The 72,089-nt window shown below is 37.1% G+C and overlaps 2 protein-coding genes and 1 long non-coding RNA gene across 7 annotated transcripts in view; 1 reads left to right on the top strand and 2 right to left on the bottom strand.

Annotated features, from left to right (window-relative positions):
* Positions 1 to 27,266: 27,266 nt before the first annotated feature.
* LOC145158764 (uncharacterized) lies at positions 27,267 to 32,643 on the bottom strand. Its single transcript, XM_079077612.1, has 8 exons — positions 32,578 to 32,643; positions 32,180 to 32,355; positions 30,154 to 30,235; positions 29,948 to 29,986; positions 28,781 to 29,097; positions 28,161 to 28,633; positions 27,769 to 27,850; positions 27,267 to 27,699 (listed from the first exon to the last, which is right to left on the bottom strand). Exons 1-8 carry the CDS (start codon positions 32,641 to 32,643, stop codon positions 27,267 to 27,269), a joined length of 1,668 nt encoding a protein of 555 aa, XP_078933738.1.
* Positions 32,644 to 35,064: 2,421 nt separating this feature from the next.
* Positions 35,065 to 37,945, bottom strand: LOC145161611 (uncharacterized). 2 transcript variants are annotated; one of them, XM_079081168.1, is made up of 4 exons: positions 37,817 to 37,945; positions 36,899 to 36,950; positions 36,221 to 36,263; positions 35,065 to 35,643 (listed from the first exon to the last, which is right to left on the bottom strand). In XM_079081168.1, exons 2-4 carry the CDS (start codon positions 36,924 to 36,926, stop codon positions 35,154 to 35,156), a joined length of 561 nt encoding a protein of 186 aa, XP_078937294.1. In that variant the 5' UTR covers positions 36,927 to 36,950; positions 37,817 to 37,945; the 3' UTR covers positions 35,065 to 35,153. The 2 variants fall into 2 exon arrangements, with proteins under 2 accessions (XP_078937294.1, XP_078937293.1); XM_079081167.1 differs by having other exon boundaries at positions 36,899 to 36,953; positions 37,817 to 37,944.
* Positions 37,946 to 69,765: 31,820 nt separating this feature from the next.
* LOC145161612 (uncharacterized) overlaps positions 69,766 to 72,089 on the top strand; it is a 6,047-nt gene continuing 3,723 nt past the window's right edge. For 3 of the 4 annotated variants that reach the window (XR_013738571.1, XR_013738573.1, XR_013738572.1), the window contains exons 1-2: positions 69,766 to 70,199; positions 70,406 to 70,551. This is a non-coding gene — a long non-coding RNA (uncharacterized LOC145161612). The other variant, XR_013738574.1, reaches the window with a different exon arrangement.

Genomic DNA, 72,089 nt, shown 5'->3' on the forward strand with positions numbered 1-72,089 from the left:
AAAAGAGACTTCTGTTCAGATTCGATTCACTTATTCCTATGGTTGATTTCGTGGCATGTGCAATGGATCAATATGTCAATGGTTACCAATTCCTAATGTGATTAGGTTCATGCTCACTATTACCAATTCTTTAGTAGACAAGTTAATTCAAACAGTGATCAAGTGATGAAATTAACAAGTTTCCTATTGTTCAGTTCGTATCAAGTAAGACTTGTAATACTAGCTAATTAAATTTGTTCAATTTAATCAACTCATATGTGGTTGTTCATCACACATGTTCACACATTGATTTACACATTTTCTAGTTAACCCTAGTTTCATATTCACTATTCCTAGGCATACAATCTTGTGTTCACAAAACTATATGATTCAAGTAATCAAGAAGATGTTCATGCAACTCAATAACTTTACTCATTAACAGAAAATATTTATCATCAATACATGAGGATCTTTAACAAGATTAACAAGATGAATAACCAAATCAATATTAATCCAACCACTCAATCAAACCATGTTCATAAGATTATCTCATCCAAACATAAGTTTAAAGCTTTTAGCTCATATTCACAGCAAGTAATAACCTAAACTCAAAACCTAATGATTCAAACATGGTTCAAAGCAAAGATTAAGAAAAGAAGAATAGTTATTTGCCTTTGATCTCTTCTAAATTGCTTCTTAGGTTGAAATCTCGAAAACTAAAGCTCCAAGAACCTTTCTGATCTTCAATAATTGCAGCTAGTCTCCAGGAAGTGTGAGGGTTCGAATGAGAAGCGTTTCTATATATATTCTAAAAACAAGGCCAACTCGATGAGTTTTGTGACCCAACTCGTCGAGTTGTTCCGATAATCCGCGTGTACGGCAAGGCATCTTCGAATCTGGAGTCGAGTTGAGGCCCAACTCGTCGAGTCCACTTGGAATCAACATTTTCTCAAAACACGAAAGTCATCTGAAATTGTGTCTAGTTTTTCAGAACATTTTGAATCTTGTCAATCGGAGTTACGGTTCATGCGATATGGCCAAAACACTGACGAGGGTTCAAGTTGTCCAGCAACATCCTTCTTTCTTCAAAATCCAAGATCCATGCTTCCAATCGCCAATTCCGCTTCCCCTTTCCACCCGAGCATATCTTTTGTTGTTGAAATTGAAATATTAAAATTAATTAAGCATCTTTTGTTCATTAAATGAGATAAATCAACATAAAGTATGAAGATAATGCATGAATTTTATAACTAAATATGCCCATATCAAAATATCCCACACTTGACTTTTGCTTGCCCCCAAGCAAAGCTGAATTTTAACATACTAATACCACATAAGACAATCCCAATCGAAGCCAGCCATTATGCCAAGACCACAACGCATGCATTTGTGTCTAAAATTTTTCCTAAAGACCCCCCTCAATTCTAAATACTTACAATCATCATAAACACTATCCCACTTCTTTTGAACAACGCTCATTTTATGCATCCCTCCGAATCCATCCGCAGAAAACTTTCATAACCTCAAGTCATTTTTGGTTAAACCCCCAAGCACACGTACGATAAAATAACCTAGAAAAGAAAATTACAATAGAATTACTTGATACTTTGTATCTTCAATAATTTGTAGCTTTTCTTCTTGATATTTCTTCTTTGTCTTCAAAGCTTTGTAGATTCTTCCTTTCAAACATTTCATAACTCTATTTTTTTTCTTTTTTCTTTCTTTTCTCTTTTTTTTTCTTTTTTTCTCATTTTTTTCCACTCAAACTAAAAACCTAGAGAAAAAAAAACATATGTGTACGCAAGGGGATTTAACTTCATCCTTTATTGGTTAAAGGCATTAGTCTAGTGTCCAATGACTACTTGAGCTTTCATGGATATATTTCTGGTACACGATGCTAAACATGTTGCGATCATCAAACTAAGCGAGGTTGTGTTTTTGTCCCATGATTTCACTAGAATAAAGGGGGTCACAAATGCACTATAACGTATATTGGCTCAACTAAACATTTGGGTCCTCATAGAATCATCAAATACAATACTAGCATGGAACCCTAATTGTTTCACCAAAATTTTCCAAATGAACTCTAGCAATTTTTATGCAAATTTTTTACTAAAATTTCAACTAATGTAACCAACCCCTTACCCCACACTTAATTTATGCATTGTCTCCATTGCATGTTAAAACAATTAAAGAACATAAAAGTAAAGAGAGAATTGAAACAGACTCCCTTGGGATAAAAGTTGAGAGGTTGATATTCTTATTATTAAGCTCCATCTTCAGCTGACTTTAGACATGGAAACAGCTCATCCATGCCTTGGGTGTCAAAATCTCGTGTGTTTGACAGCTCTAAATATTCAGGAAAAAGCTTTTTGGAAAACTTCAAAAATGGACTTCAAAAAAAGATGGACAAAATGCCCTCCTTGAATGGAATCAAATCGAAAACTCAAAAATAAAAAACTGAGCAACTCGTCGAGTTGAATCGTGTCTCGGGCAGAAAACGCAAATTTCCTCTGGAACTCGTCGAGTTAGTGTTATGCACTCGACGAGTTTTTGGCTCTGATCAGGTATTTTCTTCTTTCTGCCTCAGCTTTAATTTTGTGTTCAAGGAGAGTATCAAGGTAATACAACTCCTTATATTCTTCAGTGACGAGACTCCTTTTTAACCATTTTAAACATCGGACTCAAAGTATCACTCAAATCTTCTAATCTTCTCGTTAACGACTCGACCCCTCACTTTAATTCCCTCACGCTTTAATAAATTGCTCTAATCTCACCCTAACTTCTGCAAAAGATCAAAAACAAAAACCAAATAATAAAAAAGAAAACAATCATTAAATTAAAATCCTACATTACCCTAATAAACTAGAAGTTCAAAAAGAAAAAGAAAAGCAAACTCTAATGATAGGTTGCCTCCCGCAAGCGCTTCTTTTTGTGCGAGTCTTGAGCTGGACTCTCAACTTAATAAACTTCTAATAAAGTCAATGTCAATCCATCCATTGCATTAAATATTTTCTTTGGACCAATTTGTAAAATTTGGCTCTTTGCTTCAAAAATTGGCCAAACGAGCTTTAATTCATGTAACCCAAGAATCTTGACAAGGGTTGGAACTGGTTGGATACTAATTAGAAATGGATCGCGCTTCAGAACTTTCTACAAAGTTGGAACCGTCACCCCATGCTTCGAAACACAAACCGGAAATATAGGGGGCCACGTTGTGGTAACGATCAAACCACAGCTTGGTTCCTGCAATTCAGCTTGTTCTTGTTCTTCGTCCGACCTCTCAGCTATTAACCTTTCCAGCTCCTCCAGATCTTTTTCTGGATTAAATTCTTCATCTTGTAACTTTAGCTCTTGTGACTCAAATTGCTCTTGTTCATTAGGCAAGATGGTATCTAACCATCTTCTTAATCTCTTCAAATCATCATCTGAGTCATACTCCTCATCTTCTTGCTCAATTTCCTGTACTACTTCCTCAAGAAAAGCATCAAGAGAATCGAGATTTGGAAAATACATAATAAATAAAAATAAAAATAAAAATTAAGCTAAATATAAAAAATAATCAATAAATTAAAAACGATAACAATTAGCAAATAAAATTAATTATTTGAACCGTTCCCCGGCAACGGTGCCAAAAACTTGATGTGTGTAAAAAACAAACTAGTTTTAATCCTACTAACTTAAACACAAAGACAAACACACGAAAGGCAGTGTACCTATCGATTAACAGTATAGTTCAAGCAAGTATGGTATCGAACACAGGGAACGGTAAACAATTAAAATAAATGCTAATATTAAAAGAGGGGGGTTTCTCTAGTTTTGCAAGACTAGAAACTTAAATAATCAATTTAACACTCAAACAAAGACAATTAACAACTAAGAAGAACAAGAAAGGACAACTAGATTCAATGATAAAAGAGACTTCTGTTCAGATTCGATTCACTTATTCCTATGGTTGATTTCGTGGCATGTGCAATGGATCAATATGTCAATCGTTACCGATTCCTAATGTGATTGGGTTCATGTTCACTATTACCAATCATTTAGTAGACAACTTAATTCAAACAGTGATCAAGTGATGAAACTAACAAGTTTCCTAGTGTTCAGTTCGTATCAAGTAAGACTTGTAATACTAGCTAATCAAATTTGTTCAATTCAATCAACTCATATGTGGTTGTTCATCACACATGTTCACACATTGATTTACACATTTTCTAGTTAACCCTAGTTTCATATTCACTATTACTAGGTATACAATCTTGTGTTCACAAAACTATATGATTTAAGTAATCAAGAAGATGTCCATGCAACTCAATAACTTTACTCATTAACAGAAAATATTTATCATCAATACATGAGGATCTTTAACAAGATTAACAAGATGAATAACCAAATCAATATTAATCCAACCACTCAATCAAACCATGTTCATAAGATTATCTCATCTAAACAGAAGTTTAAAGCTTTTAGCTCATATTCACAGCAAGTAATAACCTAAACTCAAAACCTAATGATTCAAACATGGTTCAAAGCAAAGATTAAGAAAAGAAGAATAGTTATTTTCCTTTAATCTCTTCTAAATTGCTTCTTAGGTTGAAATCTCGAAAACTAAAGCTCCAAGAACCTTTCTGATCTTCAATAATCATACCTAGCCTGCAAGAAGTGTTAGGGTTCAAATAAGAAGCGTTTCTATATATATATATATATATATATATATATATATATATTCTGAAAACAGGGCCAACTCGACGAGTTTTGTGATCCAACTCGTCGAGTTTTTTTGATAATCCGCATATATAGCGTGTACGGCAAGGCGTCTTCGAATCTGGAACATTCTGACCAACTCGTCGAGTTGAGGCCCAACTCGTCGAGTCCACTTGGAATCAACATTTTCTCAAAACACGAAAGTCATCTGAAATTGTGTCTAGTTTTTCAGAACATTTTGAATCTTGTCAATCGGAGTTACGGTTCATGCGATATGGCCAAAACACTGACGAGGGTTCAAGCTGTCCAGCAACATCCTTCTTTCTTCAAAATCCAAGATCCAAGCTTCCAATCGCCAATTCCGCTTCCTTTTCCACCTGAGCATATTTTTTGTAGCTGAAATTGAAATATTAAAACTAATTAAGCATCTTTTGTTCATTAAATGAGATAAAATCAACATAAAGTATTAAGATAATGCATGAATTTTATAACTAAATATGCCCATATCACTGATCCCCCTTCCATGCTTGTGACCATCTCATAAATAGTCTACTTCGAACCGAAGTATACTACGATCCTATTGTAGCCTACCACTACTTCCCTCCAATCATGATTACCACCCATGGCCTTTCCACACTCCACTTTCATATCGTCGCACCTCTCGAGCCGAATCTTATATCCCCGCAGGAGTTCGGCTCGCAACTATGGATTCCTATTGCTCACTATGCATAATCAATGTGATGCCAACTGGAGATTGGGAGTTTCCTGAGCTCCCACCAACCTATCCTAGGCCTAAACAGCCACTTGTTTCTCCCCCACTTGGACTCAACGATGCTCTTTCCCCTCCTACACCTTATGGATCTCTGATCTATTTCCATCAATATACACGGCCCGCCAAAATCCTGCGCTGAACAACACAAGCACCCCATAGTTATCCAAATACAATGATCACTTGGCTCTAGAAATCTTGAAGGACATTCTTGTATTCTGAACCAATTGGATGATCCATTCACTTCCCAAGGCGCCATTTTACCAAATAATTCTGAGGCGAATACAATTTACCATCATCTAACCACTGCATGTGGACCGGTAAATGCTACGGGCTACCCCGCAGTCTTACAACACTCTCGCCTCATTACAATGGTCCAAAACCTCACCACCGATCCATCGGATCAGACATACCCAAAGTCGAGAACCCACTCGCAATGTCTCCTGCTGACTCAATCAATCCTGCTACGTTGGTAGCAACCCGTACTCCGGGAGCGATAACTCCATCATACGGTTTCTTGCTCGTGCTGCACTATATCCATCCCTGCTGGCCTCTCGAAAACTGATCCGAAATCTTGGGTCTCTTCTCGGAACCCTCCCATATATGCACCTGATCTGAACCTCTCTTCTCAAGGTACTCCAAATCGATATTCTGCTCTTGGGCTCTAGAAATCATAACATTCAGGGTCTTGCACCCTGACACACTCACCAACTCAATCGACAACGGTTGAACTGCAATAGCTGAAGCTACCTCTGCTCTAAACCGGCTACAAACTACTCCCAATACATAGTCAGATCCAAGGCAAACTCAAAATCCTGGCAATCCTTCCGCTAACTAGCTCACCACCGGAGCCGGGACCAAACCCTGGTCCTTCCTCATGTATGCTCATCCTTATTCTGCACAGCAGCTATTCCCACGATCCAAGCATAGCCAAGAATTCTCCTTCCCATAAACTTTTTAGATTCTCCAAGACTCTCACTGATTTGAGTAGGGATCCTGTGCTTTCAGTAGTATGGGCCCAATACTACCTTCCACACCTATCCATACTTTCTTCAGCAATCCTCCTAAATCCTCTAAGTCACCTACTCCACTGATGCACCAAATATCCGCTAAAATGCAGCACAATACCCACTGAAGCAACTCCTAGGCTCCCCCTAGCTCCCCAACCCACCCAGTCCTCAGCTGCTGAAAGATTCCCAGTAATGTCAATTAGCTACCTCATGAATATAGCCATATGCAACAGAGATCGGATAATCCTTAGAGTAAAAGTATCAACCCTAGAACGGTAGGACTCATACGAGAGATGCGTAATAGGTTCAAGCCCATCACTCTGAGATTATCCAGCCTATGCTGCATGTGACATAGCATATTCACTTAGTAGCTAACTCACATTGATAAGAGTCCTACAAAGCACAAAGCAAGCAGCATTCGAACAATGGAAAACTAACCAACATACACCAATCAAGCAATTATATCCACACATACAGTTCGCAATCAGGTATCTCCTGCCACTAATCTCATCCTAGGCTTACCCTAGGGTAATATCCAACCCACAATCTACCAAAGAACATTCGGCTCACATACTACAACTCATGATGTCCACATCCACCCTCATTTTCGGTTGCCTTGTGCATGCAAATTATACACATAACAGGATCTAATAGACTGTCGAATAATAGACTCAACCCTAGGACCACAACCATACGAGGAACAGGAAATAAGGCCAAATCAGTTATTCTAGGGCTATAAGATCCTAACCATATACAATTTTCAAAGCATAAACTTAGCAGTTACCAATATCAATAATCATTCTCATTCTAGCATGGCATCCAGTATCTCCAAGGCTACAAGCATCACATATCAGGCCAGTCTATTGCTGACTACTTAGTACTAGCATGCAAGTCTACCAGCTCATACAATATATAAAGGCATCTCTCCTAGCCCTAACTAGCATGCGATTTATAGATTCATAAATCAAGTCATAATAACATATGTGGGTATTCTGGGAAAACTTACCTGAGCTAAGCTGATTGCATGCACCACACCCCTTTCTTGTCCTTGAAAACTCTTTCCTTGAAGACATTTTTCTTTTGAAAACTTTACAGATCCTCAGTTTGAGTTCAGACACACCCAAAACTATGTCTGAATCTATCAAACCAAGGCTCTGATACCAAATTGTAACGACCCAAAAATCAAGGGTAAAAATTTTATTTTTATTATAGTCAACCCAGTTATCTTCTAATCCAAACATTCAAAAACATGATTAGGTAAAACATTTATCAGAGTTCGTCCCAAACCACATAATGCGGAAACACGGGTGTGTACGCTGCGATCAAGCTGAGCCCTTCTTTTCCAAACAATGATACCTGAAACCATAAACAAAACTGTAAGCACGAAGCTTAGTGAGTTCCCCAGAGCATACCCCACACAATCCACATAACCACATAATCCATATTAGCTATAACAGCTAGATAAACCATATCAATCACGTAAGCCATGCATACAAACATATAAGGATGCCCTGGAAACCCTCCAGGGTCTTACTCCGGGTGCCATGGGAACCCCCACATGGTCTTAGCCCAATTCCATGGAAACCCTCACATGGTCTTAACTAGGGATGCCCTGGAAACCCTCCAGGGTCTTATACCTTAGCGCCTCGAGAACCCCCCAAAGTCTTTACCTAGGATGTCATGGAAACCCTCCAAGGTCTTACACCTAAGTGCCCCGGGAACCCCCCGAGGTCTTCCATGTAAGTATCACAAAGACAACTAGCATATTACATACCACATAATCAATTAGCATACCATATAGCACGAAATCAACTAGCATATCACATAATGCATAATGGGCCGGCCTTGGTGCCTTAGACCCATTGGTATGGTGAGGAGACTCACCTCGAATGTAGAAGCTCCCTGAAAGAAATCCTTAGTTGATGCCCTATCCATATCTTGAGCTATCAATACCGATCAATATACCCAATTAGCAATTGGGTCCCATACTATAGACTTTAATCCATACATGGGGGTAAATAACCATTCTACCCTGGGCCCAGTATGATCCCAAAACTAAGGCCCAAACCCAAAACAAAAGCCCAAAACTATAATGTCCATAATCCACTCAATGGCCCAATTTTCTAAATTGGGCCCAAACATCTACATGAGTCTTGTCATGAGGCCCAATCATTCTTTTCAGTCCGATACACTTCCCATTCTGATGGCCAAGTAATAATCCAAACACTTAAGCCCAAAATGATAAAAACCACTCGTGGCCCAATCCATGGCCCAATTTTCCAAATTGGGCCCAAGACCATAGTGGGCCTCCACAAATAAAATATCAACCCAAACCTGATGGCCCATCAGCGCCCAAAACAACCAAGCCCAGAAGATGGCCCAAACCGAAGCCAAAAAACCAAAATCCCATTTTGCTGAGTACGTGGGGCGTACTCAGCTTGTACGCTAAGAGTACTAACTTGAGGTACAGGCTTGTACGCCCAGCGTACTCCTCCTATTGACCAACTCTCAATCCTAGCTCTTAATCCATTAAGCCAAGACGTCTAAAACCTCAAAAATGGCTAAATATAAGTGACTTGATCCATAAAGTCGAATGTTTTAAGCCTTTGCATGGCTTAATGAACCCCAAACACCAAAGATGAATTCCGAAAGGTCAAAATCACTCCCAAAATTTCTTAAAACTTCTTAATACCTTAAGACCTCAGCCTAAATTTCAATATCTGATTTCAAGGGACTTCTTAAGTCATAAAGTTTCCAACTTTATGACTTAGCATAGTCAATGGTGCCTAAATCTAAACTCTAAGTCCCAAACTTCACCAAATGACTACCAAATCATGCATGGAAGGTTTATACCCCTCAAGGTTCAAACTTTATGACTACATAACCTTAATAAGGACCAAATAAGAGGCTCAAAGGTTCTAGAGTAACTTCTACTCACAAGAACCGCCTCAAAGGGACCAAAACCATAACAATGTACCACGTAACTAGATCTACATGAAAAAGTTGTCAAGGTTGAGAATTTATACCTCCGGATGGTAGATCTAGGTGCACAAAGCTTGGATCCAAAAGCACCAAGTCAAACAATGACTCTTCAAGAAGTTCCTTCTTCCTCTTCTAGCACCAAAACACACCAAAAATCACTTTGAAGCTCTACATTCACTCAAATGGGGGCTAAGGATCGATTTCTAGGGTTTAGAGGGGTGGAGGTTGAAGATATAAGGGTTAGGTTATGAGATAAGGAGCTTAAATAGGGTCCAAGACCCAAAAATATGGTTCTGATCTGACTGGCGTACGCCCAGCGTACTCCGAAGAACCTTCGCGACTATCCTGGTCAGTAGGCCCAAATTACTCCAAGGTATGCCCCGCGTACTAGTACGCCCCATGTACACTTTGTGTATGCCCCGTGTACTCGGCTAAGCCTGAAAACCATGAAACTTCCGAATGCCATAACTTCTTCGTTATAAACCCGATTCCGACGATCCTTATATCCATGGAAAGGTAACGAGAAGCCCTACACTTCTATCAAGTCATACCTTTCTCAAAACCTTCCGAACAAAAATCCATTTTCCAAAAAAGCCCAAACTGACACTTTACCGAAATACCCCTACGCTCCAAAACACGAACCAAACACCCAAATCACTTCTAATACATAACCGACACACAAATGGGCCTAGATCTCTACCTTTTCAAAATCCCTAATCCTTATGATTTCCGATCTTCGGGGCACAACCTCAGACTAGGGAATCGATTTGAAACAGGATGTTACATTCCGTTTGGGGGTGTGACACGATATTTCTATTTCTAATATCGAGCAACCATGATGCAAACTGTGATATTCGATTAACATCCGTGGTAGAATTGACTGGTTGGGATAAACACATATTTTGATGTAATTTGAATATCGTAAAGTGTGACCATAGATATGAATTAGGTAGTGTTAGGCCAATTATTTGTGATTTTCTACTTTCGGCTTGAGCAGGAAGCGTTTGTCGAAAGTCACCTCTTAGGAGTATTGACATCCCACCAAAAAGATGGTTATCATTTTCAAGGATATCTCTTAGTGATTTATCAAGAAACTCAAAGCAACGACAATCACTCATTGGAGCTTCATCCCATATGATCATAGAAGTCCTCTTTAGGAGCTATGCAAGTTATGCTTTTTTTTAATATTACAAGAGAACTTGTCTATAAAGTCAATTGGAATAACAAATCTAGAATGAGCAGTACGACCTGAAGGCAACAAAAAGGATGCAATGCCTGAGGCTGCAACAGCTAGTATAATTTCCCCTAGATCTAAAATATGAAAGTATAGTCATCCATAAAAATGTTTTTCCTATACCTCCAAAGCTGTATACGAATAATAGCAGTTGCTTTTTGTTTTGTTCTGCATCAACAACACTTTCATAAATTGTAATTTGGTCTGCATTTAACTGTGATACCATGGTTGCATTCTGAGAAATCAATAGTTGTGTATCGTAGTAAGTCTCTTCAAGAAGAAGACGATTTCTGAGAATGGAAAGAAGAGATGGAGATGGCATAGGCAATCCAAAATCAGCAAGTGATTTGGAAGGCGTTCAAGGTAGTAGTGTTTTTTGAATTTCGAGAAGTATTTGTTTTTCTAGTGTATCAACACGTAGAATAACATCGGGACCTGTACAACTGGAAGTGAATGTGTGGGTTATGTCATCGCCCATTTTAGTTTTTGCGGCCTCCCATAACAAAAGAGGGTTCCTACTTCACAAAACAGAAGTAGATGACAGAAGAGAGAATGAAGTTCTGATGAGGTTGCCCATGACGATGCTTCTTCGAATGCTATTAGCCATTCCTTATAGTCACCAGTTAACCCTAACGCTTCACATGCATCACGAAAAGTTGAGTATGTTCTTTCACGAACAGTCCTAATGTCACAGAATGATTTACATCCTTTTTTATGGCACAGTAAAATTCGTAGATAGAATAACTCCCCGGTTGCTGGATGTACATATGCAAGTCTGCCAATGGTAGTATTTGTTGTGATAGTCCTATGAATCCATCTCTTGTCAGTGGTGTCACAACAATATTTAGCAGGGTAATCATTGTACGTCAAGTCAATGCCTCAAACATCATGTTGATTATTGTGCAACCATTCCGTTAAAGTCGTAACACCAAAACCTAGGGTATCAATTAAAGAACCTAACTGACTGTTTTCTTCGAAAATAGTTGCTTTCATCCCCTCCAAATGGACGGCCAAGATCTGTACATCTGGATCTCGTTCGTGAATGGAAAAATTTAGGATTCGCCATGCTGCTTTGTGTGGACATATATACTGACCATCAAGAAACGACTTGATTTCATTCACAACGACAGGTATGGTAAAGGAGGAAGCAATGGTATTCGCCTCTGATGTTTGAAGAGTGAAACGAACACGATCAAAACCCTTTGAAATGTACTTAAATAAGTACTTAATCATCATATTCCAACCACAATATTCTACGTTGATGTGAGCGTCAAATCGACTACACAAACGTTTGTTGTATGGCACCACATACCTGTTATCAGTTCCAACACCACTTTGTAAGACATGTTACCATCCAACACGTCTTCTATAATGCACATACCCATTTTCATCGAAATTTGTTAATGAGTTGAATGGTTTTGGAAACCGTTTCACACATATATCATCTACTATACATGGGGCACCTATATTCAATAAACCACAAGGACCATGTAGCATGCATGTAGTAACAGCCCTATATAGTGTTGGTTTGAGTATGGGGTCGGGAAGCTCAGCAGTTATGTATTTGTCAATATCTGCACCTTCTTGTATTTTAAAGGGAGATGCAACCCACAATAACGTATGACAATGTGGTAAACCCCTTTTTGGAATCAATGGTGTAAGATTTGTAAATAAAAATTTACCATATGTTACGTAAGGCATAAAAGGAACAGAAGGAAAAAAAATAAGAAGAAGAAGAATGAAATAAGAGATTAGAAATGTACATGCACTAACATCTCCAAAAGTTGTCTTCTTTAAGGAAGTTAATAAAAACATGAACTTTGATCTTAAAGATGTGTGCAGTGATATCTGGTATGTTTTGAATATCACGCTGACCAGCAACATCCATGTATCTTCTATACTCAGTCCATTTAACATTGCAAGTGAAAGTGATGAAATATTGTGGCTTACCATGAACCCTACATATGGCTAGAACGTCCTTATAGTGTTTATACATATAACTAGGCCCCCCTACGAAAGTTACAGGTAGAAAGACACGCTTACCAATGACACGACTGTCCGTATCACCTTTGGACAAAGCGTCATATATAATGTTAATGTACTCTAAACGCAATTGTTGTTGATGGTGTTCAATAAATTCAATCCTAGATTGTTCAATGCAAGTATAGGCATCCACCAAATACTGGTGGAAAAGGCGGCGTGCATGTAAAATAAGAGAGTAATTTTTTCGATCATGAATTTGATAACTATAATACATATTATTTGTTAAACTTCTATTAGAGTCAATACTTAAATGCATGGTGAATGAGGCCTAAATCTAAACTCTAAGTCCCAAACTTCATCAAATGACTACCAAATCATGCATGGAAGGTTTATACCCCTCAAGGTCCAAACTTTATGACTCCATAACCTTAATAAGGACCATATAAGAGGCTTAAAGGTTCTGGAGTAACTTCTACTCACAAGAACCACCTCAAAGGGACCAAAACCATAACAATGTACCACATAGCTAGATCTACATGAAAAAGTTGTCAAGGTTTAGAATTTATACCTCCAGAAGGTAGATCTAGGTGCACAAAGCTTGGATCCAAAAGCTCCAAGTCAAACAATGACTCTTCAAGAAGTTCCTTCTTCCTCTTCTAGCACCAAAACACACAAAAAATCACTTTGAAGCTCTACAATCACTCAAATGAGGGCTAAGGATCGATTTCTAGGGTTTAGAGGGGTGGAGGCTGAAGATATTAGGGTTAGGTTATGAGATAAGGAGCTTAAATAGGGTCCAAGACCCAAAAGTAGGGTTCTGATCTGACTGGTGTACGCCCAACGTAATTCTAGTACGCCCAGCGTACTCCGAAGAACCTTCGCGACTATCCTGGTCAGTAGGCCCAACGTACTCCAAGGTATGCCCCGCGTACTAGTACGCCCCATGTACACTTTGTGTACGCCCCGTGTACTCGGCTAAGCCTGAAAACCATGAAACTTCCGAATGCCATAACTTCTTCGTTATAAACCCGATTCCAACGATCCTTATATCCACAGAAAGGTAACGAGAAGCCCTACACTTCTATCAAGTCATACCTTTCTCAAAACCTTCTGAACAAAAATCCATTTTCTACAAAAGCCCAAACTGACACTTTACTGAAATACCCCTACGCTCCAAAACACGAACCGAACACCCAGATCACTTCTAATACATCACCGACACACAAATTGGCCTAGATCTCTACCTTTTCAAAATCCCTAATCCTTATGATGCCTGATATTCGGGGTACAACCTCAGACTAGGGAATCAATTCGGAACAGGATGCTACAACTCTCCCCCACTTGAATTAGATTTCGTCCTCGAAATCTGTTTTTACCTTACCAACACATCCAACAATCTGGTCCATATTTCCACAATCCGGAATAATACAGCCTTCCCAAGGCAACTTGATACCAATCCTAAAAGAACTTACCCACCTGAAAAGGAACGAACCTTAAACCTTCCTTCATAAAAACCTCTATATTCTTCCAAATCTCGAAACCTCAATTTGACCTAGTTTCCCGACAACTGCCCACACAGAACCATCGTCGAACTTATTCCATAAGAAAACCAGCCTAACATAAATACTTTCCACACAATATACCTTGAGGCTCCCTAAACAACAAAACACTTAGACAAACAGGGCTGCAGAACACTCAACTTGACTGGAGGCTCAAATAATCCTTCGAGTAGGAGACTCGTCCTAGCAATGGTTAGACTCAGACGACAGCTGCGAATGAGGGTCTAATCAGCAACTCCATGATCATTTAATCCAATTTCAAACAATTGAGCGTATACTCCGAATATAAGAAACTCCTTACACGAATCCCATATCACTATTTCCACTTCGACTCATCTTGCCACCACATAGCAGCTTTTCCTTAAAAATAACTGGGACCTCCCTGGTCCAAACTTGTCTGCCAAATGCTCGTAACACCGGACACCTACCCGATTGTTGAGCCAAAAACACACACATAACAGCCTTACGAGCCTTCCAAAAAGAATTCCAACTGATAAGACTTGATCAAAAGCACATTACTACCAAAACATCTGCTAAAAGAATGAATGTTACATGACTCACTGCAGTCTCATATCATACACGATCACCAATTACCCAAGTTTTTCTGATTCCAAACATGTCGTGGCTCTATCACAGGTAGAACCATCCGAGACACATCACAATGGATTAAGCTACCATCGAACCAAACCCATCCATCACCCTGGAATCCCGCATTTGATGCCCTTGGCGTATAGATGCCCCAATCTCATCTCGCTGAAACGAAATTCTGCCCTAATCATGCGCGAACTCCATTTCGATATCTTATCCAAAACCGAACTAATACTCCATATCCACGAATCTGCATTTACATAATGCACCAAGACTTCCCGATATCCCTTACTTGACTGATAAATAAGTACCCTTGGGCCAATCCCCGATACTACTAGTCTCGTACCTGGTCCAACCACCAGACTCCCAAGATGTCAACATCAAGGATACCTAACCTAGACTCCTCTGCAACACATATTGATCATCCTTATGTCCTGCAACTCAAGATAGAAACCTCGACTCAACCGTCTCTACCAGTTCCAACCTAAATTTCCATAATCACCCAAGCTTGCCCACGAACACCGAAGATCCTCAATCCCAAAACAGAAAATGATTCCCTGACGACCCTGGCTGGCGTGCCCAAAGCACGTGCTGATTGATGTGTGTGAAACGCACTAGTTTTAATCCTACTAACTTAAACACAAAGACAAACACACGAAAGGCAGTGTACCTATCGATTAGCAATATAGTTCAAGCAAGTAGGGTATCGAACACAGGGAACGGTAAACAATTAAAATAAATGCTAATATTATCTAAATAAAACAAGTAATAAAAGAGGAGGGTTTCTCTAGTTTTGCAAGACTAGAAACTTAAATAATCAATTTAACACTCAAACAAAGACAATTAACAACTAAGAAGAACAAGAAAGGACAACTAGATTCAATGATAAAAGAGACTTCTGTTCAGATTCGATTCACTTATTCCTATGGTTGATTTCGTGGCATGTGCAATGGATCAATATGTCAATGGTTACCAATTCCTAATGTGATTAGGTTCATGCTCACTATTACCAATTCTTTAGTAGACAAGTTAATTCAAACAGTGATCAAGTGATGAAATTAACAAGTTTCCTATTGTTCAGTTCGTATCAAGTAAGACTTGTAATACTAGCTAATTAAATTTGTTCAATTTAATCAACTCATATGTGGTTGTTCATCACACATGTTCACACATTGATTTACACATTTTCTAGTTAACCCTAGTTTCATATTCACTATTCCTAGGCATACAATCTTGTGTTCACAAAACTATATGATTCAAGTAATCAAGAAGATGTTCATGCAACTCAATAACTTTACTCATTAACAGAAAATATTTATCATCAATACATGAGGATCTTTAACAAGATTAACAAGATGAATAACCAAATCAATATTAATCCAACCACTCAATCAAACCATGTTCATAAGATTATCTCATCCAAACATAAGTTTAAAGCTTTTAGCTCATATTCACAGCAAGTAATAACCTAAACTCAAAACCTAATGATTCAAACATGGTTCAAAGCAAAGATTAAGAAAAGAAGAATAGTTATTTGCCTTTGATCTCTTCTAAATTGCTTCTTAGGTTGAAATCTCGAAAACTAAAGCTCCAAGAACCTTTCTGATCTTCAATAATTGCAGCTAGTCTCCAGGAAGTGTGAGGGTTCGAATGAGAAGCGTTTCTATATATATTCTAAAAACAAGGCCAACTCGATGAGTTTTGTGACCCAACTCGTCGAGTTGTTCCGATAATCCGCGTGTACGGCAAGGCATCTTCGAATCTGGAGTCGAGTTGAGGCCCAACTCGTCGAGTCCACTTGGAATCAACATTTTCTCAAAACACGAAAGTCATCTGAAATTGTGTCTAGTTTTTCAGAACATTTTGAATCTTGTCAATCGGAGTTACGGTTCATGCGATATGGCCAAAACACTGACGAGGGTTCAAGTTGTCCAGCAACATCCTTCTTTCTTCAAAATCCAAGATCCATGCTTCCAATCGCCAATTCCGCTTCCCCTTTCCACCCGAGCATATCTTTTGTTGTTGAAATTGAAATATTAAAATTAATTAAGCATCTTTTGTTCATTAAATGAGATAAATCAACATAAAGTATGAAGATAATGCATGAATTTTATAACTAAATATGCCCATATCAAAATATCCCACACTTGACTTTTGCTTGCCCCCAAGCAAAGCTGAATTTTAACATACTAATACCACATAAGACAATCCCAATCGAAGCCAGCCATTATGCCAAGACCACAACGCATGCATTTGTGTCTAAAATTTTTCCTAAAGACCCCCCTCAATTCTAAATACTTACAATCATCATAAACACTATCCCACTTCTTTTGAACAACGCTCATTTTATGCATCCCTCCGAATCCATCCGCAGAAAACTTTCATAACCTCAAGTCATTTTTGGTTAAACCCCCAAGCACACGTACGATAAAATAACCTAGAAAAGAAAATTACAATAGAATTACTTGATACTTTGTATCTTCAATAATTTGTAGCTTTTCTTCTTGATATTTCTTCTTTGTCTTCAAAGCTTTGTAGATTCTTCCTTTCAAACATTTCATAACTCTATTTTTTTTCTTTTTTCTTTCTTTTCTCTTTTTTTTTCTTTTTTTCTCATTTTTTTCCACTCAAACTAAAAACCTAGAGAAAAAAAAACATATGTGTACGCAAGGGGATTTAACTTCATCCTTTATTGGTTAAAGGCATTAGTCTAGTGTCCAATGACTACTTGAGCTTTCATGGATATATTTCTGGTACACGATGCTAAACATGTTGCGATCATCAAACTAAGCGAGGTTGTGTTTTTGTCCCATGATTTCACTAGAATAAAGGGGGTCACAAATGCACTATAACGTATATTGGCTCAACTAAACATTTGGGTCCTCATAGAATCATCAAATACAATACTAGCATGGAACCCTAATTGTTTCACCAAAATTTTCCAAATGAACTCTAGCAATTTTTATGCAAATTTTTTACTAAAATTTCAACTAATGTAACCAACCCCTTACCCCACACTTAATTTATGCATTGTCTCCATTGCATGTTAAAACAATTAAAGAACATAAAAGTAAAGAGAGAATTGAAACAGACTCCCTTGGGATAAAAGTTGAGAGGTTGATATTCTTATTATTAAGCTCCATCTTCAGCTGACTTTAGACATGGAAACAGCTCATCCATGCCTTGGGTGTCAAAATCTCGTGTGTTTGACAGCTCTAAATATTCAGGAAAAAGCTTTTTGGAAAACTTCAAAAATGGACTTCAAAAAAAGATGGACAAAATGCCCTCCTTGAATGGAATCAAATCGAAAACTCAAAAATAAAAAACTGAGCAACTCGTCGAGTTGAATCGTGTCTCGGGCAGAAAACGCAAATTTCCTCTGGAACTCGTCGAGTTAGTGTTATGCACTCGACGAGTTTTTGGCTCTGATCAGGTATTTTCTTCTTTCTGCCTCAGCTTTAATTTTGTGTTCAAGGAGAGTATCAAGGTAATACAACTCCTTATATTCTTCAGTGACGAGACTCCTTTTTAACCATTTTAAACATCGGACTCAAAGTATCACTCAAATCTTCTAATCTTCTCGTTAACGACTCGACCCCTCACTTTAATTCCCTCACGCTTTAATAAATTGCTCTAATCTCACCCTAACTTCTGCAAAAGATCAAAAACAAAAACCAAATAATAAAAAAGAAAACAATCATTAAATTAAAATCCTACATTACCCTAATAAACTAGAAGTTCAAAAAGAAAAAGAAAAGCAAACTCTAATGATAGGTTGCCTCCCGCAAGCGCTTCTTTTTGTGCGAGTCTTGAGCTGGACTCTCAACTTAATAAACTTCTAATAAAGTCAATGTCAATCCATCCATTGCATTAAATATTTTCTTTGGACCAATTTGTAAAATTTGGCTCTTTGCTTCAAAAATTGGCCAAACGAGCTTTAATTCATGTAACCCAAGAATCTTGACAAGGGTTGGAACTGGTTGGATACTAATTAGAAATGGATCGCGCTTCAGAACTTTCTACAAAGTTGGAACCGTCACCCCATGCTTCGAAACACAAACCGGAAATATAGGGGGCCACGTTGTGGTAACGATCAAACCACAGCTTGGTTCCTGCAATTCAGCTTGTTCTTGTTCTTCGTCCGACCTCTCAGCTATTAACCTTTCCAGCTCCTCCAGATCTTTTTCTGGATTAAATTCTTCATCTTGTAACTTTAGCTCTTGTGACTCAAATTGCTCTTGTTCATTAGGCAAGATGGTATCTAACCATCTTCTTAATCTCTTCAAATCATCATCTGAGTCATACTCCTCATCTTCTTGCTCAATTTCCTGTACTACTTCCTCAAGAAAAGCATCAAGAGAATCGAGATTTGGAAAATACATAATAAATAAAAATAAAAATAAAAATTAAGCTAAATATAAAAAATAATCAATAAATTAAAAACGATAACAATTAGCAAATAAAATTAATTATTTGAACCGTTCCCCGGCAACGGTGCCAAAAACTTGATGTGTGTAAAAAACAAACTAGTTTTAATCCTACTAACTTAAACACAAAGACAAACACACGAAAGGCAGTGTACCTATCGATTAACAGTATAGTTCAAGCAAGTATGGTATCGAACACAGGGAACGGTAAACAATTAAAATAAATGCTAATATTAAAAGAGGGGGGTTTCTCTAGTTTTGCAAGACTAGAAACTTAAATAATCAATTTAACACTCAAACAAAGACAATTAACAACTAAGAAGAACAAGAAAGGACAACTAGATTCAATGATAAAAGAGACTTCTGTTCAGATTCGATTCACTTATTCCTATGGTTGATTTCGTGGCATGTGCAATGGATCAATATGTCAATCGTTACCGATTCCTAATGTGATTGGGTTCATGTTCACTATTACCAATCATTTAGTAGACAACTTAATTCAAACAGTGATCAAGTGATGAAACTAACAAGTTTCCTAGTGTTCAGTTCGTATCAAGTAAGACTTGTAATACTAGCTAATCAAATTTGTTCAATTCAATCAACTCATATGTGGTTGTTCATCACACATGTTCACACATTGATTTACACATTTTCTAGTTAACCCTAGTTTCATATTCACTATTACTAGGTATACAATCTTGTGTTCACAAAACTATATGATTTAAGTAATCAAGAAGATGTCCATGCAACTCAATAACTTTACTCATTAACAGAAAATATTTATCATCAATACATGAGGATCTTTAACAAGATTAACAAGATGAATAACCAAATCAATATTAATCCAACCACTCAATCAAACCATGTTCATAAGATTATCTCATCTAAACAGAAGTTTAAAGCTTTTAGCTCATATTCACAGCAAGTAATAACCTAAACTCAAAACCTAATGATTCAAACATGGTTCAAAGCAAAGATTAAGAAAAGAAGAATAGTTATTTTCCTTTAATCTCTTCTAAATTGCTTCTTAGGTTGAAATCTCGAAAACTAAAGCTCCAAGAACCTTTCTGATCTTCAATAATCATACCTAGCCTGCAAGAAGTGTTAGGGTTCAAATAAGAAGCGTTTCTATATATATATATATATATATATATATATATATATATATATATATATATATTCTGAAAACAGGGCCAACTCGACGAGTTTTGTGATCCAACTCGTCGAGTTTTTTTGATAATCCGCATATATAGCGTGTACGGCAAGGCGTCTTCGAATCTGGAACATTCTGACCAACTCGTCGAGTTGAGGCCCAACTCGTCGAGTCCACTTGGAATCAACATTTTCTCAAAACACGAAAGTCATCTGAAATTGTGTCTAGTTTTTCAGAACATTTTGAATCTTGTCAATCGGAGTTACGGTTCATGCGATATGGCCAAAACACTGACGAGGGTTCAAGCTGTCCAGCAACATCCTTCTTTCTTCAAAATCCAAGATCCAAGCTTCCAATCGCCAATTCCGCTTCCTTTTCCACCTGAGCATATTTTTTGTAGCTGAAATTGAAATATTAAAACTAATTAAGCATCTTTTGTTCATTAAATGAGATAAAATCAACATAAAGTATTAAGATAATGCATGAATTTTATAACTAAATATGCCCATATCACTGATCCCCCTTCCATGCTTGTGACCATCTCATAAATAGTCTACTTCGAACCGAAGTATACTACGATCCTATTGTAGCCTACCACTACTTCCCTCCAATCATGATTACCACCCATGGCCTTTCCACACTCCACTTTCATATCGTCGCACCTCTCGAGCCGAATCTTATATCCCCGCAGGAGTTCGGCTCGCAACTATGGATTCCTATTGCTCACTATGCATAATCAATGTGATGCCAACTGGAGATTGGGAGTTTCCTGAGCTCCCACCAACCTATCCTAGGCCTAAACAGCCACTTGTTTCTCCCCCACTTGGACTCAACGATGCTCTTTCCCCTCCTACACCTTATGGATCTCTGATCTATTTCCATCAATATACACGGCCCGCCAAAATCCTGCGCTGAACAACACAAGCACCCCATAGTTATCCAAATACAATGATCACTTGGCTCTAGAAATCTTGAAGGACATTCTTGTATTCTGAACCAATTGGATGATCCATTCACTTCCCAAGGCGCCATTTTACCAAATAATTCTGAGGCGAATACAATTTACCATCATCTAACCACTGCATGTGGACCGGTAAATGCTACGGGCTACCCCGCAGTCTTACAACACTCTCGCCTCATTACAATGGTCCAAAACCTCACCACCGATCCATCGGATCAGACATACCCAAAGTCGAGAACCCACTCGCAATGTCTCCTGCTGACTCAATCAATCCTGCTACGTTGGTAGCAACCCGTACTCCGGGAGCGATAACTCCATCATACGGTTTCTTGCTCGTGCTGCACTATATCCATCCCTGCTGGCCTCTCGAAAACTGATCCGAAATCTTGGGTCTCTTCTCGGAACCCTCCCATATATGCACCTGATCTGAACCTCTCTTCTCAAGGTACTCCAAATCGATATTCTGCTCTTGGGCTCTAGAAATCATAACATTCAGGGTCTTGCACCCTGACACACTCACCAACTCAATCGACAACGGTTGAACTGCAATAGCTGAAGCTACCTCTGCTCTAAACCGGCTACAAACTACTCCCAATACATAGTCAGATCCAAGGCAAACTCAAAATCCTGGCAATCCTTCCGCTAACTAGCTCACCACCGGAGCCGGGACCAAACCCTGGTCCTTCCTCATGTATGCTCATCCTTATTCTGCACAGCAGCTATTCCCACGATCCAAGCATAGCCAAGAATTCTCCTTCCCATAAACTTTTTAGATTCTCCAAGACTCTCACTGATTTGAGTAGGGATCCTGTGCTTTCAGTAGTATGGGCCCAATACTACCTTCCACACCTATCCATACTTTCTTCAGCAATCCTCCTAAATCCTCTAAGTCACCTACTCCACTGATGCACCAAATATCCGCTAAAATGCAGCACAATACCCACTGAAGCAACTCCTAGGCTCCCCCTAGCTCCCCAACCCACCCAGTCCTCAGCTGCTGAAAGATTCCCAGTAATGTCAATTAGCTACCTCATGAATATAGCCATATGCAACAGAGATCGGATAATCCTTAGAGTAAAAGTATCAACCCTAGAACGGTAGGACTCATACGAGAGATGCGTAATAGGTTCAAGCCCATCACTCTGAGATTATCCAGCCTATGCTGCATGTGACATAGCATATTCACTTAGTAGCTAACTCACATTGATAAGAGTCCTACAAAGCACAAAGCAAGCAGCATTCGAACAATGGAAAACTAACCAACATACACCAATCAAGCAATTATATCCACACATACAGTTCGCAATCAGGTATCTCCTGCCACTAATCTCATCCTAGGCTTACCCTAGGGTAATATCCAACCCACAATCTACCAAAGAACATTCGGCTCACATACTACAACTCATGATGTCCACATCCACCCTCATTTTCGGTTGCCTTGTGCATGCAAATTATACACATAACAGGATCTAATAGACTGTCGAATAATAGACTCAACCCTAGGACCACAACCATACGAGGAACAGGAAATAAGGCCAAATCAGTTATTCTAGGGCTATAAGATCCTAACCATATACAATTTTCAAAGCATAAACTTAGCAGTTACCAATATCAATAATCATTCTCATTCTAGCATGGCATCCAGTATCTCCAAGGCTACAAGCATCACATATCAGGCCAGTCTATTGCTGACTACTTAGTACTAGCATGCAAGTCTACCAGCTCATACAATATATAAAGGCATCTCTCCTAGCCCTAACTAGCATGCGATTTATAGATTCATAAATCAAGTCATAATAACATATGTGGGTATTCTGGGAAAACTTACCTGAGCTAAGCTGATTGCATGCACCACACCCCTTTCTTGTCCTTGAAAACTCTTTCCTTGAAGACATTTTTCTTTTGAAAACTTTACAGATCCTCAGTTTGAGTTCAGACACACCCAAAACTATGTCTGAATCTATCAAACCAAGGCTCTGATACCAAATTGTAACGACCCAAAAATCAAGGGTAAAAATTTTATTTTTATTATAGTCAACCCAGTTATCTTCTAATCCAAACATTCAAAAACATGATTAGGTAAAACATTTATCAGAGTTCGTCCCAAACCACATAATGCGGAAACACGGGTGTGTACGCTGCGATCAAGCTGAGCCCTTCTTTTCCAAACAATGATACCTGAAACCATAAACAAAACTGTAAGCACGAAGCTTAGTGAGTTCCCCAGAGCATACCCCACACAATCCACATAACCACATAATCCATATTAGCTATAACAGCTAGATAAACCATATCAATCACGTAAGCCATGCATACAAACATATAAGGATGCCCTGGAAACCCTCCAGGGTCTTACTCCGGGTGCCATGGGAACCCCCACATGGTCTTAGCCCAATTCCATGGAAACCCTCACATGGTCTTAACTAGGGATGCCCTGGAAACCCTCCAGGGTCTTATACCTTAGCGCCTCGAGAACCCCCCAAAGTCTTTACCTAGGATGTCATGGAAACCCTCCAAGGTCTTACACCTAAGTGCCCCGGGAACCCCCCGAGGTCTTCCATGTAAGTATCACAAAGACAACTAGCATATTACATACCACATAATCAATTAGCATACCATATAGCACGAAATCAACTAGCATATCACATAATGCATAATGGGCCGGCCTTGGTGCCTTAGACCCATTGGTATGGTGAGGAGACTCACCTCGAATGTAGAAGCTCCCTGAAAGAAATCCTTAGTTGATGCCCTATCCATATCTTGAGCTATCAATACCGATCAATATACCCAATTAGCAATTGGGTCCCATACTATAGACTTTAATCCATACATGGGGGTAAATAACCATTCTACCCTGGGCCCAGTATGATCCCAAAACTAAGGCCCAAACCCAAAACAAAAGCCCAAAACTATAATGTCCATAATCCACTCAATGGCCCAATTTTCTAAATTGGGCCCAAACATCTACATGAGTCTTGTCATGAGGCCCAATCATTCTTTTCAGTCCGATACACTTCCCATTCTGATGGCCAAGTAATAATCCAAACACTTAAGCCCAAAATGATAAAAACCACTCGTGGCCCAATCCATGGCCCAATTTTCCAAATTGGGCCCAAGACCATAGTGGGCCTCCACAAATAAAATATCAACCCAAACCTGATGGCCCATCAGCGCCCAAAACAACCAAGCCCAGAAGATGGCCCAAACCGAAGCCAAAAAACCAAAATCCCATTTTGCTGAGTACGTGGGGCGTACTCAGCTTGTACGCTAAGAGTACTAACTTGAGGTACAGGCTTGTACGCCCAGCGTACTCCTCCTATTGACCAACTCTCAATCCTAGCTCTTAATCCATTAAGCCAAGACGTCTAAAACCTCAAAAATGGCTAAATATAAGTGACTTGATCCATAAAGTCGAATGTTTTAAGCCTTTGCATGGCTTAATGAACCCCAAACACCAAAGATGAATTCCGAAAGGTCAAAATCACTCCCAAAATTTCTTAAAACTTCTTAATACCTTAAGACCTCAGCCTAAATTTCAATATCTGATTTCAAGGGACTTCTTAAGTCATAAAGTTTCCAACTTTATGACTTAGCATAGTCAATGGTGCCTAAATCTAAACTCTAAGTCCCAAACTTCACCAAATGACTACCAAATCATGCATGGAAGGTTTATACCCCTCAAGGTTCAAACTTTATGACTACATAACCTTAATAAGGACCAAATAAGAGGCTCAAAGGTTCTAGAGTAACTTCTACTCACAAGAACCGCCTCAAAGGGACCAAAACCATAACAATGTACCACGTAACTAGATCTACATGAAAAAGTTGTCAAGGTTGAGAATTTATACCTCCGGATGGTAGATCTAGGTGCACAAAGCTTGGATCCAAAAGCACCAAGTCAAACAATGACTCTTCAAGAAGTTCCTTCTTCCTCTTCTAGCACCAAAACACACCAAAAATCACTTTGAAGCTCTACATTCACTCAAATGGGGGCTAAGGATCGATTTCTAGGGTTTAGAGGGGTGGAGGTTGAAGATATAAGGGTTAGGTTATGAGATAAGGAGCTTAAATAGGGTCCAAGACCCAAAAATATGGTTCTGATCTGACTGGCGTACGCCCAGCGTACTCCGAAGAACCTTCGCGACTATCCTGGTCAGTAGGCCCAAATTACTCCAAGGTATGCCCCGCGTACTAGTACGCCCCATGTACACTTTGTGTATGCCCCGTGTACTCGGCTAAGCCTGAAAACCATGAAACTTCCGAATGCCATAACTTCTTCGTTATAAACCCGATTCCGACGATCCTTATATCCATGGAAAGGTAACGAGAAGCCCTACACTTCTATCAAGTCATACCTTTCTCAAAACCTTCCGAACAAAAATCCATTTTCCAAAAAAGCCCAAACTGACACTTTACCGAAATACCCCTACGCTCCAAAACACGAACCAAACACCCAAATCACTTCTAATACATAACCGACACACAAATGGGCCTAGATCTCTACCTTTTCAAAATCCCTAATCCTTATGATTTCCGATCTTCGGGGCACAACCTCAGACTAGGGAATCGATTTGAAACAGGATGTTACATTCCGTTTGGGGGTGTGACACGATATTTCTATTTCTAATATCGAGCAACCATGATGCAAACTGTGATATTCGATTAACATCCGTGGTAGAATTGACTGGTTGGGATAAACACATATTTTGATGTAATTTGAATATCGTAAAGTGTGACCATAGATATGAATTAGGTAGTGTTAGGCCAATTATTTGTGATTTTCTACTTTCGGCTTGAGCAGGAAGCGTTTGTCGAAAGTCACCTCTTAGGAGTATTGACATCCCACCAAAAAGATGGTTATCATTTTCAAGGATATCTCTTAGTGATTTATCAAGAAACTCAAAGCAACGACAATCACTCATTGGAGCTTCATCCCATATGATCATAGAAGTCCTCTTTAGGAGCTATGCAAGTTATGCTTTTTTTTAATATTACAAGAGAACTTGTCTATAAAGTCAATTGGAATAACAAATCTAGAATGAGCAGTACGACCTGAAGGCAACAAAAAGGATGCAATGCCTGAGGCTGCAACAGCTAGTATAATTTCCCCTAGATCTAAAATATGAAAGTATAGTCATCCATAAAAATGTTTTTCCTATACCTCCAAAGCTGTATACGAATAATAGCAGTTGCTTTTTGTTTTGTTCTGCATCAACAACACTTTCATAAATTGTAATTTGGTCTGCATTTAACTGTGATACCATGGTTGCATTCTGAGAAATCAATAGTTGTGTATCGTAGTAAGTCTCTTCAAGAAGAAGACGATTTCTGAGAATGGAAAGAAGAGATGGAGATGGCATAGGCAATCCAAAATCAGCAAGTGATTTGGAAGGCGTTCAAGGTAGTAGTGTTTTTTGAATTTCGAGAAGTATTTGTTTTTCTAGTGTATCAACACGTAGAATAACATCGGGACCTGTACAACTGGAAGTGAATGTGTGGGTTATGTCATCGCCCATTTTAGTTTTTGCGGCCTCCCATAACAAAAGAGGGTTCCTACTTCACAAAACAGAAGTAGATGACAGAAGAGAGAATGAAGTTCTGATGAGGTTGCCCATGACGATGCTTCTTCGAATGCTATTAGCCATTCCTTATAGTCACCAGTTAACCCTAACGCTTCACATGCATCACGAAAAGTTGAGTATGTTCTTTCACGAACAGTCCTAATGTCACAGAATGATTTACATCCTTTTTTATGGCACAGTAAAATTCGTAGATAGAATAACTCCCCGGTTGCTGGATGTACATATGCAAGTCTGCCAATGGTAGTATTTGTTGTGATAGTCCTATGAATCCATCTCTTGTCAGTGGTGTCACAACAATATTTAGCAGGGTAATCATTGTACGTCAAGTCAATGCCTCAAACATCATGTTGATTATTGTGCAACCATTCCGTTAAAGTCGTAACACCAAAACCTAGGGTATCAATTAAAGAACCTAACTGACTGTTTTCTTCGAAAATAGTTGCTTTCATCCCCTCCAAATGGACGGCCAAGATCTGTACATCTGGATCTCGTTCGTGAATGGAAAAATTTAGGATTCGCCATGCTGCTTTGTGTGGACATATATACTGACCATCAAGAAACGACTTGATTTCATTCACAACGACAGGTATGGTAAAGGAGGAAGCAATGGTATTCGCCTCTGATGTTTGAAGAGTGAAACGAACACGATCAAAACCCTTTGAAATGTACTTAAATAAGTACTTAATCATCATATTCCAACCACAATATTCTACGTTGATGTGAGCGTCAAATCGACTACACAAACGTTTGTTGTATGGCACCACATACCTGTTATCAGTTCCAACACCACTTTGTAAGACATGTTACCATCCAACACGTCTTCTATAATGCACATACCCATTTTCATCGAAATTTGTTAATGAGTTGAATGGTTTTGGAAACCGTTTCACACATATATCATCTACTATACATGGGGCACCTATATTCAATAAACCACAAGGACCATGTAGCATGCATGTAGTAACAGCCCTATATAGTGTTGGTTTGAGTATGGGGTCGGGAAGCTCAGCAGTTATGTATTTGTCAATATCTGCACCTTCTTGTATTTTAAAGGGAGATGCAACCCACAATAACGTATGACAATGTGGTAAACCCCTTTTTGGAATCAATGGTGTAAGATTTGTAAATAAAAATTTACCATATGTTACGTAAGGCATAAAAGGAACAGAAGGAAAAAAAATAAGAAGAAGAAGAATGAAATAAGAGATTAGAAATGTACATGCACTAACATCTCCAAAAGTTGTCTTCTTTAAGGAAGTTAATAAAAACATGAACTTTGATCTTAAAGATGTGTGCAGTGATATCTGGTATGTTTTGAATATCACGCTGACCAGCAACATCCATGTATCTTCTATACTCAGTCCATTTAACATTGCAAGTGAAAGTGATGAAATATTGTGGCTTACCATGAACCCTACATATGGCTAGAACGTCCTTATAGTGTTTATACATATAACTAGGCCCCCCTACGAAAGTTACAGGTAGAAAGACACGCTTACCAATGACACGACTGTCCGTATCACCTTTGGACAAAGCGTCATATATAATGTTAATGTACTCTAAACGCAATTGTTGTTGATGGTGTTCAATAAATTCAATCCTAGATTGTTCAATGCAAGTATAGGCATCCACCAAATACTGGTGGAAAAGGCGGCGTGCATGTAAAATAAGAGAGTAATTTTTTCGATCATGAATTTGATAACTATAATACATATTATTTGTTAAACTTCTATTAGAGTCAATACTTAAATGCATGGTGGGAGACCATCCTTCTTCACCATACGGGATTAGTAATGGATACTACAAAGCCATATAAGTCGGATGTAGCTTACTAACTCGCATAGCTGACCTAGACTTTGAATGGACAACAATGTCATAAACAGCCCCAGAAACATCATCACCACAAACAATACAACCCAAACTTCCAGTAGCCAGTGGACCATATCTTCTGTCAGGCACATGACCAAATAACAGTACACCATATGAATCTGAATTCATTGACTGAGCTATTTCTCTCGCAGTCTTAAATGTACGGACATACTCATTATGTGTGTTTAACATGTGACTTAATGAATCTACAACATTTGCAGAAAAAAGTACTTCACCCTCTCCATGAAAAGAATGAAGTCTATTAGCAACCTCATTTTCATTATCACACATATACAACTGTAGAAATCGGGGTTAATGAATGTCTTGAGGACAAAAGGATCCAATCCAATGGTAAATCTGACCACTGACCTTAAACACATATGGTGCACAACCTTTTTTGATTGAGTGATCTTCCTTTGTACCAAAAGAAGTCATAGAGAACATGGAATTATATGCACTTATGTTATGCATAAAGTGATCATCTTCATAAAATTGCATAAGCTTTTCAGGCGGGCGAATAGGGTAGGGAAGAACAACATTTCCCGACTTACAACATTTTGTATATCGTGGATGATTGGCTCGGGATAAATACAATACTCTCTCATGATACCAAAAAAACACCCCACAATACTCACACACACAGGAACAATTCCAACAGTCGTAATATACAGGCAACGTTGGTATCTCTACTAAAAGTGATTTCCTGCATGAACGACGGGGGACTATTGTATTGGAAGTAGAAGCCATTTGTCACTATTTTGGAGGCATCACAAGAAGGCATTTACTGAAATGGAAATCCAAATTTCATTGACTTTTAACATACTTTATATGTAATCCATATGGAAAATTAGATTCTAAAAAGTAAATTTGAAACTAACTATTATGATTAGTAACTGACTTTTGGAGAATATTTTAAAAATACTTAGAAGAGATTAATAGCCTACTCTATGATTGTATTAATCCATGGATACATTGTTATAAATTCAACTAAAACTCCCTGTAAATAGGATAAAATTGAAATAAGAACCATTCTATAAAAACTTATGCCTGAAGGACCATTATTGTAATAGAGTATTGATTAAGGACCAAAATCTATAAAAATTATGTACACAAACCATATCCAGTGAAAGGGTTAAAGACAACTTACCCAATTTCGAAGATCCAAGGTAGAGTTGATATCAGATTCCTGTAACACAAAAACTATATAATTCTTATATTAACACAAATTCATGAGATACCGAGAAGGGTTTTAAAATGTCAAACTAACAGAGTAGAAAGGAAGAAATAGAGAAAAATCAAAATTTAAGTATAGAACAGAAAATTAATTTCAAATACAAAGGACAAACAACATACCCAGACTTCAAATTGCAACTGAGTGTAGACGGTTGGAGGGGGCAACAAAGCATAACTGTTGTTGGCGATGAAAATGTCAAACCTAGAATGTTGAACATAAAACATGGTTTATGGTTTACCAATATAACCTCCACCAAGAAAGATGGTAAACATTCATAGCATAATTTTTTTCATTTCACACGTTTGATGCAATTACCCGATTAGAACTGTTGTATGAGATTTTTTTTCCAGATTTGTAGCATATTTTATCATTTCACATGTGTTACATTGGAGAATTTCAATGAACCATTTGTTTAATAAAATACAAAGGAATACTGCTTGTAGCTTTAGTTCCTTATATGCATCTATAGTTGTATGCTTCTAATTCTATTATGTATCATTTTTTATGATCCAATATCTTGTCCTCATTTGGAGAAGGCTTTTGAAATGTCAAACACACGGAGTTGGAAAGGAAAAAAGTGAGCAAAGTCAAAAGTGAAAATCGAATAGGAAATCAATAGTTATCACACATACAAAAACTTCTATTATTTGCGAAAAACTAATTATATGTTGAAAAAAACATAGAAAAAAGAGGGAAATTAAGCAAATTATTGACCTGGGACGTTTTTGTAACAGATTTTGGTACATGGACCTTTTTGTAGCAAATTCTTGCCACAAGGACAGTTATTGTAACAGATTCTTGCCTCAAGGACCATTACTGTAACAAACTATTGATATAAGGACCAATTTTTTAAAAGTTTATGCCACAATGACCATCACTGTAATAGTAGTTTACCACTTTATACGTTATCAGATTAGTTTTTAGGTTTATCCAAAAATCATTATTCCTTATTAGTTATCAGGCACTATTTTAACATCTCAGACTTAGTAAAAACTGATAAGTACTTTGAGCTTCCTTTGAGGGCGAAATGGTCAAAAAAAATATCAATGACTTGATGCCTAAAGTATTTGTTTTAGAGTATCTAACAAATTTAGATTTTTGTTGTTTAATGTTATCTTAGGTCGTTTCTGTATTAAAAATGATGACATTCAAATGCTTTTTTAGTTAAACAGATAAACTTTTTTGTGGTTCTTATTATCTCAGTGGAATGAGATGTTTTTTTTCATATGTTAAAAACGATTTCAAATTTTTTATAAAACTTATGCTTTGAATATCGTGATCTCATCTTGGAATATGTAGTCGTGCCTAATGAATGATATTTTTAAAATATTTGGAGTATATGTAATGCAATAGCAACAAATCACTATTAGCAGTAAACATTTTGAACCACTATATATATTCCAAGATGAGATCATGATATCCATGACCTCGAAACAAACTTAAAAAAGATGGAAACTTAACCCATGTTTTGATTCAAATGTTTTACCTGGTGCTTAATGTATACTTTTAGGAATATCAAGAACCAATTGTCAAAATATAATCACTTAGTTTATCTATTTAACTAAAAAAGCATCTGAATGTCATCATTTTTACCACACAAACGACCTAAGATAGCATTAAACAACAAAAATATAAGTCTTTTAGCTACTTATGAAACAAAACCTTTAGGCTTCAAGTCATCAATATTTTTTGACCATTTTGACCTCAAAGGAAGCCCAAAGTTCTTATCAGTTTTTACTAAGACTGAAATGTTAATAATAATGTACACTTGAAGAGAAGCTAAAGCCTAAATGAAATCCCTTATTGAAGAAAATTAAAAACATGTGGCTCATTGCTATTGATTACTTGCTATCAGAAGCACAAACAATTACAGATAAACAGGTTTTTATATATATGGGAGCTAACCACAAAGCATTAGATACTACCATGGTCTCCACTGAATGGACAATGTATTAGCTTGTCAAAAACTAAAGATGCAGGTTTGATTTCTCTTCTTTTAAATGATTTGATTATACACGACTAAAATGAAATTAAGTTCCAATTCTTTTTCCTAAAAATAAGAATGGGAGGCAGCGCACTAAAAAAACAGAACCAAGAGTAATCAAGCAGAAAATCAAAATCAATTAGAAACAATATATGACGTACCGGAATATCATACAACAACAGAGAATTGGTGTAGGCAATTGAGAGCAGACGTGGTTGGCGACAAAATTTTGAAATCCTGATTTCTTGGACGGGAAATCGTCGGAAACCTCATACCCACAAAGTCGGAGACATTGCTCAAAAAACACAAAATGATCATAAAGAAGAGGAATTGAAGCCTAAAATCATAATAAAATTGAAAGAAGATACAACATACCAAAATTCTTCACTGCTACACAGTACAACCGGTTGTTGACGGGCGTTTGGTGGTGGCAATACAACGTAGGCGGTGGTTGTTGAGAGAAATCGAATTCCTAAATTATTGGATGAGAAGTTGTCAAGAGGATCAGAAAGAACAGATATTGAACAGAAATTGAATAGAAAATCATAATAAAACATACCAAATTCCTCACATCAACACAGTACAGGCGTTTGTTGGTGGGTATTTTGTGGCGGCAATGTTGCATTGGCGGTTCTTGGTGAGAGAAATTGAATTCCTAAATTCTTAGTTGAAAAGTCATCGGGAGACTCAAACCAAGACTGTCGGAAACGAAGAAAGAAAGTCGTCGAAATGAAGAAGAAAGGGGTTGAAGAATTATCAAAGTGATGGCGGTGGGTTTGTGGATTACAAAATAAGATGGTCAAAACATCACATGACGAAATAGTCATTATGTATAAATTGAAGTGGTGAAAGTCCGAAATTGTAAAAATACATTGTTCACAGACGTGTTGATTTTTAATATATGTATATAATATTTTTAATATATTATATTTATATATTAATAAATATTACTTTAATTGATTATTAATTTTTTTAATTTCTTCTTTATTGGATTTATTCTTTTTTATTGGAGTATTATATATTAATAAATATTAATTTTAACATAAAATATATATCTATTAATAAGTATTACTTTATTTGATTATTAATTTCATTTAATTATTTTTTTTTAATTTTTTATTGCATTAATTCTTATTATTGGATTATTACTTTAAATTTATTACTTTTATTTATAAAATATATTATTTTTAATTGTTTTTATTTTCTTTTAATTGTTTTCTTTATTGTTTTAAATAAAAATACTAAAAAATCTTACCCACCCCACCTCTCCTAATTTATTTTAATTATTTGGAAGATAACATATTTTGGACATCGCCACCACCATCACTCAGTCACCATCACCACTATCGGATCGTCTCCAACGCATGTTACTATATATATATATATATATATATATATATATATATATATATATATATATATATATATATATATATATATATATATATATATATGTGTGTGTATGTGTGTGTGTCTTAAATTTTTAGTTGTTAATCACGAAGTGAGATCATCGTGTGTGTTTCAGTTTTTGTGTATTCATGTGTATCTAAATTTGTTATATATTTCAATAAAATATGATTTTGACATATATAATTTCCTTAAAAATATTTCTACATGAATTACCAAATTCGAGTACTCGCGAGTACTAGCTACTCGGCGGTTGGTCGAACGAGTACCGAATAACGTGTTATACAACCTTGCCACCACATGAAGTGGCTATGGGGGTTTGAAAACCCTCGATTTAACATTGTCGTCATCGATGGCGTGTCAGTAACGAATTGTCGGTTGGAGGTTGTATGTTTTCTAGGGTTTGTTGCGTATTATGTGGGAAGTCGACCGATGTAGTTTTCATCGAGAATGGCCGACTGTAGAAGATGATCAGTGATTTCTAGCGAAATGATACGACGACACAAGGTGGTAGGCAACGAATGGAGGAGCTGACGAGGACTATTTAGATCGGACCTCCTGTGGTTGGTGGTTGTAACAGAATATGGTCGTGGTTGTAACAGAATATGGTCGTCTTAATGGCAGATATGGAGGATTCTGACATATTGCGATGAAGTTGTCATAGATGGCTATTGACGACATTGGGTGTAACAAGTTGGTTGGGTTTTCGCCGAACCATCGATGAAAGTGATTGGCGGTTGTCCTGTCGATTTTCAACGATGGGAGACGGCACTTTTACGTATTCTGACGACTTTGTGGTGGAACCTATAAAATTAAAAAGAACTAATATTATAATACAATACATATTATTAACCTAATAAAATTATATTTATTATATATAAAAATAATAAATTAAAAGTAATAACCCAATGAAAAAATTAACGTAATAAAAAAAATTAAAAAAATAATTAATAGAAATTAATAAGCCAATAAAGTAATATTTATTAATAGATAAAAATTATATATAATAATCGAATAAAAAAATTACGAAGAAATTAAAAAAAATAATAATATAATAAAATAGTATTTATTAATATATGAATATAATATAGTAAAAAATATATTTGTTAATGTATAAAAATCCAATAAAAAAGAATTAATCAAACAAAAAATAATATAAAAAAATAATAATAATTAAAAAATTAATATAATCTATTATTTAGTAAAAAGATAAACTTCAAAAATGATCCAGAGATAAATTTGTTATTTTCAATAAGTTTAAAATTAACGAGATAATGTCCAAAACCACCAAATAAATACCTTTTTTGCTAATAAACTTTTTTTTTTGAATTTTACCCAAAGAAATCACCAAACCACATGATCATTTTCTCAATTTTGTAAAGTTTTTAAATATACTATAAGAACAAAAATACCATCTCATCTTCATTATACTATCACTATGGCTACTACTTTTTTTTGTCATTATAGTACCTTTTACCTTATTAAGAGTTGATGTTCTACAAAATATATATCACAAAAATAAGTAACATGTTGAATCACAGAATTTTTCGACTTAACACAGGTCAATAGGTTTTTGCAGCATATGAGATCAATGTGCAATGTATTGTTAAAGTGATAATAATAAAGGACAAGCAACACATAAATAGGAACGATTCGACAGCTTTTTACGTTCTTAAATTCCAAATACATGCAATTCCATTTTCAATGAAAATTTGAATTTGAAATACATTACAAGGATGTCTTGGATTTCTTGTTGGCTTCCAAACATTTTGGAGAAACGAATTCATCCAAAAACAGCAACTTCATCTCACTCCAATCAAACGGGCGTTCATCGACTTGCATGCTTTCATTTTGGATACCTTGCCACCATCTGAAAGCCTCTCCTTCCTGTGGCAATGTACGGGCTACAAGTTCGGCTTTTTCAGCCTCTGAAAAAAAATAATAGCTAAAACATGTTTCTACTCTCTCTACCCAATTACAAAAAACATTTAGATCAAACTTGTCAGGGAAAGATGGTAGAAGATCAACTGGATTCAAAGAAGATGGCTTCAGATCTAAACGAAACTCAGGATCTGGCTCTCGGTTATATTTTTTCAAACCCTTTTCAATAGTTTCTACATAAGTGCCAAGACCTTCAAGCCTGTTTGACAAGGACTCAACAACACTCTTAATTTTATTTATATTGTTGACCAACCAAGCCCGAGTAGCGCTATCTACACTGAAAAATATAAACAAATGTACTTTAACTGTAGATGATGCATAAAAAGAGCAAGTGCAAAATAGAAAGATAGTTGATATCAAACCAACTCTGTCTCAAATTCAACACTTGTCAAAGTTTTTCCTGATTCAACTGTCTCAAAATAGAAAAGATAGTTGATATTAAACCCACTTTACAATTTTCTCCCTCACACAAACACAAAAAACTCAAGCAAATTCATTGATATTATAGATGGACCTTTGCAGTTAAAATGCAAATTTATGAAGATTGTTTAATAGTAAATTAATAATTATAAGAAATTAAAAAGATCATGAAATTTTTACTTAAAAAAAATTATTTCATGCATGTTTGAAATAGACCAAACATCGCTCATACATTTATTCAAATCGTTCACCAAAGTTAAAGTGGTACTGAAAAATATAAACAAATGTAAACTTTAGAATGCAAACCGATTAAATCCAAAATAATGGAAACTTTAGAGAATATAAAAATCTGTGAAACTTCTTTATCATTCTCTAATGCCCATATTTTTAAATTATTATCATTCAAAAAAGAATTAAAATATCCAGTAAGTAACCTGGATTCACAGTGTCCTTGATCCATGTCTTGTGTCACCTTCCCTGCATCAAAGAATTTAGATTCAGCATAACAAACAATTCCCAGTAAAAATCAATGTGCATCATTTCTGCAAATGGGTTATTTTTTCCAAACACAACTCTAAACTTGGAATAAAATATAAACTCATCCTAATAAAACCTTAAAACTTTGAACAAAAGTATTTAAACCTTATTCTTTCAATACTGTTTCTCTTTTTGAAACATATATATATATATATATATATATATATATATATATATATATATATAAAGAGAAAGAGAGAGAGAGAGAGAGAGAGAGAGAGAGAGAGTTCTATGTAACAACAACTTCATCAGTATAAAGCATCCGAAGAAGAAGAGAAATTAGCCAGATGTCAAAACTCTACACCAAGTCAGATTGATGACAAATCTAGGGTTTTGGCTGTTCCGTTCTCCATAGAAGAAGACAATACCGGTGCACAAGTTATTAACTAAGTGGTTAGCATCACCATGTGGAGATTCTAAATAACTTGTTCTGTGTGTTTATTTTAAACTATTTGACTTTGCATTCTAAAGATTCTAAATACAAGCATGATTTTTTTATATGATTCGTGTCTGTGTATCTAAAACTCTAATTGAACATATTTACAGTAACTTCTTGCAAAAGAATACATCCAAACCTGAGTCATTCTTCATTTCGCCATCCATCTGCAGTTTGTTGACTTTTGAACCCTGCTGCACAATAGAATTAGAAAGCTCGTCTTAATTAAGAGAACAAAAACCAAAGCCCAAAATCAATACAATTGCCTTGTGATATACATATGCATAAATAATTCACCAAATCCCAGATAAACTTGTCCAATCATTGTTAATCGATTTAAGCTATATTGATGCAGATTACATATGCTCATGGTATGAGTGTACAGATGTGCATAAACTGACGTACTCATACTTAAGTTGCTGTGGATGCCATCAAATGTTAAAGGTTTATCATTGGTTATTCAGAGATGCCTCTGGGTTGGAAATGGTAAAAACAAAAACAAAAACAAAAAAAAAACCACCAAGACGATTTATTTATTTCTTATAAATAAACTGCAAGAACAAACAAAATCCATAATAGCAGCAAACAGAATAAAACCAATCAAGAAAGTTAACAAATACCAAAAGTATGTTACCAAGAGATTATTTATTTATGTATTCCATCCAATTACTCGGCATATCCATGAATCAAACATATAAAACCATGGTGAAATCAAAAATTTTACATTAATATTCGACTTTTCGTATCCCCCTTCAAACCAAACCTAACCAAACTACGATGAAAATGAAAATGAAACAACTTTGTAAAGGCATAAAAATAATTTTTCGATCAATTTGAAACATCTTTATGCCTAAATTTGATGCAAAATAAATAGACTTAGTTTATTCAGAGTCGATGAATCATTGAAACTTATATCAGAAAGAAAAAGAAACACAGAAAACAAACCCTAGAAAATAACTAAACAAAACCATTGTCCTCGAATCGGGATCGGGATCCGTATCATAAATCACACAGTAATGAAATTAGTAGACTCGGAAGATTAGGTTTTCACGATTACCGTTATTAAGTGAAGCAATCGTCCCCTGATTTGCCGGCTTCTCCTCCGCCTCTACGCTGTACTCCAGCCCTAACGTGGAGATGAATCAATTTTTATACGCGTAAGCCGTAACATCAAACCCTATCCACTGGGCCGAGGCCCATTGAACTGTGAAACAGATACCCAATCGACCAATCACATATATTCTTCGTCCCTTGTGAGTTTATATAAATCTTTCTTGATTTCTTGATTCTAAATAAATTATTTGATAAAACAAAAAAAATAATAATAAGTAGATTAATAAGTTAAAAAAATAATATTGAAAATGAAACATACAAAGTTAATTTGAAATTCTATCGATAAGTTTATCATTTTTATCTAAAATTTAAATCATTCTTCAAATTTAACTTTGGATAATTTGAGCAAAAAATCATTATATTGTCTGAGTTGACCCTAGGCCACAACGTTGAGCGCATGATGTAAAATTTCCAAAAAAATTAGGCATTGGATCATGTGGGCATTTGGCTAATATAAAATTTCCAAAAAAAAAAACATATAACTTTAACATTAAGAAGTTGGATTTGTCGACTTTAAATCTAAAAATTATTCATGTTATACCGCGATCGGTCCGTTGATTTTAGGGACCCGGTGCAAAATAAAAAAGAGGGCCCTAAATATATATTTATTTTTTACTTATAGCAAAAATTCATTAATTATTCCATAACTATTATAATATGAAGCAAAACAAAAGAACGATCATACAATAGATAATCTTAGATAACTACATGAATCGCGAGACTCTCCTAACATTCTTGGAAGCAAAATTGTTCACTAACTCTTCATAATCAATAGTCTCTAATATATCTTTCTCAACAGCTATTGTCGTCAATCCATTAAGTCTTTCTTATGACATTGTGGACCGTAGGTAGGACTTTAACAACTTTAGCTTTCAAAAACTTCTTTCTGCATATGCGACCGTTACAGGAATAGTCAATAAGATTCTGTAGGCAATAATTGCATTAGGAAAACAATCGACTTTTTTCATATACTTTAAAACGTCAATAGGGCTCGTAATTTCACTCGGTAAAAACATATCAATCAGCTTTAACTCCATATAAAGTTCATGAAAATCGATATCTGATTGTTCACCAGACTTAAGTGCAACTTCGAGACGGCTACAACATGACTTGAGATCTTTGTCATCAAATTCCTTCGATTTTTTTGGAAACAATAAACCAAAAATATTTTCATACTCTTTGTATTGTTGAAATCTTGTTTTAAGAGAAGCACTCGCATGATCAACAATATAAAAAAAGTAATTAACTTTAAAGTTCTCCTCGGCTGAAAATACAACATCTTATCACTTGAATTCTCATTAAATTGTTTCTTTTCTACTAACTGGCCGCTTTTGAGAGAATACCGGATCAATATTCATTTCAACAGAAAGTTCCTTCGCATCATCTCGGCTGAAAATACACACGAGTCGGAGCGGGTTTGGGTCGCGAATTAAGTGACCAACTCACCGAGTCGGAAGCTGGACTCGACGAGTTGGTGCTGGGATGAGAAAAACCCTAATCTTAGGGTTTGCACCCTATTTAAAGGACTTAATGTCCTCCCCTCAGCTCCCTTAGCCCCCTTTGAGATCCAGTAAACCCTAGCTCGTGTGTATAAGGCCATTGGAGGGAGATTGAAGCTTTGAGAGGTGTTCTAGTGGAAGAAACTTGAAGATCAAAAGGGTTTGCATCGAGAAAGTAGTGTAGATCCAGAATCTACTGCAGTGTTGGGCACATCTTGGAGGTAATGAGTTGTTACATTTCCTTTGTTGCTCCTAGATTTATTCTTGAATGAGATTTAGGGCCATTTTGGTATGATTGGGATCCACTTCGGGTTTGGAGTCCATATCTGAGGTTGCTACTTCAGATCTAGACTTGTATTGGTCCAGAAAGTCATAAAGCATTAGTTATTGAATTGTGGGTGAAGCTCTTTTGTCCAAAACCCAAGCCCTAGTGTGTTTTGGGCCTATATCTCCTTGGTTTCACGTAAAGTTTGCAACTTTATGTGAGGGTTAGACTGTAGAAGAGTGGATCTATGGATTGGAGCCCCTGCATGGCTCGAAAAGCCATTGTATGGGTTAAGAACTGGAGAGACTCGGCGAGTCACATGGGTGTACTCGACGAGTTGTATGAACATAAGCATGGACTCGGCAAGTTGGAAGAACAAATCGGCGAGTCAGTTGAAGATTGCCTTGGACTCGGCGAGTCTGTTCCTGGACTCGGCGAGTCTGGTCGTAGAACCCAACCCCTTTTGGTTAAAGCTTTGGATTAATGAGTCGGTTGGCGACTCAGTAAGTTGGTCAGGACGGAATTTCGAGATCGTTGGACTCGACGAGTCTTGGGGCGACTCGGCGAGTTGAGTCGTGTTATGGGAGTTTCTGAGTATAGGGACTCGACGAGTCGACGGGTTTACTCGGCGAGCAGAATCAACCAGGAAGATTGACTTTGACTGAGGACCTTGACTTTGACCAAGAGTTGACCAGTTTGACTTCCAAGGGTATTTTGGTAATTTTGGTATTTATGGAATTGGTTCTTTGGTAGTGTTCTGTGGTGAAGTTCGTGTCGGTGGTCGGAGCAGCTCGGTCTTATCTCTTCAGTCGGAAATTGCAGGTGAGTTATCCTCACTATATCAATAGGGTCTAAGGCACCAAGGCCGACCCTTTTAGTTGTTATCTTGGTTAAAATATGCTACATGTGGTTATGTTCTGTTAGATTGGTATCAGAATAGACAGTATGTTGTTATGCTCATGTGATCCGTTAGGATTGGTATGTTAGTGACCTGGTTAGGTCGATGCCTTGGTCATGAGAGATTGCTATGATCGATGATCTGTGAGATAGCTATATCTGATATCTGTACTTGTACTGTTGATGTGCTTATTGATCTGTTAGGTCGGCGTCCTGGTAATTGGGACAGTATTATGTCAGTAACCTGGTTAGGTCGGTATCTTGGTATAATGGAAGATGCTATGTTAGTGACCCGGTTTAGCTCGGTATCCTGGTATATAGGATGATGCTATGTTAGTGACCGGTTCGGTCGATAACCTGGAAATGATGATGCTATGCTTTATGATCTGCTAGATCGATTTGTTTGCCTATGGACTATTATGTGATTTCCTGTTATATGTAAACATGGTTATTTGCTTGATGTTGGGTTGAGGCGGTCCTGCTTTGTGCTGAAGGCCAACATACCCTACGAGCGGTCCGGATAGATTGTAGGCCCGTATGGCGATCCAGTCATACTGAAGGCTCAGATAGATCCAGATAGACTGAAGGCCCGGTGTGGGCGGTCCAGTCATACTATAGACTCAGAGAGTGGACCAGGTGAACTGAAGGCCTATTGAGGGCAGACCAGTCACGCTGCAGACTTTAGAGGCATGGCTGTTATGTATTGTGATACAATATGTTATGATTATGGTTGTATGTGGTTGGTATTTTGGGGGTAACTCACTAAGCTTTCGGGCTTACAGTTCGGTGTTTTGTTTCAGGTACTTTAGGAGATCGTGGCAAGGCGAAGGCCTGATCGTACCGCTCCTCATGTTTTATGATTTATGTGATATGGTTCTGGGGAATACTCTGATGTTTAAACTATTTTGAAAACAAATGTATGAACTTAATGGTTTTTGAATGAATTAAAATGTTTTAATTTGGCTCAAATTTTATGGTCGTTACAAGTTGGTATCAGAGCCTTGGTTTGAGTGAATTGGAGGAACATTCGTGTGAATCCAGTCTCAAATCAAGGAGGGATTTACAAAATGGTTTTCAAAAGGTTTTCGAAATAAGTAAAGGAGGATGCAGAGGGTACGATCAGCCAGAGCCAATAAGTAGACCCCAAAATACCACACAAGTTATTTGATTATGTGATATGATAGAACAGCATGCTAGTACTAGGCTAGGGATCTCCAGGAATTGCATGATAGAATTGCCTGATTTCATGATGCCTATTAGCCTAGGGTTTTCCTTATATGAGATTGACATCCTTACTGTAGTTGTTTAGTGTATGCATCACGGCTGTGCATAATCAAGATCTTATAGCCTGAGAATGTTTGATTCGACCTTAGGGTAGAATTGGATATTCGAAAGTTTATCGGGTCCAGCGTTATGTGTGGCTAGTATACACTAATGTTGCAGGGTCGGTGGAAGTTTCATGGATTGGGTGGGCAGTGAGGGGCCGGGAGGCCAGATATGAGATGTTTAGCATTCCTCTAGGAGTGAGGATTTAATCGCTCGCTACATTTATGTATATTGTTAGGGCGTTGTGATGATACTTGAGACAAATATGGGTAGGTGTGGAAGGTAGTATGGGCCCGTACTACTGAAAGCATAGGACCCATACGCGTGGCAAGGAAGTCACAACCCCTAGGGTTGGGTTTTGAAGTTTTTTCCCTGTCATTATAAAGGTTATTAGAGATCTTTTGGTGTATTGCCAGAATGGTGGTCACGAGACGTCTTGTGACCGGATCCAGGTTAGGATCGGGAGCTGGCAGTCAGGATAGGCCAGCATTGTCAGAAGATAGTGTCAGGGAGATCCTCCGGGAGGAGACGATTGAGATTGTTTGGGGATAAATTCCGAAGATGGTTGGGTCTTTCAAAGACCGTTATGGTTGAGTATTTTGTCGAGCGTCATGCAGACATTGCCGCCGGTTGCCGCGGCAGCTTTAGCAGCTGTAACGACGGTAGGGAGAGGAACTGGACGAGCCTTCTAGGACCGGGACTTGTTATTGGTGCATAATCTGATGAGCAGAATGATACAGTTATCTGGGAGAAGGAAGATGACCTGTACTCGTTATATTTATGCGGGTTGATCGGGAGAGTCTAGCTTGTGGGTTTATAGATTTGAGGCTCGGGGGTTTACTCGAGGTCGGGTTATGGGTCGTGGGAACTCGGGAAAGGAGTGATGATTATGTTCAGCTGGGGTTTTGCAGCTGGAAGTGAAATGGTTGATTGATGAATTGGACCGTCGTTTGGTAGGGCAAGGATTGCACCCTCTCAGTTTCCGAGCTCGAATGAGTGAGCAGGCTTGTGACCCCAGGATCAGGTGTATTCCAGCTCGGGGTCAGTTGGTTACAGGAATATGCAACATTAATTCAGCGCCGGTGAGCTCAGGACGGTCGGCGTGGCATAAGTGTTGTGAGGTCCAGTTTTCCTTGGATCTCTTGTATCGGATGGAAAGGACTGTTTGTGCGATCTATTGCACTTTTGGGACTGTAGACTATGTCTTGGGAGTGGTTTATAGCCTGGTTTAGGGTAGAGGTTGTTTCAGCTGTGGGCGTTTGAGTTAGTGAGTAAGTCAGGGTGTGAACCCTGAAGAGAATGATTTCTAAAGCCCGAAAGCGGGAAGCTTGTTTGGACACCTTTGGAAAAGGGGTTTTATGTGGGAGGACTACAGATGGAGTCCCACAAAAGGGGTATTCATCATGGTCAGGATTCAGTGGTTAGCAACCATTAGTGGTTGACAGATTAAAAGCGCCAAGAGAAGTAACTCGTTGCCGAGGTATTAGTTGGAGCATCTATATGGTGGTCTTCAGGAAGTGAGTATGGAGTCATTCACGTATTAGTGGCTGTCGGTTTCACTGGTATTCAGGAAGTGATCATTTGATTCTTAGAAGTTTGTGATGAGTCGGGTCTAGCTAACAATGGAACACGAGTGGGAAAGAGTTGGTTGTCATCGGATAAATCGTTGGGAAGTGAGGAGGATTGAGAATCCTCCAATCTTCATGTATTATGAAGGCTTAGTTGAATCTAAGTGGGGGAGTGTTACCATGAGATGCTAAAGTGGAAAGGTTTTGAAACGGGGATAAGTTTCACAACCCGACAGGAAGAACGGAGGCTCTATTAGCTGCTTAGTTGAGGGTTGTGTTGTTTGGGGGTCGGCAAAACTACCCAGCATAAGAACATGTCTTTTGGATGCTCAATAGTAGAATTTGGGTAACCATGTTGGGGTCCTAGTCAAGAATCAAGTTTAGTTCGAGTTTTTGGTCGAGGGTGTGCTCGACTTTGAGGGTTTTGGATTGACGTATTGAGGGTTTTGCTAGATGCCAGGGCTCAGCAGTGCATTCAGCACGGGAGTGTGGGTTATTTAGCGTGTATGGTAGACACGCGAGCCAGGGAACAGACCTCGGATTTCCGAGAAGGTGGATGATCGACTGAAGGCCTGGTAGGGCGGTCCAGTCATGCTGAAGGCTTTGTTTATGTTTGTAGTTCGGGTATTGAGTAGGCTGCTACGCTTTAGCACTCAATAGGTCTGTTCCACGTTTTGAGCATGCTGCTAGAGTAGGCTGAGGACTCCGGTGTATCTTGGTTGATCTGAAGTTGTTATTAGTGGTCGGGCGGAGTTCAAAGGATCTTGGTGATCTCAACAGTTCGGAGTGTCTCCAAGGTTTCATCTTCTTGGATCGGGTAATACTCCAGTTGGGGACAGAGATTGGATTCGAATGGGTGTTTTAATTAAAATGTTGGATCTAACAGTGTTTTAGCCGAGAATATGGTAATAGACACAGGGGGGCAGGGAATCGGCCATGGTTTTCAGAGAAAATGATTGATTGTTGTGAGGCCTAGGGTTAGGCCGGAATCCGAGAATATGGAATGGAGCTGGAGTTCGGAACCCCAAGAAGGCAAGAACAATATGCATGGGAGAGATTTCTGGAAAGAATGGTTCAGGGTGATGTACGAAAATTTTGAGCGGTCCGGATAGACTGAAGGTCGGTGGGCGTACCATTCAGGCCGAAGGCTCGAAGAACGGTCCAGACATGCTGAAGGTTCTGAGGGTGGTCCAGATAGGCTGAAGGCTTGGTAAGGCGGTCCAGTCATGCTGAAGACCCTGTGTATGTGTGTGTGTGTGTTAGCCAATCGGTATGTGGAGAATGAGTGAGTATGTCGTCATGCGATGGCAATCGATAAGGTCTGGCCCCAAGTATTGATTAGGATGATGAAGTTAGCTAAAGGCCGTGTGTGGGCCTTGTTAGTTACGATCAGATTTAGAGCATATGGGAGTTAGAGAGTAGCAGTTTCTCTACATGGGTAGCATAGAGTGGAGTTTTAGCGATGTGGCACTTGTTGGTGTGATAAGGGTTGTCGAGTAGACTTCCTTGAAGAATGAAGGAGAAAGGTATGTAGCTCCGGGAAGGAGTGTTGGACATCTGAAAGGAAAGCAGTAGTGTAAATGGATGAGCGAAAGTATTTCAGTTATTGATACTGAGCACTGAGATTGTACCAATTATGTGGAAGCACATCCGGGTGGGATGTCCGTTGAGGTTGTGGAATGGTTAGCGATGATGTTGAATCAGAAGAGCTCGGAAGTGATGTAAGGGTAAGTCCTTGGGTTCCAATTTAGGGTTGTGGTCATGAGTTATGTAGGTGGTGATGTTCCATCCTAGGGATGGCTGGACCCATCGTTGGGGTGCCTGGTTTTCCGGCCTGAGATTGTTTGGGCCAGGTACGATGTGTGTATGCGTTATAGATGGGTATTCATGAGGGTTGCTCAGAAGCTGTGGAATGTCTATCATGTCAGCGCGGTAAGGGATTTAATCCAGGGAGGAAACGGGATGATTTTTCATCAATGCAAGTTAATAGAGGTGGCGCCAGATTGGCGAGAGATAGCGGGATAATACTGGGTCAAGACCCGGTGGTTTAGAATGGTATCCAGTTTTCGCAGGTCGCGAATGAAGGCGTAAGACGGAAGTAAGGTAGTGTCTTCTGGTGGCACTTACGAATGAGTGTTGTTATCAGAAAAAGGAAGCCGGTGGCCAGCTGGAAGCCGTTATCAGGACCCTGCAAGGAAAGAGATGGATTTTAGGGATTCGATAGCAGTGTTTGAAGGAATCTGGGTCGGTTTGAGATCAGTGGATGCTTTGTGGGAATATCATCCGGAAGTTTGTGTTGTCGCAGGCTTCGAGGACGAAGCCTAATTTAAGTGGGGGAGAGTTCTAACATCCCGAATTTCAGGAGTACGACTTAAGAGTTTAAAGTGTAATTTCAAAGAAGGGACTCGACGAGTAGGTACGCTTACTCGCCGACTCGGAGCGGGTTTGGGTCACGAATTAAGTGACCAACTCAGTCGGAAGCTGGACTCGATGAGTTGGTGTTGGGATGAGAAAAACCTTAATCTTAGAGTTTGCACCCTATTTAAAGGACTTAATGTCCTCCCCTCAACTCCCTTAGCCCCCTTTGAGATCCAGTAAACCCTAGCTCGTGTGTATAAGGCCATTGGAGGGAGATTGAAGCTTTAAGAGGTGTTATAGTGGAAGAAACTTGAAGATCAAAAGGGTTTGCATCAAGAAAGTAGTGTAGATCCAGAATCTACTACAGTGTTGGGCACATCTTGGAGGTAATGAGCTGTTACATTTCCTTTGTTGCTCCTAGATTTATTCTTGAATGAGATTTGGGGCCATTTTGGTATGATTGGGATCCACTTCGGGTTTGGAGTCCAGATCTGAGGTTGCTACTTCAGATCTAGACTTGTATTGGTCCAAAAAGTCATAAAGCATCAGTTATTGAATTGTGGGTGAAGCCCTTTTGTCCAAAACCCAACCCCTAGTGTGTTTTGGGCCTATATCTCCTTGGTTTCACGTAAAGTTTGCAACTTTATGTGAGGGTTAGACTGTAGAAGAGTGGATCTATGGATTGGAGCCCCTGCATGGCTCGAAAAGCCATTGTATGGGTTAAGAACTGGAGAGACTCGGCGAGTCACATGGGTGTACTCGACGAGTTGTATGAACATAAGCATGGACTCGGCGAGTTGGAAGAACAACTCGGCGAGTCAGTTGAAGATTGCCTTGGACTCGGCGAGTCTGTTCCTGGACTCGGCGAGTCTGGTCGCAGAACCCAACCCCTTTTGGTTAAAGCTTTGGATTAATGAGTCGGTTGGCAACTCAGTGAGTTGGTCAGGACGGAATTTCGAGATCGTTGGACTCGACGAATCTTGGGGCGACTCGGCGAGTTGAGTCGTGTTATGGGAGTTTCTGAGTATAGGGACTCGACGAGTCGACGGGTTGACTCGGCGAGCAGAATCAACCAGGAAGATTGACTTTGACTGAGGACCTTGACTTTGACCAAGAGGTGACCAGTTTGACTTCCAAGGGTATTTTGGTAATTTTGGTATTTATGGAATTGGTTCTTTGGTAGTGTTCTGTGGTGAAGTTCGTGTCGGTGGTCAGAGCAGCTCGGTCTTATCTCTTCCGTCGGCAATTGCATAATAACTAATAATAAAATCTATGGAATTGGTTCTTTGATAACCTGGAAATGATGATGCTATGCTTTATGATCTGCTAGATCGATTTGTTTGCCTATGGACTATTATGTGATTTCCTGTTATATGTAAACATGGTTATTTGCTTGATGTTGGGTTGAGGCGGTCCTGCTTTGTGCTGAAGGCCAACATACCCTACGAGCGGTCCGGATAGATTGTAGGCCCGTATGACGATCCAGTCATACTGAAGGCTCAGATAGATCCAGATAGACTGAAGGCCCGGTGTGGGCGGTCCAGTCATACTATAGACTCAGAGAGTGGACCAGGTGAACTGAAGGCCTGTTGAGGGCGGACCAGTCACGCTGCAGACTTTAGAGGCATGGCTGTTATGTATTGTGATACAATATGTTATGATTATGGTTGTATGTGGTTGGTATTTTGGGGGTAACTCACTAAGCTTTCGGGCTTACAGTTCGGTGTTTTGTTTCAGGTACTTTAGGAGATCATGGCAAGGCGAAGGCGTGATCGTACCGCTCCTCATGTTTTATGATTTATGTTATATGGTTCTGGGGAATACTCTGATGTTTAAACTATTTTGAAAACAAATGTATGAACTTAATGGTTTTTGAATGAATTAAAATGTTTTAATTTGTCTCGAATTTTATGGCCGTTACAATGCACAAAAGTTAAATGTATAAAATAGAAACCTACTTTCACATATTTCCTGTTAATAACAACATAATTTATATTTTTTCATATATATATATATATATATATATATATATATATATATATATATATATATCTTATACTATATTATAAAACATATTAGTCACATCTTGAATTTTAAGAGGTATAAATTACAAAGCTTTTTGTACATATCAATTGTGCATAAATAGTTCATTAATACTTGCCAAAAGTTTGAAAACTAGAATTAAGGAAAGTAATAAAAAATTTAATTTTTTTAGCAAAATGAAGATTATAAAATATTAAATTATTTCCCCGAAAGAAACTATTCGCCAAAAGTGGTAATTTTTATTACATAATAACTAATAATAAAATCTAATAATTATTTCTCCGAAAGAAACTATTCGCCAAAAAAATAATATTAAAATTTAACTCACATTTTGAATCCTAAAATATTGGTAGATCGTACAAAACATGAAGCGCTAAATACAAATTTTTAATGAATTGATATCTTTAATTCGGAGGCTTTTGACCCAGCATGCTGATAGAGTCTATGCTAAAATCCCGATATCTTTGCAATATATCTCTCTGTTTCTAGGCTGCCTTCTCATATATCCGCGTCTTGCTGATATCAAGTCTTCCAGGCGGCAAACTGTGATTTAGATTTGTTGTTCGCTTCATTGGAGTTTCAATCAAATTGGATTCAGGTAAAATACATTCTATGTCCCTCTTTTCTAATCCTTGAATACTCAATTCACTTTTATTTTCTTTTGATTTTCGGTTTGAATTTCCTAATTTCTTTGATTTAATGTTGTTGATTTTCAATTAATTTGAAGAAGATTGAAGATGTCAGACCCTTGTTATGCTCACTGCCTTCAATTCACAAGTATGGGCTTTCCTTTCCTAAATCGACTTATGGTCTTGTTAGTAAATACGACTTGATTTCCCATCTTCACGTATAAATTAGTCTTTTTATATTTGTTCACAGGTTCGTATTCTCCAAATCGCCATCGCAAGATCATCCGTCACTCCTGTGACAATGATCTAACACCACTGCACCAGTCATTGATTTGTAACCTTGCTTATCTTGAGCAAGATTCGCAATTGAAACCCTTAGATCTAAGTTGGAACTATTAGATGCAGTACATCAAATGGTAGGGCTTCAAACTTTTGTGTATCTCTCCCTTATCGCAACATATGCTCATTTTTTTGGTTTATTTTGCAACAGAAGCATGATCGAGTCTGATTTTTAGTTGGAATATCTGGTAAGTCCGATTTTTGGTTTATTTTGCAACCAGTGGTGTGTGGTGTGTTAGGGAGTTCACATTGTCCTCAAATGTTTCATTTTCTCCTTATTTTTCAATTTCTCATTGATTGACCTCCATTGTTTTACCAAAGCAGAAACCTCATAAGTTTTTTTTAAAGGGATAAGTTGCCTGATAGTTTCATACTCAGTTTCCTTTCCTTCTTACGTCGCTTCAAGTTCCAACCCTGGTATGAAACTTAAATAATTTGAACTCCCATCTTGATTGTATATTTATAAAACTGAATTAATCTTTCTTAGATTTGTTGCTTTTTGTGTCGCACTAAAATTGGTTAATTTGTTCATTGTATTGACTGTGAATCTGTGATGTTGTCACACCCCAAAACCGGAACGGCGGAAACGTTCGGGGGTGGAGGACGTCATATTAAGTATCACGAGATATGTATATGGTAAGCAAGTAATAAACAACCATTTCATTTCAAAAGAAAGTGTTTACAATGCGTGTTCACAAAACATGGAATTCATACACAAATAACAAAACAAGACTTGAAGCTGTAATGCTTCATCTTCTAAATCCCCAACACGAGCACCTGTCTAATAGCCTCCTGAGAATACAAGTTATTTGAAAGAGTTGATCAGCAATTAAGTTGGTGAGTTCATAAGATTTTAGTGATGTGAGTAAGCTGTAAAGTGTTGTTGAAAATGTATATGTAAAAGTGATGTAAGCTGTAAAATGTTATTGAAAAATGTATACGTAAAAACGATGTAAGCTGTAAGTTCTATTTTGAAAAGTTTGCCTGTTCCTCTAGAAAATCATATATTTCCTACTTGAATGAAAGTTAAGTAAAATGACACTACAAGCCTTTCTATGGGTACTAAGTGGGTACAAGTTATATATAACTCAGAGTAAACAAACAATCGATTGTGCGCATCTGCCCTAAGCTCACAACCCAACGGGGAACATAAAGTAAAGCGGATAGCACACATCCCATTGGTTGTTAGATCGCTGTCATATATAAACATGGTGTATTCACTTGTTACTCATGGAGTTATTTGTAATGGTTACTTTACATCTAATGAAAATTTCTTTTAAGAAAACCTATATTTCTTATAATAAAATATTGACCACAGTGACTACGTTTATAATAGCTTTGTATATACCGCTATCTATAATCTGATATCGGGTAGAAAGTTAATTGGGTGAATCTGCCCTAAGTCCACAACCCAACGGGGAACAGGAGGTAAGGCGGAAAACACACATTTAACTACCTATTGGGTATTAGTTTTATATATAAACATGGTGTATAAACTAAGGTATTATAGAGTTACTCACCTAAAGTCTTTGAAATTTTACTGGCTTAATAGAATTGATTAAGCCCTTATCTAGGAAATCTCTAGTTTTGTATGCCAAAAGTACTGACTTTGAAAAGTATGTTTTGTACTAGAAAAACTGTGCTTCAACTCTGTATCCTATAACCTGATCCATACTTGGTACCCTTATGATGACTTAATGTATACCAAGCATAAATATATATATATATATAGATTCGGGTAGATAATAGATTGGGTGAACTCGTTCCAAGCCCACAATCCAACGAGAACAGGAAATAAAGCGAAGGCACACATCCTATTAGCTGTCGGAATCTATTAGTATATACGTATCCTATAGTGTATACATTAAGGAATCATAAGATTAGCATTATGGTCCTAACTTTTAAAAGTAGCCTTCTACCAAGACTCGACTGTTTTGAAAGTAGCCTTCTACCAAGACTCGAATGTTTTGAAAGTAGCCTTCTACCAAGACTCGACTGTTTTGAAAGTAGCCTTCTACCAAGACCCGACTGTACGACTATTATTAATTAAATCTAATCTACCTTATTGATTATGTGAATATGACACATGGTAAAGGTATTAATAATATTGAAATTGGAATTTTATATCCTTCTGTAATTGTCGTATTGACAGTGTAAGTAATGTAGTATTTGTAATAAGTGACTACTTTTAGTACTATTGTGCCTTAATTGAGGGTTAAGGCATAATGTGATGGCTAGATCCTATGCTAGACGCTCCATTGTCAAGAGATTCTAGGAACTACACGCGACCCCTGCATGAGTGCAAGCCGCGAACATCAACATTACTATGATCATGTATACCCAATATAACTATCACAATGCAGAAGTGATTCATTGGTATAGTTAGATCCTGAAAACGTTCCATGCTATAGCACCTTATTATGTTTTGTTCTGTTATCGTGTATTGTTATCGTATTTATGTAAATGTATTCATGTAAGCGTATCTATGTAAAAGTATTTCATTAGTATAGACTCATGAACTGAACTGACTCTTTGTGTGCTTCATTGTACTAGAAGTGATGAATAGTGTTCTCCTAAACTACACCTATTATAGTTTACTAATGTTCTACTTGGACTGTTACTGAAAAGACTCATTTGTCTACTAAGTTATGCTCGTATTTTAAAAAGAGAGTTTTGTATAACTATAAAGTAACATAACCTTTAAAAGAGTTTTGAAATGTTTTGACAACTTATAAATAACATAAATAACATTTTGAAAGATGTTTATAACAAACATTTAGACAATTATCATTGTGTTCTACTTGTATTCCCCCCTTAAAACAGTTAAAATAGTTAAAAGATTCATTACGGGGTATGAACTCACCTGATGTGGGTGATTCAAACGGGTATGCGCGTACGGATGAGAAGTTCCACGAATGAAGTATCGAGACACAATAAGTCCTAAATGTCACATAAGGACACATATTGACATGAATATAGTGTTTATAAACAACTATATGAAAGAAAACACCTTCCGGGACTAGGAAACACCTTGGTTAAGTGTTGGAATCACATGTGATTCAACAAAGGGTAGTGAAAAGGCACTAAGAGGTGCTTACGGTTTTGGGACCAATTCGATTTGAGTTTACGGTTGTAAACCCATGAGTTTACTGCCGTAAACTCATGTTCCTTTGACCAATTTGTACTTTGAAGTCCTAGAAGTCATTTTGAAGCATCCTAACTTCAAGTCTAAGCCTTAGGAAGTGATTAGGGCATCAATTCACTCCTTAATGGAGTTTACGGCCCATGGACCATTTCTCCATGTGTTTGCTGCCGTAAACTCCTAGGGACCATGGTATTTTGATTGTTTTGAGTACTAAACACATCAAGGTAAGGTGGTAGGCTAGTTTCTTGGCTTAAGGAAGGAATATGGGGCATCATAACCCTCTTTGGGGTGTTTACGGTTTTAGGAGCTCCCCAAACCGTAAACACATATACATGGGACATTTTTGTGGTTTTCATGTGCTAAACACATCAAAGGAAGGTTCTAGGTTTGTTTCCAAGGTTTGGCAAGAGAATAGGGACACATTTGCACTCTTTTTAGGGTTTACGGTCCAAGAAGATTCTTGGGCCGTAAACACCTTGTTCTTTGTGATTTTTGGGTGTTTTCTTGATGTTCCTAAGGTCTAAACATGTCAAGGGTAGTTTCTATGTTTAGTTCCAAGGTCTATAGGGACATAGGGCACATTTTAGCCTCATTTTTAGTGTTCACGGTCCAAGAGTATCTTGGGCCGTGAACACCTTGTCCTTGGGATATTTGAATGATTTCTTGATGTTTTAACACTTGATCTAAACATATTAGGGCTAGAAACACTTACAAGTTGAAGATCTTGAAGAAAAACGGGATGATAATTGAGAGAGAAATGGCTCTAGTCTTGGAAATGTGAAAAAGTGAATAAAATATCTAAGTCTCACTTATATAGTCTTTAGGGTTTACGGTACCAATTCTATTTTGGACCGTAAACTCCAAACTCTTGAAGTTTTGAGCACTTATTGCTACATAATAAACCCTAGGGTATCCTCTCTCCTGATATCTCTTGATGTACTATCTTTAAGACACTCAAACTTATTCCAAAAAGCTTGAAAGTTAGCAAAAACAGTTTTGACTTCTATTGAAGTGGATGGTTGTACAGAATGGAAATTTTTGGGTTGTCACATCATCCCCCCGTTAGAATGAATTTCGTCCCGAAATTAGCTTTCTTAGCATTACTATTGGGGTTGCGCTCTTTTGATTTGCAGGATACTCACTCGTAGACCTGGCAACTTTGCCCTAGTGTTCCTGATAGGATTCATACGTGGTCCATCTATCATTTCCTCGTGTATACAAGCCGCATATAAATAGGATTAGTAGGACTGTCGGATGTGCGACTCTGGCCCAGGTCCACAACCCAACGAGGACAGGAGATAGGGCGGAAACACACATGCTAGATCTGCGTAATCATAATCATATACCACCCTCGCGTATACACTAAATAATAATAGGTAGGATGTATTCGTCCATAGCCTCTGTGCTTGAACTTGGTCTGTTGGACGAGTGGTATTTCGTGACGGTCTGCGGACATCTGACGATAAGGCTTCGGAGGGCAGAGTACTCTTCGCATGAGTACTTCGGGGTTTCAGAATGCGAAAGATAAAACTTAGGTTTAGGTCGGACCTTCGATACGAATGACGAAAGTTTTGAGAACTTGCCGATCGAGGCGATAGAAACATATGAACTTAGTATGGTGAGGACCACGCCAACTCATGACGAAAGAAAACCACGGACTCTATACTGAACAAAGTTTTGGTCAAATGAAAGAAACGTCTGATATACGACGATGTATCCCTGGTATGCTTGATACTGTACTCCTAGTATTGTAATCGTTCTCGTGTTTCCTGCTTTCTATTTGAAGTTAACACTCCTATGTATCGTACCGCTATGTGCGCATACATACAAATAAAAGTGCTTTATTAACTGAAGGGATACTTTTATACTATAATCCCCCTTGGTACCACTATCATCGCCCATCATATACAAGTTGTGAATTATTAAGATGAGCCAGGCAGTCGATTGAGTATCTCTGCCTCAAATCCTCAACCGATTAAGGAAAGGGGACCTAAGCGGAGTCACTCACTCTAAGGTTGCAACATCTTAGTTGCGCACAACCCTGATGTATATGGTGAGCCATAATAGCTTCTCTAAGGGGTCTTTTATTTCTCTTGAATACTGTGACCTATTTCAACATGTGAGTTGTTATAGTTACTTTTAAGTGTCATCCCCAAATTTTAATCTCATATAAATATAAATTAATTTTAAAAGTAATTACTATTTTGAAAACGTACCACTACTCGTCGACGACTCCGGGGTAGATTCTCCTGCGGTGATCATCAGAATACGTCCATCCGCTCCTGAGTTCCTTATTATCGGGCAATCCCTCTGACGGTGTCCAGTCTCACCACAACCATAGCAGGCTTGGTTTTCTTCAGCTCCGAGGACTTGGGAGATCGGTTGAGCCGGTGCCCTGAAGTAACGGACTGTGTGTCCCCTTCTGTGGCAGTTCAGACACTGCATTTCCCGGCATATTCCGGTGTGGTGAAAGTTACACTTCCCACACTTCGGAAGGTTTCCAGAATATCGATTGGCAGGTGCTGAAGTAGTAGGCGTCGTAGCGGCGTACATAGTACTTGCTTGTTGCTCTCTCGGGGTGTCTTGTGTTGTTCGCTTCTTCTTCCTCTTGTTCCCCGACTTCTGATTACTGTCCTCTTCCCTCGATGGTTCGGGAATCGGAACTTTTACACTGTGGTGGACTCCATGATCGATGAGTCGCTGAGCCAGGCGTTTAGCACTATCAAACGTGGCTGGGTTAGAAGATAACACATTTCCTTGGGTCGGAACAGTCATACCTCAAATGTATCTCTCTATCTTCTTCTTCTCCGAGGTAATCATCCCGGGGCATATAGCTGCTAGTTCGATGAAACGGTCAGTGTAGGTTATTATGTCTGAGCCGACCATAGTGAGATCCCACAGCTCTTGTTCCAGTTTTTGAATCTCGCCTAACGGGCAATATTCCTCCCGCATTAACTCTTTTAGGTTTTCCCAACCTATGGAGTTAGCCACTGATAGGGTCAGTGACTTAACATGGCTATTCCACCATGTTAGGGACTTGCCAGAGAAGGTGTAGGCAGCAAACTTCACTTTGCTTCCTTCTGGGCATAAACAGATTTCGAAGATCGACTCTGTCTTCTCGAACCATTGCATGAGGGCAATGACTCCTTCAGTCCCATTAAAGGATAATGGTTGGCATCTGGTGAAGTCCTTGTAAGAGAACTCTCTCGGGCGCACAGGTACCTCACCTTGAGTAGAATCGGTAGGCGTTTCACCTCCACTTGTACCGGTGGGGTGATATTGGGCCATGGCTGTTGCCACCGCCGCGACCAATGCAGCGTTTATAGTTGCCATATCGATTTGCGAAGAAGGCGGTATTGGAGTTATCAGAGTAGCGTGTCTGGGTGATCTACGAGGAGGCATCTTTGCTAAAAGAAAACAAAGATGAAACGGGATAAGCTTAAAGCAATGGATACAAGCCGAAAGCTGAAAAGACAAGGTTATCCTAGTTCTGGATGTATCGGGTCCTGACTTCCACAGGGTTCTAGAAACAATTCATAAATGAGTCTATACCTAATAAACTCTATGAATTTGAATTAACTATCCTCGAATGAATGTTTGTTTCCTGAATAACTGTTACCAGCTGCATGTAAGAAAATAATTCTAACACATGTAATGTGAGCAGTGTTTCCACTCGCTTAATAAATTAACCTAATTAATATTTATTAGTGTGACGCGTAAGACGTTTTGGTTACTTCGGCTGATCTTTCCTCGAAAACTTCTCATGAACTTGTCCTTGTTCCTCCTGGACTCTTCTGTTGTATACTCTGAGGATGTGGTTACATTTATCTGGGTTTGTCGTGCGAGAATGAAAGTGACTAAAGAACCTATGAGCTTTAAGGTAACTTTATGGGGTGATCCTTACGGAATCCTCCTATAATTGTACAAGGTACACAAGTTTGTATATAATGGAAGATCAAATAGACTTTCGAATAATTGATCCCACCTCAACACTACACCCTTAAGAGGAATGGATAGCGAAGCGTAGGCCATCAATTCTATGTCTATAAGATCCTGATTATATATAACACTTTAGGAATATACCTTGCAAGATTATAGGCTTATCCGTAAGGGTCTTTTAAATTCTCACATAAGTTATTTATCTGAACTAAAATACTCCTAAAGTATCCTAACGTAATGTACTTGGTATGTTCTAAACTCGTTATCGCGCTATCGTATCATAGAATACTCCCATAGTACTCTAATTCTAACTGTACTTGTTCTGGCACTCTCTTGACTGGTGTTCAGGTAAGTTTTAACCCTGTTGCAAAACCACATCATTCCCAAACACATGTTGGTCACATCTCGAATGAATATAGTTGATCAGGCTATATTGATCCTAGCTATGATTACATAACTGTTCGGGTTGACGACAGTGCCCAACCTTTAAATACTTTTAGTTCTGTTCACCTCGTGACACCAGTTCTCTTATGTACATGTATAAGCAAGTAGGTATATTTTTATAACTTGAAGTTATATTCTAAAATATATCATCATCCAGAGCACTTAAGCCCCATTGTATTTATAGATGTATATCTTTTATCGGTTGATATACTTAGTTCACTATAAACAATGCTCTGATACCAATCTGTCACACCCCAAAACCGGAACGGCGGAAACGTTCGGGGTGGAGGACGTCATATTAAGTATCACGAGATATGTATATGGTAAGCAAGTAATAAACAACCATTTCATTTCAAAAGAAAGTGTTTACAATATGTGTTCACAAAACATAGAATTCATACACAAATAACAAAACAAGACTTGAAGCTGTAATGCTTCATCTTCTAAATCCCCAACATGAGCACCTGTCTAATAGCCTCCTGAGAATACAAGTTATTTGAAAGAGTTGATCAGCAATTAAGTTGGTGAGTTCATAAGATTTTAGTGATGTGAGTAAGCTGTAAAGTGTTGTTGAAAATGTATATGTAAAAGTGATGTAAGCTGTAAAATGTTATTGAAAAATGTATACGTAAAAGCGATGTAAGCTGTAAGTTCTATTTTGAAAAGTTTGCCTGTTCCTCTAGAAAATCATATATTTCCTACTTGAATGAAAGTTAAGTAAAATGACACTACAAGCCTTTCTATGGGTACTAAGTGGGTACAAGTTATATATAACTCAGAGTAAACAAACAATCGATTGTGCGCATCTGCCCTAATCTCACAACCCAACGGGGAACAGAAAGTAAAGCGGATAGCACACATCCCATTGGATGTTAGATCGCTGGCATATATAACCCTGGTGTATTCACTTGTTACTCATGGAGTTATTTGTAATGGTTCCTTTACATCTAATGAAAAGTGCTTTTAAGAAAACTTATATTTCTTATAATAAAATATTGACCACAGTGACTACGTTTATAATAGCTTTGTTTATATCGCTATATATAATCTGATATCGGGTAGAAAGTTAATTGGGTGAATCTCCCCTAAGTCCACAACCCGACGGGGAACAGGAGGTAAGGCGGAAAACACACATTTAACTACCTATTGGGTATTAGTTTTATATATAAACATGGTGTATAAACTAAGGTATTATAGAGTTACTCACCTAAAGTCTTTAAAATTGTACTGGCTTAATAGAATTGATTAAGCCCTTATCTAGGAAATCTCTAGTTTTGTATGCCAAAAGTACTGACTTTGAAAAGTATGTTTTGTACTAGAAAAACTATGCTTCGACTCTGTATCCTATAACCTGATCCATACTTGGTACCCTTATGATGACTTAATGTATACCAAGCATAAATATATATAGATTCGGGTAGATAATAGATTGGGTGAACTCGTTCCAAGCCCACAATCCAACGAGAACAGGAAATGAAGCGAAGGCACACATCCTATTAGCTGTCAGAATCTATTAGTATATACGTATCCTATAGTGTATACATTAAGGAATCATAAGATTAGCATTATGGTCCTAACTTTTAAAAGTAGCCTTCTACCAAGACTCGACTGTTTTGAAAGTAGCCTTCTACCAAGACTCGACTGTTTTGAAAGTAGCCTTCTACCAAGACCCGACTATACGACTATTATTAATTAAATCTAATCTACCTTATTGATTATGTGAATATGACACATGGTAAAGGTATTAATAATATTGAAACTGGAATTTTATATCCTTCTGTAATTGTCGTATTGACAGTGTAAGTACTGTAGTATTTGTAATAAGTGACTACTTTTAGTACTATTGTGCCTTAATTGAGGGTTAAGGCATAATGTGATGGCTAGATCCTATGCTAGACGCTCCATTGTCAAGAGATTCTAGGAACTACACGCGACCCCTGCATGAGTGCAAGCCGAGAACATCCACATTACTATGATCATGTATACCCAATATAACTATCACAATGCAGAAGTGATTCATTGGTATAGTTAGATCCTGAAAACGTTCCATGCTATAGCACCTTATTATGTTTTGTTCTGTTATCATGTATTGTTATCGTATTTATGTAAATGTATTCATGTAAGCGTATCTATGTAAAAGTATTTCATTAGTATAGACTCATGAACTGAACTGACTCTTTGTGTGCTTCATTATACTAGAAGTGATGAATAGTGTTCTCCTAAACTACACCTATTATAGTTTACTAATGTTCTACTTGGACTGTTACTGAAAAGACTAATTTGTCTACTAAGTTATGCTCGTATTTTAAAAACAGAGTTTTGTATAACTATAAAGTAACATAACCTTTAAAAGCGTTTTGAAATGTTTTGACAACTTATAAATAACATAAATAACATTTTGAAAGATGTTTATAACAAACATTTAGACAATTATCATTGTGTTCTACTTGTATTCCCCCCTTAAAACAGTTAAAATAGTTAAAAGATTCATTACGGGGTATGAACTCACCTGATGTGGGTGATTCAAACGGGTATGCGCGTACGGATGAGAAGTTCCACGAATGAAGTCTCGAGACACAATAAGTCCTAAATGTCACATAAGGACACATATTGACATGAATATAGTGTTTATAAACAACTATATGAAAGAAAACACCTTCCGGGACTAGGAAACACCTTGGTTAAGTGTTGGAATCACATGTGATTCAACAAAGGGTAGTGAAAAGGCACTAAGAGGTGCTTACGGTTTTGGGACCAATTCCATTTGAGTTTACGGTTGTAAACCCATGAGTTTACTGCCGTGAACTCATGTTCCTTTGACCAATTTGTACTTTGAAGTCCTAGAAGTCATTTTGAAGCATCCTAACTTCAAGTCTAAGCCTTAGGAAGTGATTAGGGCATCAATTCACTCCTTAATGGAGTTTACGGCCCATGGACCATTTCTCCATGTGTTTGCTGCCATAAACTCCTAGGGACCATGGTATTTTGATTGTTTTGAGTACTAAACACATCAAGGTAAGGTGGTAGGCTAGTTTCTTGGCTTAAGGAAGGAATATGGGGCATCATAACCCTCTTTGGGGTGTTTACGGTTTTGGGAGCTCCCCAAACCGTAAACAGATATACATGGGACATTTTTGTGATTTTCATGTGCTAAACACATCAAAGGAAGGTTCTAGGTTTGTTTCCAAGGTTTGGCAAGAGAATAGGGACACCTTTGCACTCTTTTTAGGGTTTACGGTCCAAGAAGATTCTTGGGCCGTAAACACCTTGTTCTTTGTGATTTTTGGGTGTTTTCTTGATGTTCCTAAGGTCTAAACATGTCAAGTGTAGTTTCTATGTTTAGTTCCAAGGTCTATAGGGACATAGGGCACATTTTAGCCTCATTTTTAGTGTTCACGGTCCAAGAGGATCTTGGGCCGTGAACACCTTGTCCTTGGGATATTTGAATGATTTCTTGATGTTTTAACACTTGATCTAAACATATTAGGGCTAGAAACACTTACAAGTTGAAGATCTTGAAGAAAAACGGGATGACAATTGAGAGAGAAATGGCTCTAGTCTTGGAAATGTGAAAAAGTGAATAAAATATCTAAGTCTCACTTATATAGTCTTTAGGGTTTACGGTCCCAATTCTATTTTGGACCGTAAACTCCAAACTCTTGAAGTTTTGGGCACTTATTGCTACATAATAAACCCTAGGGTATCCTCTCTCCTGATATCTCTTGATGTACTATCTTTAAGACACTCAAACTTATTCCAAAAAGCTTGAAAGTTAGCAGAAACAGTTTTGACTTCTATTGAAGTTGATGGTTGTACGGAATGGAAATTTTTGGGTTATCACAGATGTTCATTTACTTCCTATGGATAATTAGGGTTTGGCAACGCCAAACTAATGAGTCCAATTCCTCTACTTCATGGTAAACATCATTTCACATTTCCACTTAAGAAAAGGCTTTTACTTTATTGTGGGAATTCAACGATAATTATTTAGTTTTTTTTTTCAGTATTTTTCTAAATTCAAGCTACAACTTTGGGAAATTATCTCAGTTGTTTTTTTTATTTTTTAATATTTGCACCCTGGTTCTTTCAGATGATCTTAATGTAAGTGGTCTGCAAGGTGAATCAGGGACACATGCTGAATTAGAGAAAAAAAAGGTGAATTGAATCTTCGTCCCTTTTATTGGTAAATTTATCCCTCACATGTTGGATTTTTCTTCATATAGGTGCTCTACAGGACTCAACAACCACCATTTTTTGGATCGCACCAGGCACTACTGCCGTGAGGACCTCACACTTCACAACACTCGCCACATCCTCTTACCATCCTTACCGCCACCAACGTTCTCTCCCAACTGCATAAAAGAAAAGACACTTATCAATTTGCAAAATGCCGAATGCTGACTTTTTTTCAATCCTAAATCCTGTTTATCTTAATTTCACTGATTTTTTTGGCCATGCTATTTTAATTTAATTTAGGTCTGAAAAAGGATGATTAGTGCGTTAATTGGCTGCAGGTCTAAATTAAACTCTTGACTCTTGAGGTAACCCTACTTCTTCGTAGGCACCACTACTTCTGGTTGGAAGAGGTAAATCTTAAATTATTTTCTCTTTGAACCCCTTTTATGATAAATTTCTAGTTTTTTTTCTGTTTTTATTTTTTGCCTTTTTTTTCCTGATATGCAGAGTTAGGTATCAAGTAGTCTGCAAATTAAAGTTTGAAATGGTAATTTTTTTATCCACTTATTATGTGAAATATGCATATATTTGTTATAACCAACAGTACGTATTCAAAAAGTATTTAATTGGTTTGCTTTTGGTATGATGCTAATTAAGTTGGATCAGGAAAACTTACATTTCTCCCCATGGGTTTGGAGGTGCAAGTTGGTATTACTGTAGGTACACTTCTCCCCATGGGTTTGGAGGTGCAAGTTGTTAAAATTGTTTTTTTGTGATAATGACTTGGAAAACTGCGAGATAATACATGGGACGCGTATGAGTAGGTGTGAATGGTAGTAGAGGCCTATACTACCGGAAGCACAGGACTCACACTTGGATCAAGGAAATTCACAAGGTTACCAAGAAGCTAGCAGTTGATTCCGTTTTGTTCATGTATGTCATTACCATTGTTTCGGTAATGACTAAGAAGATGATTGTTATTCCGACCCTCGTGGTCATACCAAATTGAGTCCGATTACGACGGGTATGTAACGTGGTTTCGAGAACCAAGTTCGATGTAGCACCTGACTTAAGCTGGAAGAATTAATCAAAGCGATCAGTAGAGGTATCGCGACGATTGCTTGTAGCGAGAAATGCTACCTTTTAAGATGAGATTAGAACACGAAGGAAAGCATAGTCTGTTCTGGAAGACTCAAAGAGACTTGAGTCCAAGCAATGCATCATACGATGAGAGGTCATTAGAACATAACCCATCAGTCTATTATGATAATCGAAGGAGGAAACTTATCTCAAGTTTGTTAAAGAGGGAGTCGCCAATAAAGATCGAGATCGTGACATGAAGATCATGATTAGAAATCTAACATGAGATAGAGAGGGGTCCAAGATCGGGCACCTCCTGCAGTCATGAAGTCTTAGAGTTATATACTCGTTCGAAGAAACATCAAAGTTACGGTTATTACTTAGGATGAAGAGATAACGTATGGAGTCATCATGTGAGCCCTGTTTCGTTGATGATTCTGGGACGTAATCATCCTAAGGGGGAGGTAATTGTAACGCCCGTAGATCCGGACTAGTCAATTTAGAGATAATAGGGGTCGAAAACGACTTTTCAACAAAAGATTATTTATTCTAAATAATCTTAACCAAGTTGTAGAATATGTCTCAAGGGTTTCGTACATTTAAAGAACGCCGAAATTCGAGTTATAACAAAGAAGTTATGTCCCGTCGAAGTTTTACGGCAAAACCGGCACAACACTGAAAGACGTAAATAGTGAATTTACGATAGAACGACTTTTAGCCTTAGCGATCTAAACAAAAGTCGTAGAATATGTTAAATCGAGAGCATCTATAAAAAGAGCGCCCAAATCTGACTTCGTATGAGGAGGTTATGAATTTTCTAAGATTTGACATAACAGTGCACGACCCGAAACTCGAATTTTAGTTTGAGCGGTTTTTGGCCTACATGACCTAAATGATAGTTGAAGTCTCATTAATAGGAACTCAACGATCAAAAGACAGACGAAAACGGAGTCCGTATGTGGAAGATGAATTTTACGCGGACATTTAACAATATAATCTCTTCCTTTGTTAAATTTAAGATCGGTCGAGAATTAGCTGATGGAGTCTAAATGAAAGTTGTAGATCTTGTTTTTACCTACGCGTGGATATAAAGAACGTAAAAAACAGAGCTCTTATGCGAAAGTTACGGGGTTTAGAAGTCGACAAGGAGCTGTGCGAAATCGGGTGACGTGGCTGAATTTGGGCCAAGGCTTTCTCCTCAAGGCAAACCACCAGAAGGTGACATGTGGCATGGAATCGACGAGAAAGAGGACCTACTCGACGAGTAGAGCTGTTTTCCATCCTATAAATAGAGGTGTCGGGTTCCCTCATTCTTCACACCATTCCAACCTCTTCTCTCTCTCTCTCTAAACTCTCTCTCTAGCCCCCCAAACCCCCCTAAGCCTAGGTAAACCCCCTAGCACCCGAAGGAAGCCTCGAGGCTCCTGAAGCCCCCAAAAAAGAGCCTTTCGGCTCAGGAACGCTGCTCCGACGAAGCCCGATTTTCGAGAAAACCCGCTGTAAGTGAGCTACGTCTAACCTATCTTCAGTATAGCTTATGTTTCAATATAGTAATGTTATTAGGAACTTATAATGAGTATTTGGACTATTATTATGAGTTATATAAGTGTCATTATAATATATTTTTAACTACTCGCGGTACGGGGAATCTGGTTTGGAGGGCCGCTTAGGTTGCTGGATTCGGAAGTGCTATATGCCAAAATGATCCTGCCCTCCGATGTTTCATGTCTGGCCTCTGTCTGTACATAGTGGGTGAAGAGTATTGTTTAACACTTATATAATAGTAATAATAGCAAGACTATTAATTAGTCTCGGTGAATATTAGACTAAACGTTAGTGGTAATGATACTAGGTTTTGTCTGAGGGAAATTGTTTTAACAGTAACGAAGTGTTGTCCGGGCACTGAGTCATCACTTTATCAGGTGAGTGCATGGTCCTTTTCATCTTACACATAGATATGAAGTATCTGTATACTTGCTATCTATGCTGGATGAACGATTTTATATAAGTTTTATATGATTTAAATTGTATATGTATTTATATCTACATAATATGTTGGGTAAAACATGGGTTGATGAAATATGAGTTGGATGATGAGTTGAGAGGCGATATAGACCATGAGGTAAGGGTGAGAGGTGGACGATGTGAGGACCAACTCTCGATCACCATTATCATTATTATTAAGGGTAGAATTGTAAAACATAATTGCCAAGAGTGATATGATTACATGTACAATAGGTCCATGTATCGGAATGAGGCTCAGACAAGATACGATCACATATGTATATACATATTATCGAGTTTCGGTTCTTTCATTCTCTTTTTTTATGTCTTAATTTTTTAAAGTTATTATATGTTTATTTATTTATTATATTTATTTTTAATACTTTTTGAACGGTTGTCTTGTCTACAACTGAAACAAAGTACATGTCAATGATCTAAGGAATAAAAAAGTGCATTATGACTACATTGTCTTAGGTTGAAGGTGGAAAAGCCTATCTTCCTTGTAGCAGAGACAAAAAATTCCTCTAGGTTCCTGGATTGTCGTGTTTTAAAATAAATCTTGTGCTTAAGAGGGCTTGACCCCTTTATATTGACACCTTGTATATGAGTAGCAATGCATGAGGATTTCACCATGTAAGACTCATTTATCATATCAAGTAGGCTATCCGATGTTGAACCTTATAACAACCTACTTTCACTTTTACAAAACCTGGCTTTTTAGTCCAAACACATGCCTTCGCCTATAATCACATCCACTTCACTTTCTATCATTGATAGTGTTGCGTTTTCTGATCATGTCAACTATCAAAAAATTGTTGGTGCCCTCCAATGTGTGGCTCTGTCTTGGCCGCCTGACATCACTTTGTAGTAAAAAATGCTCAAATTTATGCATACCTCATCAAAGAACCATTGGTTAGTAGTTAAGAGATTTCTATGTTATCTTCATGTAACTGTCGATGATATCAATACTCAAGCCCTTGTACGTCACCCCTTCTATCGATGCTCATTGGCAAAACACTTCTAAGGATATTGTCTCTTCTCTAATAGTTTTCTTGAAAGCCGACTAGACAGGTTGCCCTAACAATCGTCGGTCCACTTGGGGTTTTTTTTGTTTTTTGTTTTTTTTTTGGGGGGGGGGGGGGAGGAGGAGGAGGCTTTTTTATATACACTAGTACAAAAATGACATACAGACACACCAAAAAAGTGTGACCATATATGTATAGTGACATTTTATTTTTTCACTAAAAGTGTGACGGAAGGTGACGTCATCGTATGGGTCTTATGGTCACTTTAAAATGTAGTGTCCGTATGATATGAAAATATGTGACCGTATTATAAAAGTGTGGCAATTATGTACGAAATTTTGTTCCTTAAATCAATCATAATATCCAATAGTGTAACGTTAAACCGTCAGTAGACACATTTATTTAGTAACCGTAGTGACTGTATATCACCAACTTGCGATATTTATGTTGTTTTAGTGTGGTTGTTTTCTAATATGTTGTCACACAGTTAAATTTTATTAAGACTATTGTGTATCTTTTGTAAACATGTAATTACGGTGAGCATGACCATGTTCGCTAAATGGCTATATGTAATTAATTCCATAAGTGGCGATTTGCTAATAACTAATCACAAAAACAATCAACTTTTGTGACTATTGGCTATCGTATAAAGACACACTATTAAGTGAAATACAATCATAAGTATTATAAAGACACATTTAATTAAAATTAATGACTATTCGATATCGTATTAAGACTATTGGGTATGTTTTAGAAACATGTAATTACGTTGAACATGACCATGTTCAATAATGGACACATGTAATTAATTTTGTAAGTGACGATTTGGTAGTAATTAGTCACAACAATCAATTATGATATTTATTTGCCACATAAATTGTTTTTTTATGTTGTTATTGTTTAACTTAGTCATAAAAACTTAAAAAAACATCATTTTAAAACAATTGTAGACTCATATTTCTTGTATATTATGACTATTGTTAACCATTTAGCCACACGTTAAAAAATGATGTAAAGTAACCACTGTATAATTTTAGAGACACTGAAAACCTATAAAACATGGCCAAATTTATATTAAAGCCACAATAATTCAATTTTTGTTACTTTTTCTACATTGTAGACACATCAAAATAATTTAAATTAAAGTAATCAAACCCAACAATATGAAACAATATCAAAATTCATAATTTGATATTAGTAATAATTGAAATCCAAATCCATATATTAACTTCCTAATTAAAATACAAAAAAAAAAAAATTGTACTAATTGCAAGTATTTAAATTATGGTAAAAAAAAAGCAAACACAACATAAACTAAAACCTAGATATAACTAGGCATTCATCTTATTGATATTGCTTCTTGTCTTCTTGAGAAGGGTATCAGATGATATGTAAGTTGGTTTCCTTTTCTTTGAGTTTTGAAGTTGATGGCCTTGATGTGATATAATATTTGGTACCTATACAAACAACATTAAAACAAAAAAATGAGTTCATTCAAAACTTAGTATACTAGTTTATGAAGAAAAAAATTGTAATGCACAAAGAAGTTAACATAAACAAACCTTTGAATTGACTTGCACAAGGTATTTTAGCCAAGGAACAAAACTTTTATATGTCTCCTCAACTGTTGTGAATTCTCCAGTTTTATGGGTTAGAAATGCATCTTTTTTTTTTTTACCAATTCATCAATGGAAACTTTATAGCAATCATCTTGTAGAGGAACTCTATGAACAAATTGTCTTTCTGATGATAAGTGAACGCTACCACGAGCAACGATGTTCCTTTTTTATGTATATGATAGATTACACTTTATTGGCTACAATGATAAGTAACATTAGAATCAGAAAAAAGGACAGAAATGTATATTCAGCATGAAAAAAAACACTGACCCGGTGAAGGGTTTTTTTTGGTGAAATTGTTGGTTTCTTAGGATTGATAGTGGTAGTCTTAGACTCATCAGATTTTTTGGTGGCTTTTGTATTTGCCTAATATAAAGATTTAAGACAAATATATAAAATTATATTTTAATATAAAAGATAAATTAAAAGTATTGAAAACTGTAAAGTTAGTATATACTGGTGTTGCAGATTTCATGGAAAGCAATTGTCTATCGGGAGTTGCAGTTGCAGATTTGGTTTGAACTGCTTTCTTAGTGGGTTTTGCAATTACCTAAATAAATTAAAGTCCCAAGTGAAAAAACAGAAATTGGTACCATATATATATATATATATATATATATATGTATGTATGTATGTATATATATACAGGTAGGTTATATCGAGAACACATGAAATGTTGAGAACGTGAGAACAAATCTCGACCATCTAATTACTTAGATCTAGGGCTATAACATGTAAGGGCCATTTTGTAAATATCAAAACTGAAAATCTTAAAATGTAAATAAAAAGGTACAACAAAGGGTACTGAGGTAAATTGAAATGGTTTAATTTAGGTAGTGTAAATAAGAAAATAACGTAAATCTAATTTCCTTAAATTGGGCTTAATATTTGAATGTTGGCTCTGCGTGTTTGGGAGCGACTCTTGTTCTTGGCACAAAATCCATCACCTTCTTCACAACCTCCCTTTATCTATCCCAACTTCTAACCCCTGTTTATACTTCAGATTAAGATTGTCTAATCCATTTACAACCTGATCTTCATTTTCCTCCCCTGTTATGCTTCATTGGATCTTCATTTTCCAACAAAAAAGTAGTCGACACCTCGCTTAGGGTTTGGTCGCAATCGGCCATGGCTATCAGGTCCGCCTCCACACATATGTACGTTCGGATCTCACACTTGTATAGTTGCATATAGCATCTGACACCCAATTCTCTCTCTAGACTTCGATGTACCACCGCCTCTCCATGTACCACCGCCTCTCCATAGCAACAACTAACAGAGCATCTTCACTTCACTAGCATGTCGCCAACATCGATCCTACCCTATTTGAATAGATTAAATTCTTATCACAAATCTTTTTCCGAAGTCGATTCATCGTGAGTTCTCAATCATCGTCAATGGAATCATAAGTTTATTGTCCTCTTCATTAATCACGGTAACTCCACAAGTTGTTTCACGTGTCGATGTATTGTTTGAGACGATCATTCCTATTTTTCGGTTTCTTCCTTATCGTATTTCTCTTTTGTGTCAATAGGATGAATTATTAATGATTCTCGGCATTGCTTCATATGATTTCATAGTTTATGGGTTAAAGTTGGTCTCACTTTCACTGATCGGGTATGCTCCAATGTATTCCTCTTTTGTTGTTTAATCCGCATAATAGGGCTTATTATTATATCATAATCCTATACTGGAAGTGCGTAGATTTGCAAGTTTCTCAGCTTGATAGGAAATTTGCTAAGTTTTAGAATGTTTATTTCTTTAAAATTCTTTTTTTTTGTTCAATTTTGGGTTCTTGTTGATCTTTTAACTTGAATCGTTTCCATCATTTTGGTTTGACCTGTAGACTAGGCAAGATTACTAGCTTTGAAATCTGATTTGTACACCTAATTTTGCTAAGTAAAATGATGTATTTTTGGTTTATTTCTTATTTTTCATCTTACAAGTCGATGTTTTTTATAATGGCTTTTACTATGCAGGTGTGGTGGAATTACACATTTACAGTCTCCCTATCTATACATGTATCCTAAATTGATAAATGATTTCACTATAACTCGCCCGTTGGCAAGTGCTAAGAGATGCCAAATGGTGACCTCGAATCCATACTTTCTTTTCGGGGGCACCACCTTGATATTCATTTATGATTGTAGCTTTATCCATTAATGAATAAAATTTCTAGAATAATATATTTGAGCAAGTTGCATCAATAAATTGAAAGTCCTGTGAAAATGATGCACCTTGGTCATTGATTATTTGATTGGTGGGATATTGAGTTGGAGCTAAAGCATGTTAAATTACAAGGTGGGGGTTCTTGTTTCTAACGAACTTTTTTTTCTTTTTTAGGTAATTGAATGAAAGCAAAAATTTATTATGCGTAGCAAATTAAAAGTTGCAATATACAAACCGCAAGACTACAAGAATCAGAGACAACAAAGAAAAATCAAAATATCAGCTTCATTGGATAAGCCACAACACAATTTCTATATTGCAACTATTTTTGTGTCTTATTCATTTAAGATTAATGAAAAATACCTAAATTATGCATTGTAATTTCTTTTTTATTTTGTGTTATTCATTTATGATTAGAGGTATATTATAATTATTTGTACAACATATTTTATTCATTTATGATTATAGTTGTATTTGATTTTTATTTGAATATTATGTTTTATTCGTGTATGATTAATAGTTTGTTTTTTATCCGGCTGTTGGTATATTTATGTATGATTAATAGTTTTTGGTATATTTGTGTATGATTAATAGTTTGCCTCTTATTCATTCACGAATTAAAACCGTTTGAATCAGATACTAGAAATTTTTTGATTTTTAATTTTGAAAGAAAAATTGATTATTATTATTTTTTTCAGAAATGAAAAAGAAAAAAAAACATTTAATTATGTTTTAAATATTCAATAAGAATCCAAAGAAAATATATATATTTCAATATCTTTAATATTTGATTGATAAAAGTAAAAGAATTTTTTTTAAATTATAATGTTAAATAATACTTTTTTAATTTTTTGTTAATTAAAAATAGAATCTTTATTTTTTTAATTCCTGTCTATAATTTTGGAAACCGAAGGTTACATTGACATCCATTAATTACATATAACGTATTCATATTAAATTATATTGTAAATTGCCTATTATGTTCTTAACAAACGATTGGTCCACAATCATTCTCGCGTTCTCAACTCTATCGTGTTCTCAATATAACCTCTCCATATATATATATATATATATATATATATATATATATATATATATAGAGAGAGAGAGAGAGAGAGAGAGAGAGAGAGAGAGAGAGAGAGAGAGAGAGAGAGAGAGAGAGAGAGAGTGATCATTTGAGAACTCATAGTTTCCCGAGAACCCGAAAACTGAAAATGGAACGTTTGATAAAAAAATGAAGGGCTAAGATATAAGGTGGCGTTTTTGTAAATAAGTAGAACCACTAAAGATGGGGTATCTTAATCAAATGAGAGAGGGGTATTATAGGAAAGAATAATATAATTAAAGTTTATGTTAATCTATCATTTGATACAGGAAATTTGCAAGACATCTATCTTTCACAAACCCACGATCTGTTGTCCTCCTCCCAACAACCTTTTTCTCTGGTGCCTGCTTCAACAATCTGCTTTGCCGGCGTCGAATGATCTTTGATATTTCATACTCTCCACCTCCTTCGCCGCCTTCGCCGATGTTTCGATCATCGAGTGTTGCAATTTCTCCTAAAATCAACATCACAACGTCGTCCAGATCTGGAATTAATCACCGACCTAAATATGAGATTGTTTTTAACAGTCAATTTTGTTTTTTATGGAAGATCGCTCCCAACCTGCCCTGCCGACGATAGATTTGAAACCAAAGTTCATCGTAGTTGATTTGTCCGGTTAATCAGAAGAGAATGAAGATTGATTCCGAAAGATTCCAACAAAACTTTGTTACTCGTTTCCTCTGATTCCTACGACTCTGTAAGTTTCATTTTTCTATTGATTTTAATTAGTTGTTTCAGTTTTGAGAAATATTAATATTTTGTTTTTGTTGAATTGAAATTGTTGATTGCATATGTAAGTTTCTTCATTCGTCAATTGTATATGAAACTAAAAAGACCACGCCTAATATGTAAATGCAGAAACTCTTATAGTACATTTACTATTATTTACAATCTATTTTGTAGATGCCTTTTCTCTTATCAATTTCAGTGCTCATGTTAGCATGTCTTGTTTATGGAGATGATGGTTTTGAGTTGTTACAAGGACATTAAGAATTTGAGTGACGGAATTTGTAAGAACTTGCTATATGGGCTTTGGTAGTGAAATTAAGGTATATTTACGATAATGTATCTACTAATGTTAGCTTTAAACTTATTTTATGTGTTGCATGAGATTCAGTGCTTTGTTTGATTTTTATATGTTTTTGGACACAAACAACCAAAAGAACGTTTCTTACGGGAGGTTCTAGGGTTCTTTAATGTCATATTTATTAGATTGCCTTTACTCAAACATAAGTGCTTGCTTGCTTTCTTATATATACTGAGATGAAATACTATTTCAGACATGGCTGACAAACCATTAGATGACACTGTCAAACACCAAAACAATGTGAAATGTAGGATTTTATAAGATAGATCATATATAGTATGATAAGTGGTTTCAAGTAATTGTACAAAATACGAATCCCGTACCGGTTTCAAACCGGAACCTGTCACAAAAACACACCAATTATATGTAACAGGTCTAATACCGGGGCTTTGATTTACATGGAATCAATATTCGGTGTTAACGGTTTCGGTACCAAGTAATTGTTTTTATTCTTTGATGATTTTTCTATTTTAAAAATATAAAATTTGAAAATCATTATGTTTTTGGAATTCTTTGAAGGGTTTTTGTTTTATAGAAATGAATTAATTATATAATTATATAAATTGAGATGTAGGTATTGTGTGGTAGGTTGAAACCTAAAAAACAAAAAGAATCTAGATATTTTTAAAACCATTTAACTATTGAAATTGCAACATGTTTACATGCTCTTTTACGTGAAGAATATTTGCATGCTATTCAATCTCTTTATATGTAGATTAATGTATTGTTTTTCATTGCAATACTTGGAATGTATATGTTAATTGGTGATGTCGTAGTCAACCCCTGCCATTTCAGGTTTGCTTCTGTATATAAATCTACTTAGATTTATAAAAAGTTTTTTTTTAAATTTTTTTTGACCTTTTTATATTGATTTTGTTTTTTGTTTCAAAAATCCAATCAGTAATGGATGGTGGAACTGGAAAATTAAATTGCAAAAGATAGTAAAAACCTCTAACCAAACCCCCAAATCATTTGCTACTTTTGATCTGGAAACATTCGTGAATTTCATCGTTCAATCACTATTTTTATTCTTGAAGGCTCAATGAACCATTCTATAAATTGCAAATGGAGGATGTTAGGTGAGTTACTTCGTATTAAACCTCTTCATTGACTTTTGTTGTAGCTGGAATAAATCCTCAGAGAGTAATGTTTGCACATTATCCATCTTAATATATATATATATTTCTAAAATTTCTCACTTGCAAAGATATATCTTTTTCCTTTTTTTCATTGTAATAGGTTCTTCCTATCATGATTGATGTTGGAACCAATAATGACAACCTTCTAGAAAATCCATTGTGTAACTTTTTTTCTTCTCTTCTTGATTTTTTTCCGAACCTTATTAAGTAAATTACATGTGATTCACATGTAAATCACATATGAATCACATGTGATACACATGTAATTCACATATGAATTACATGTTATTCACATGTAAATCACATGTAAATCATATATGAATTAGATGTGATTCACATGTTATTCACATATAAATCACAT

This window comes from Lactuca virosa, chromosome 2, assembly GCF_052849685.1.
Source record: "Lactuca virosa cultivar CGN04683 chromosome 2, Lactuca_virosa_CGN04683_v6, whole genome shotgun sequence".
Classification (NCBI taxonomy): domain Eukaryota; kingdom Viridiplantae; phylum Streptophyta; class Magnoliopsida; order Asterales; family Asteraceae; genus Lactuca; species Lactuca virosa.

Coding starts and splice junctions, on each gene's coding strand:
- LOC145158764 (XM_079077612.1), bottom strand. CDS start 32,643: ATGCAACATTGCCGCCACAAAATACCCACCAACAAACGCCTGTACTGT. Junction 29,987..30,153: donor AGTTGCAATTTGAAGTCTGG/GTATGTTGTTTG, acceptor TTTGTGTTACAG/GAATCTGATATCAACTCTAC. Junction 27,851..28,160: donor AGAAGACAACTTTTGGAGAT/GTTAGTGCATGT, acceptor TATTGAATATAG/GTGCCCCATGTATAGTAGAT.
- LOC145161611 (XM_079081168.1), bottom strand. CDS start 36,926: ATGGATGGCGAAATGAAGAATGACTCAG. Junction 36,264..36,898: donor CGAAATGAAGAATGACTCAG/GTTTGGATGTAT, acceptor TCTTTGATGCAG/GGAAGGTGACACAAGACATG. Junction 35,644..36,220: donor CAAGGACACTGTGAATCCAG/GTTACTTACTGG, acceptor TATATTTTTCAG/TGTAGATAGCGCTACTCGGG.